General features: G+C 50.5%; 3 protein-coding genes and 2 long non-coding RNA genes across 14 annotated transcripts; 2 read left to right on the top strand and 3 right to left on the bottom strand.

The window, feature by feature from the left end:
* Positions 1-691: 691 nt before the first annotated feature.
* Positions 692-2,793, bottom strand: guca1g (guanylate cyclase activator 1g). Its single transcript, XM_029144302.3, has 4 exons — positions 2,590-2,793; positions 2,360-2,509; positions 2,012-2,111; positions 692-1,928 (listed from the first exon to the last, which is right to left on the bottom strand). Exons 1-4 carry the CDS (start codon positions 2,788-2,790, stop codon positions 1,807-1,809), a joined length of 573 nt encoding a protein of 190 aa, XP_029000135.1. The 5' UTR covers positions 2,791-2,793; the 3' UTR covers positions 692-1,806.
* A 1,386-nt stretch (positions 2,794-4,179) lies between these two features.
* LOC114852134 (ras association domain-containing protein 7-like) lies at positions 4,180-7,330 on the bottom strand. Of its 3 annotated transcripts, none has more exons than XM_029144297.3 (6): positions 7,196-7,330; positions 5,663-5,800; positions 4,953-5,576; positions 4,618-4,880; positions 4,374-4,548; positions 4,180-4,284 (listed from the first exon to the last, which is right to left on the bottom strand). In XM_029144297.3, the coding sequence occupies exons 1-5, from the start codon at positions 7,269-7,271 to the stop codon at positions 4,420-4,422; spliced, it is 1,230 nt and encodes a 409-aa protein (XP_029000130.1). In that variant the 5' UTR covers positions 7,272-7,330; the 3' UTR covers positions 4,180-4,284; positions 4,374-4,419. The 3 variants fall into 3 exon arrangements, with proteins under 3 accessions (XP_029000130.1, XP_029000131.1, XP_029000134.1); XM_029144298.3 differs by having other exon boundaries at positions 4,397-4,548; XM_029144301.3 differs by lacking the exon at positions 7,196-7,330 and adding an exon at positions 6,702-7,132.
* A 3,936-nt stretch (positions 7,331-11,266) lies between these two features.
* Positions 11,267-38,394, top strand: LOC114852132 (nuclear receptor ROR-alpha A-like). Of its 8 annotated transcripts, none has more exons than XM_029144296.3 (12): positions 11,270-11,613; positions 24,647-24,679; positions 31,863-31,948; positions 32,436-32,523; positions 32,634-32,854; positions 32,922-33,117; positions 33,955-34,076; positions 34,155-34,287; positions 34,475-34,582; positions 34,954-35,064; positions 35,150-35,262; positions 35,548-38,394. In XM_029144296.3, exons 1-12 carry the CDS (start codon positions 11,478-11,480, stop codon positions 35,710-35,712), a joined length of 1,512 nt encoding a protein of 503 aa, XP_029000129.1. In that variant the 5' UTR covers positions 11,270-11,477; the 3' UTR covers positions 35,713-38,394. The 8 variants fall into 8 exon arrangements, with proteins under 8 accessions (XP_055363326.1, XP_029000129.1, XP_055363325.1 ...); XM_029144294.3 differs by having other exon boundaries at positions 11,277-11,613; positions 32,382-32,523; XM_029144295.3 differs by having other exon boundaries at positions 11,285-11,613; positions 32,382-32,523; positions 32,925-33,117.
* Positions 21,330-22,730, bottom strand: LOC129603876 (uncharacterized). The gene is made up of 2 exons (XR_008694178.1): positions 21,985-22,730; positions 21,330-21,883 (listed from the first exon to the last, which is right to left on the bottom strand). It is a non-coding gene; the product is annotated as an uncharacterized LOC129603876 (long non-coding RNA).
* Positions 38,395-47,052: 8,658 nt separating the features above from the next.
* LOC114852681 (uncharacterized) lies at positions 47,053-52,836 on the top strand. Its single transcript, XR_005897485.2, has 3 exons — positions 47,053-47,398; positions 48,776-48,963; positions 49,150-52,836. It is a non-coding gene; the product is annotated as an uncharacterized LOC114852681 (long non-coding RNA).
* Positions 52,837-55,547: the final 2,711 nt, after the last annotated feature.

The following is a 55,547-nucleotide window of genomic DNA, read 5'->3' as shown; positions in this document are numbered from 1 at the left end:
CGAAGCGACTCAGTGTTTTACCAGATTTTATGCGTTAGAAAGTCTTAAACTTCACTTAATAAAACATGTTTAAGATTTTAAAACGCAGATTTGATCAAGATAAATAATTTAACAAAAAGCTGCCTGTGCTGCTGGCATCCCGCCGCTGGGGGCGCTGTGGTCTGGAACTAGTGTGTATGTGAACTGGTTCTTCTGAGACCATCAGCATATTTTTAGTCCAAATTTATTATTTATTATTTAATATTTATTTATTAAGCTACCTTGTCAGTAAAGCAGTAAACACATGCCATTAATTTGCTTATCATATGCTGGTAAGTGCATATTACTTCTACCAATTCTCAGAGGGAACTGTAACTTAGCAGTGGGCCTCACATATAATTATCAACTATTGCATAAGAAAACTACAGCGTACAAGCCCTGATGGCTGCATATGTCCAAGCCTCGTCACCTCTACTCACCCCTCAGCTTACGCAGGTTTCACCTCCCTGATTTAGTGTGTCTGGCTGATTTTAGCCTCCTGGACACACACACACACACAACAGACCTTCTAACACATCCACGTGTCATCTGTGTTAATGTTCACGCTGCAGATGAACAGATAGAAGCTACATTATCATGACGTTTATTTAGCTAAAATAAACTTGTGTTTTGGCTGAAGCCGAAGGATTAATGAGATTAGTAAATGGGGTTAAATCCAGTCGTAGAGCTGTGGTGTAAAGTAGTGACATATGGCGAGCAGTGCAAACAACAAGGCAGTACTGGCTGCTTTGGTTTATTCTCAGATGAAGACAGCAAAATATGGGTTTCATGTGTATCAACAGCAGATATAAAACAACTAGCGTCCACGCTGTCACTCTGCAGAACAGTAGTCAAGTGAAAGGACACAAGCTGCAGGAACAAAGACGTTCCGGGGCTTAAACCAGGCACATGGTGATATGACAACAGCAGGAGACGCACAGACAGCACAGCAAGTTCAGGTTCTGATTGTTGCAACAAGTCAGACCTTCAGATGTTCAGACAAGATAAAAAACACCTTAATCAACATAAAAAGTATTAAAAGCTTTGATCAACTTATTAATATTAAGTTTCAAGTTCAGTTTTAAGGTCTGGGCTTGTTTTTGTAAAAAAACAAAAATAATAAATGAGTTTTGTCAGAATCTATGCATGACATTTGACCTTTTGACCTTAAATCTTAATGCGGCCTGGTGGCTCAGTGGGTGGAACATTGGCCTGGGAAGCAGGAGGTTCCAGGTTCACCTGGGCTACAGGTGTGTCCTTGAGTAAGACACTTCTCACCAGCTTGCATGGCAGCCCACTGCTCCCCCAGGGGATGCGTTAAATGCAGAAGACCAATTTTGTTGTTATATTGTTTGTGATAATGACCAAGAAAGGCTTTCTTTCTAAACATAAAAAATGCAGCATTTAACTAAAATACATTTTAGCAGATGAGACACTGCACATGTTTCATGGCAAAATGATCCGTTCAAACAAACCAGAGGCAAGAGCACGATGCTCTGGTGTCAAACCCTGCATCGGGTCCAGTTCTGCTAATTGAAGGATCATTGCATTGATTGACCTTCATACGGATCAACTCTTCAGCATGAAGAACTGCTCCCACAGATGCAGCTGACACAGATGCAGGTGTAGCAGAAGATTCTGTCAGAGAACTGGCCAGAACATCTTTCTGATGTGACAATGGTTCAATTGGTGACAACAACTGTCCATGCATCGTGGGCCCAGAGTCATGGTTCTCCCAGCCACATTTTCTCTGTGTTTATTACGACAGGTCCAGTTGTGTGTCAGGAGTCAGTCAGTCTTCTCCTGGTGCTGAATAAACCAGTCACAAGGTATAAAGTCCAGATGTAGTTGATCCATCACCCACGGATCCTTCTTTGCGCCCTCGATGAATTCCTCCAAAGAGATCTGACCTGGAACAAAGGGGGATACAGAGAGCAGTGAGCACGGTGGAGACTAAAGGTCAGAGAGACGTTCCGTTCAGCTCGGGTCTTACTGTCTTCATTTTTGTCCAGCACTTCAAAGACCCTCTCACAGATATAATCCGTGTTCTCCGTCATGTCTGGATTCCGGTGCTTCTTTATCTTGTAGATGATCTGGAGGATAGTCAGATGAAATTAAATCTAAATTACCCTGTCAGTCTGCGCATGTCTATGCGTCTATCCAGCAGTTACTTAATCAAGACAGACTCTCACTTTAAATGAGCTGTAACAAAAAAAAACATTGTTGTCGTCATCTGTGCTTTTAATGGCAGCTTCTCCAGCTCTGTGCATGAATGTGGAGCCTACTGTCTAAACTAAAAGCTCATTTGAAGTATGTTTTATAGGAACCTGTGAGAACTTACTGTGATCACTTGTCTTATTTCATCTCTGTCCAAACAACCGTTTTTGTCTCGGTCATAAACCTTAAACGACCATTTTAGTTTGTCTTCGAGTTTTCCACGTAAGACGAGATTCACAGCTGCAACGTATTCCATGAAGTCGATCTTTCCGTCCTGGGAGGCAGAGACTGGAGCTTATAAAGAGGCTTCAAATAGCTGCTACTCACTGATGTTATGTAAACAGAGAACTTTACCTTGTTGGTGTCAAAGGAATGAAACACATTTTCCATGTAGGCAGATTCTTCTTCTGTGGTGCCGCTGTGGCCTCCAAAGATCTTCTTGAATTCGTGTAAATGCATCTTGCCACTGGGACACTCGCTGGTGAACTTGCGGTAGAGTTCCTGGATCTTCTGAAGCGTCAACTCCTTGTTTGCATCACTGTACTCCTGACCCATAGTTCAAACATAGAAAAGGATGAGAATCATTTGGTGGAACCTGGAGAAGCCGGGTGGCATCTTCATCGCTGTCATCTGCCTCTGTGCTGCTCCCTGAGTGGACGACTCAGTGGAGGCTATTTCTGCACCTCGAGCGCAAATCCCATTAAGTTTCCAGTGATCTTCTCCAAATCCCTCCTGGACGCTGGTATTTCCCTGAAGCTGAGTGACGGCTGCACACTGGACTATTCATCCACAGCTCAACCACCACAAATGTGTTGCTGGTGAACCTGAGCCGGCAGAGACACTATAACGCAGATGAGGTTAGGTCGAACTTGAGTAAACACAGCTGACCTCTGACCTCTGAACTCTGACCCCCCCCCCACGTGGGGTCAGAACGATGGCAGAACGCAACACCATGAGGAACGATCAATAAAGTCTGAGTTTCTGCTGTGACGCATATTACATTATATAATATTTTATAATAGCCTCAGTTTGCTGATAATGTTATTTTTATAATAAAGGATAATTATTACAGTATATTAATATCTATGTAAATGTGACAGATTATATAAACATCAGCTTATGTTATTAATTAAAAGACTAATGTGGCCGTGGACCTCAGACCGTGACTCTACCAGCACTGAATCACGCTGAGTCGCATCCACCTGCTTCTGAGGATGAAGGTTTTCTCTCCCGGTGTTTTACTTTCACACCAAGCAGGCCTCCCTGCTGATCACATACTGTACATTACAACCAACCCAGGCTACTCCTGCTGTGGTAGAACTGGGAAGTCACAGCGCCTGATGATGCGTAACACATTGTCTAATTATAAGGTTGTTGGATAATGTGAAGCAGGAGGTCTGATCTTCCTCTTTCCTTTCATTCTATCTTCACAGACACAGTGTGTGATTTTAACAGCACACCTGTCGCCTCCAGGTGCTCGAGGTCTGACTCAGCCCTGAATCCTCCGACCGCTCGGCTGAGCTGTGATCATCAGGACGTTTGTGTGTTGATACATTCACGGGTCGTTGGATCAGGTGACGTCTGTATTTAGCCTGCAGACAAAAATAGTAGCGCTCCGACCAGCGATCCTTAAGGCGACTAAAATAGCCTCATCAGCCACGACATAGGATTCACAGCTCGAAAGAATAAACTGCGGACTTAGTTATTTCCACGCAGGCTTTGATCTGGATTTAATGTGTCTGTGCACTGATCTAATTATTCTACTCAACCAAGGCCAACATTAGTTTAGATACAAGCACATTAACTCAGCCACAGAAGGCTGAGTCTGATCATGTAGGAATAAACCTCCGCTGGTGTTAGTTGGACTGACACCAGCAGCAGTTCTGAACCACAGGCTCAAAGGCCGAGTAAATGTGTACTCTGAACTGAAACAAAGGACGAACGTAGAAAAATATCAGATTTATTGCCACTGATCAAGTCTCTCACACACAGTCGAGTCTGGACGGGTCTTCATGCCGACATTCAACTCGTTTCACTCGCAGCTGAGGCCTGAAACAGAAACAGAGGGAATGCGTCGTCAGGATTGCTGGTCTGAACCAGCGAGGGCGTGTGTTGGCAGGTGAATCAGTCAAACGGACCTATGAGGACTGTCATCACTCACAGGCTTCCAGCGTTGGGCTGCTGCTACTCCACGGTGCTGCCGAGCTGCGGGGTTCCTGTCGGGTCCGCGTGGGGTCCCGTCTGCTGGATGAAGTGCTGCAGGTCGCACTGCCTCAGCTCCCTGTTGAGCGCCTGAATCCACGCCTGCCTCTCCTAGACGACACAGGCCGGGTTACATTTACAGACCTACAGCGCGCGACGCCCTTCGGAAGCGGCTTCCACCTGCAGCGCCCGCTCGGCTCCGCTCAGCTCCCGCTGCGACGCCGACAGCGTCGCCTCCAGCTGCTGCGTGTGCTGCTGCCGCTTGTTGAACTCCTGCCTCAGGAGCCTCAGCGCCTCCTCGGACTGCCGGGCGGCCGACCTCCTCCTCTGGACCGTGAGCTCTGCTTCCTGCTCCAGATGTCCAGAACTGGCCTGCAGCGCTGTGATCTGATCCGTGTGCTGGTGGAGCGAGGCCCGGGCCTGACTCAGACGTTCGTGCATGTCTGTGGACGATAACATGGGTTAATGTGACGCGCGGGGGATGGAGGCGTGAGCAGCGAGCCGCCGCCTCGTACCTCGCTCTTTGTCCATCTCTGCCTGTAGCAGCTCCTCCCACTGCTCCCCGAGGATCAGCTCCTCCTTGTTGTGCAGCTGTCGCCGCTCCAGCTCCTCCAGCTGCTCCCTGAGGTCCAGAACGGGACCAGGCAGCGTGGCAGATGACGTCAGCTGCTCCAGCGCCCCTGTTTCCCTCTCCAGAGCCTGAACCTCCACCTCCAGGTCTTGCAGCGTTTTTTGCTGCTGCAGGATTTGGCGGAACACCTCCTCTTTGGAGACATAGGGAAGCGCATTCAGAGAGCTGGGAGTGTCCAGGAAGGGAATAGGGGAAGCCCGGGGTTCTGGGGAGTCTGTGGCTGACGAGGACCGGACCCTGCCTGCTTTGGAGCGCCGGGGCAGCGTGGAGGAGGCCCGACCGGCGCTTCTGTGATCTGGGTCCGGTCTGGACGGGGGAAGGCGTCTGCCGGCTGCTCGCGCCGGCTCGTGATCGCCGCCGAGGGCGGGACCGGTCCTGCGCAGGATGAACTGGACCTCTGCGGCCTGCTGTCCCAGCTGAGCCGCGTGCTGCAGAGGGCAGTCGTCGGCGAGGAGCTGCCTCTCGTTCCCGCGGAGCTTCATGACGAGGATGTACCGACCGGTCTGACCTGCAACACAGACGCGGGTCAGCGCTCCGGCCCGTGGGGCTCACGTCACACCACAGCCACCGGCGCTGTGTCTGGAGGACGCTTACCGATGGACTGGGCCAGCGCTATGACGACGTCCTGGCAGGAAGTGCTCAGCGACAGGCCGCACACCACCCTGGCCACGCCGTCCACCCACACCTTCAGCTCCATCCCTGAGCGTCGCTCCTTCAGGCTCCGCCGCTGACCTGTGGAAAGTGGAAAGTTAGTCTGCATTCAACCAACGGCAAACAAACACCTACAACATATTTAGTCGGAACATTTCCATCTGTTCTTTAATGCCGTGAACGCGTCATCCTTTCATGTTGCCCAGGTTTTATGCTGAATGCATGTTCTGTAACGCACTGAGCAAAGTGTCCATGCAGGAGGATAAAGATCTGCTTATGGAAGCGCTAACAGCGTTAAACTGCCTCTGTGTCCACAGCAGATCACAGAACACGGCTGAGGTTGCGTTCCACCGTGTGACATCACCGACCGACTGCACCAACCTGTTCAGTTTTATCAACATCTCATCATAAGCGACTACACGTTCCCAGAATCATAATCTGTTCTTCAGATGAAAGCTTTTTCTTAGAAAGTTCTGACTTTGCTCCCTCCTCTAATGACGACGCTGAAGCACTGAACGTGTCACATCCTCAGAAACCGCCTCTAGTTGTGGTTCCTACGATTCTTTGGTTACAGACCTGCAGAACCTCAGGTCTGTCCTGGGAAGATGTGTCAGGTGTCAGGACGTTTTTCACATAGGTAACTGGAGAAACAGAAAACTGACTGAAGCTGTTTTTTTCTGGACGTCGTGTCAGAGGGAACAGATGTTGTTCCTGCTCCAGAACATCTCAGAACATCCAGTGTTGGACACAGAACGGTTCCATCCCAGAAAGCTAACATCCTGACACCAGAACCCAGCCAGTGTTTAAACAAGAGTCAGTTCCACTACTGTGACTGTTTGACCACAGCAGATGATCCAAGTCTTAAACGTTCAACCATCTCTGACACTGTTAAAGGCTTAATGTGTCTGTTAGTGTCAACTATGCATGTTTCCTAAAATAAAAGCTGGTTGAAGTGTCGCCCAGATGAAAAACCGTGACAAACCTTCACAGGCCTGACATGATTCCACTTTCACTGACTGAAACCTGATCGAGCTGGAGCTGAAAAGCAGAGAAACCTATCAGCTGATAGACGGCTCAGCTCGTTGGAGCCTCGTCACCACCAGGAAATGATCGGCGTCTTTGTGCTGCAGGAATGAAGCAGAACCTGCTGACATTCCTGGAGGAGTCAGACTCCACCTGCTCACAGAAGCCCGCTTCTGACCACTTGACTTTCGCTGTCAGAAAAAAACACCAGCTAAAAGGAGCAAATGAATAGTTTGTACCAGTCGTCCCCAGTTTCCATACAACATTTACATTTAATACGTTTTATTAATGCAACATGTACAGTTTTTACGTTAACAGTCATATTATTGACTGTGTCTTGTATCAGATTTATATATTTAAGCCTCCTCTCCATTCTAACACCTCAACCACACATTTACAACCACAAATCCAGCTTTAACAGATTCAGTAACGAGTTTCGTTCAGCTCACTCACCTGCTGCTTGTGTCTGATGCTTCTTAGTCAGCGTTGTGTTGAGTGTACAGTATTTGACCCAAACACTCGCCCACATGTCAGGAGGAGGAGCCGCGCGGAGGAATGTGGTCGTTCAGGGTGAAACTGACGACACAGTGAAACTGGCCCCATTCACATTCACACGACGTAGGACGGGTCAGACCACAGCTGGGTTGATAGCAGGCCGTGAGTCAATGAGTAGTAGTAGTTACATTAAACTATGGACGTGATGACTAGGTGTGCATAGAAATCTGAATCTGTATGAGCTCAATTTGTTTGAACTTGTATGTGTCTTTACACCTGTATGTAAAGAAAACGTGCATTCCAGTAATTAAACAGATTTATACTAACCTCATAACAACAGACCCTAAAAAATACAGTAAAATAGTCAAAGAGGGAGGTGAGGGGCGGGGCCTTCCGGTCAAACGCCTAATGATCGTTTGAAGTGAAAGTCAAAAAGTCAAAAATTAATTTGACACTGATATTAAAAAAGGTTCCTAAATTCAGCAGGCAGACGAAACCCGGCCTCTACTGTCAGGAAGAGGCGAGTGTCCGCCAGAAGCCAGGACAGAGAACAGTCGACAGGCACCACAGAATAATCTGACAACATCTGTAGACGCTAGGCTTCCAGGCTTGTGATTCAGCAGTGCACCAGCAGGTGGCAGTGTCTCACAGCACAAACACTGGGACTTCCTAGTGTTTGTTGACCTTTGTTGCTCTGAAGCCACTGAGCTGCTGCCTTCAACGGTTCCCAGGCCTTTTCTGCAGCTTCCTCCACGTGTAGTTTGTCTCGTAGGGACAGAGGTGGTGCAGCGGTTATACTGTAGAACAGGAAAGCAAGTCCCGTTGTCATAGTAACCAGGCTGTTTAGCACACACAACACCGAGTGCGACCTAAACTCACTGCAAACACTGGGTCGAGTCCACAGAGTCGGCTGGTGAAGTGTTTCCTGTGCGCTGAGCTCATTCCTGCTGGGACTCGTTACTGAGTCTTTACACAACGTTTACATGGAGTCAGACGGACACAAAGACAGCATGACACAACACACACACTGCTTTGTAGAGCATCTGACTCTGTTGAACTCAATTCATGGAAGAACTGAAAGACTGCTTCACTTTCACAGTTTCACACAAATACCTGGAAAGCGACTCGTCATTAATGCATCGAAGCTTTAGGTTCACTAGCAGCCTCCTGACTGAAGCGATGATGTGGCCGCTGCACCGTCCTCACATACAGTAATGTCTGCCCCAAGTCAGAAATGCTAATTAATGCAGCGTCCTATTAAAATGCACCAGAACATATTCAGCGAGCGCTAATACACAGCATTTTAAATGTAAAACTTCCCTTTGTAGTTGTTTCATCAGGGTCGAGTCTGATGAAACGACTGTGACGCGTCATCAGTGACTCGTGTGTAGATGAGAGTCCAAGCATGTGCAGTTCCACCATAAAACAGCAGAATGAGCCATAAAGGTGATCAGCTGTTCACTGACCAGCAGAGAAGATCAGCGGGACCGAGAGTCAGACACAGAGTCTGCTTCTTCCCCCAGGCTGTGTCTGAGCAGAACTCTCACAGAGCTGAGCACAGAACAATGAGTCAGTGCAATAACTGTTAATGTGATAGATTGTAAATAATTAAAAGCAGAGAGTTTGAACAAACGGAGGTCAAATTCCTTGCTTGTCCCGTACAAAGTCAGCAATAAAGCTGATCCTGATTCTGATCTGTCGTCGCATCAAAGTGTTTCCAGGCAGCGTTTCTATCAACCCGCCCTGCGCCTGCTTCTGCTGGACGGAGGTTTTACAATTGACTTCATTGTATTAGTGCTTTGTAAAATAGGTTGAACTGTGTTACGGCCACTGTGGTTTAATATTGATCCATTAGAAGCAGGAGGACTAACTGCTCACTACGGTGAGTCCGTCATGTCTTTGTGTCTGCGTGATGAGAAGCTGGAGGACACAGTGAGACGTCCACATCCCTCTACTGGCTTAATATCAAACATGGCACCGTTCTCTGGGAGAAGAAAGGCTCAGACCGAGCAGGACGGTCTCCAGGCTCAATAATTCATGCTTACAGAGCAGAGCTGAATTATTGAACTGAGCTGTTACTTCCATCATGACTCACACTGTGTTTTTCTGAGACCACAAAGCTGCAGCAGCTTCGGATTCCTCTGATCGCCGTGGAGACGTCTTCTATCGGCTCAGATTTATTTACCACAGCAGATCTGAGCACGGGTCCGGTGAGAGTTTGGCGCTGATCAACTGGGCTTCGCCAGAATTCCAGATCAACATGAGCTGCTTTAACTCAACATTACAGCTTGTGTTTTAGTCAGAATTCTGTAAAGCAGAAATAAGCTGGTCTTCTGTTTGGGAGGGGTTTGAACTCGTCTCATCTCCTCTGCAGATCTGACCCCTGTGATCATCTTCACTCAGCCCAGTGTGGGAGTCTGCAGAGGCTGGAGCTGATGGGACCCACGACCTACACAAACAGAACCTTTGCTCAGTTAATAGAAGTGAAATTCTCAGAGGACTGCATCTTTACATGATGGTTCATGTAGCCTCGGGATCATAATTAAGCAGGTTTCAGGCGATTTCCAATAAAGTCCTGCAGGTCAGGTTCAGTGTTTGTCACGTGGTCCGACCCGCGTGGATCCGTCGTCCTTGGTGTCGATCACGTCAAGGGCGACGCGGCTGCTGTGAGCCCGGCTCCCTGTCAGGATAAGTTATGGCCGGAGCCGGAGCCGAGGACGGAGGAAGCAGAGAGGTGGACGCGGCGGCTCCGTGTGATGGATGAGCGGCGCCTCCTCTGTTTAACGAGCTGCTTTACATCAGCACCAACGCGCGTCCCAGCGCCGGGCCGGCCCGCTGCCTGGCGCTGGTTCTGAAGCCTCGGCTGCTGTCAGCCAACCCTGACGCCTGTTACTGCTTCCCTTCTACCTTTTCATCAGCAGCTTTCTGTCACTAATGTTCTTTTGCCAGAAGCTTCACAATGCCCGGAACATTTTAAAGGAGGATGTTGCTCCAGATTTCATCACCTTAATTAGTTCAGATGAAGAAAAGAGCTGAATATGACGATTATTTAGAGCCGGGATGGGGCCGACTGCTTGGTTGACTTTATCCTGCAGTGAAAAGCCTGAGGAGCTCGATTCCATCTCAGCAGGGTGGAAAATAAAAAAAAAACACCTTTAAACTGTTCTCAGATCAGAACTTTACAGCTTAATCAGAGTCTGTGATCCACTTTCGTTCGTCAAGGACTTGGTCCCATGTTCAGTCTAAGGAGGCTGCTCGAACTGACAGAAACGTCTGCAAACAGCAGACATCGAAGCAGACGAGTCCAAACAAACACGGCCGCAGCTTCTTCTCGTCCTCCAGACGTTCTCCTCTGGGATCTGTGGCTTGTTGTCAGATTTCACAGCACGTCTGGAGGTTTCGCTTGGTTTTTATACCCCAGGATGCTCCAGGGCGGGACGATCAATTCATTTTAATTGAGGTCCCGTGGCTGGACACACCTGATCCGGGTCAGCAGCGGTTCTGGCTGATGCGGCCGGGCAAAGGAGCTGGTGAAGTTCTTCACAGTCTCCAGATGGTTGCACTGATGGTTCTCCTGATGCATTGACGTTTATAAAGGAGGAGGAGGAGACCTCAGGGCCAGAGCGCTGCAGGTTTGAGGTGAGGTTTGTGATAGTTACACGGTAGCGACGGCGTCTCAACGGGAGGTTGACCTTAAACCATGACAACCAATGAACCAGCTCGTTCCACAATCATCCGCTCGATGCTTGAGCTGTAGGCGCTTTAGAGGAAGATGTTTACAAGATGCAAAAGAAATCTGGTCCACGCAGTTTTTAATTTCCAATCAACTAAATAACGATAATTTCTCATGCTCTGATTGCAATTAATCGATCAAATTAAAGGAGTGTTGACACTTTGATCCATTCACGTGCAACGCGACTCAGCCCATTATGCACCGCGAGAGGCGTTCTAATTATCTATAGATCGCAGTCATTATACGGCTAAAGTTCCAGGTTTCCGTTTGGACCTGCGAGGCTTCGCTCGGCTCGGTGCGGACTCGGTTCGGCCGTCAGCCCCGCTCTCCACGGCGCCGCCTCCCTCTCCGCCCGCCCGCCCGCAGCCGCGACCACGCAGCCGCGCTCCGCACGCGCCGCTCCCGCTGTTCGCAGCCGCTCCGCCGGCCCCGGTTCCACGCGCCTTGGCCCGTCTCCGCCTCGCACGACCGCGGACCGAGAGTGACTTTGTTTTCCTTGCTCTATCAATGGAGTCGTCTCCGCGGGATCCGAGCGACCCGAGCCAGAGCGGCTCCGAGCCCGCTGCGCCGCTCGCGGAGACTCCGGCGGGCGAGGAGCAGCAGGCGCCGGCCAGCAGAGCCAGCAACCCGGACTCCAGCAAAGGTAAGAGCGGCTGTTAGTGAGCAGGAGCCGAGCCGGAGCCGAACCGGATCCGTGACGCGGCAGCTGGCACCGCGCAGAGTTTATGGGAACTTCTGTGTCTGTGAAGCCGCGGTCCGTGACTCAGAGTCGGACTCGGTGAACTGATGATTCTGTGCAACTTTAACCAGACTGGTTCGGCTGTGTTCTGGTTCGGGCCTCCTGGTTCCAGTTGAGGTTCAGCACGCTTTGAGTTTGTCATTCTCTTGTCTTCGGGCCCATCAGCAGAACCAGCCTTTCACCTCAGAGGATGAGCCTTGTTCTGATCACAGCTCGGTGCAGCCCGTTGGACCCGTAGAAACTCAGTCTAAGCCATATTTGTGTAAAGCAGAACTTTCTATCATCATTTGTGTCTTTCTGGATTTGGCGGCTGTCGGCCGCAGGTAGATCGCCAGTCATGTTTAACCGCACGTCTCCGGGTTTGTCGGACTCTGGGACAGAAAGAGTCCAGTTCGTCTCCCGATGCAGCTCTCAGGCCCGACGGCACATTTTCCTGCCGCTCATTACTGGTATGCAGACAGGAGGGAGAGGGAGAAGCTCAGATGGAGCTTCATTGAGTTTCTCGGAGCAGAGCCAGTTACATAACAGGCGTTCAAGGAGAGGGGGAAAATCTGAGCCAGTGTTTGAGCTGTGTGGAAACCGAGACCAGCAGATAGAGTGGCCCTGTTTGGGAGGCAGCCGGACCCGAGTAAATAATGAAAGATAAATAGAACTGAGGCCCGGTGCCTTCAGGCGCCCGCTGTGATTCAGAGGCGCTGTTAAAGTTTGTGCTGGAATTAAACGGTGTGACTGTCATCTTCTCCCTGCGACGGACACTGAACATGGTCAACATCGAGGTGTCAGATTACAGGACAGAAACACCAGAACCAGCTCGGCCCACTGTGCCGTTACATCTGTTACACACGCATTTGTAACAGCTCAATCACGGGTGAACCAAAGTTAAAACCTGAACCTGGCAGAAAAACATTCACATTTCATTACCGACACTTTTTTCATTTTCCTCAAATTATTGTTCTTGCCTGACCAACAAATGATGGGAAACGTGACCCTTGACCCCAAACAGCTGACTGAACCCTTTCCCTCTGAGTAAACAGACGTGAGCCCTGCGGCTGAACAGCCTGAGAGGAGCCTTGTTACTGTACAGCAGCCTGGCACTGAACCTCCCCCTGCTTTCACTTGAAGGTCAAAGGTCACAATTCAAAGCTTGTTAAGAATCATTTCTCATTCGTTTAAATACCAACGAAGCAAATAAGCCTTTTTTTTCTTTAGACTGTGTTAACATCTGTCTGTTTCTTCATGCGTTGTGTAACCTAATTTATTTTTAATACGAGACTCGTCCGGTGATAGTGAAACCTGCCATATCCTGTTCCTGTGCCGCTTAGCTCCATTGTTGTTGTGTTGTCCCTGTAGTTTGGCCGCGTTCGCCGTCCCGCGGCGGAGCCACAGAAAGCGGTCCCCATTCATACGCCAGGGTGTGATTTGGCCGCGAAGGCCTAGTGAGCACGTGATCCAGGAGTCAATGAAGTTAAACTGTGCTGATTCAAAGAGAAACGTTCTGCATGAAATGTTGAAAGTGATTCAAAGTAAACAACGCTGATTACATAAGCGGCTAAATCCCTCAAACCGCCTCATTGGGCTCGTGCGCTCCCAGCCGGCAGTCGTGCTATTTCTGACGGCCCTTGAAGGCAGCAGGCAGGTTATGTAAGAGGTGCGGGCAGCCAGAGACTGTGGGAGCGACCTGTGAACAGCTTAACTAACCTGCTGACCCACATTCCTGCAGCTCGCAGCAGAACAGCCCTCCAGGAACGCTGGCTCTGACAGTGTGTCACAGGCCAGCTGAGGAGAGCCCTGGACGCGTGTCACAGATTAACGGCTGGCTCTTCTCCTTCTTCCAGAAATGTGCTCGCTTGCCTAAAATCTTGCCTGTTCACAGATATGATTAATCAAAACTGTCTGTAAACACTGTCTTTAACTGTCTTTATGCACTTGTTTGTTGTTCCTTGAATATTGTAAAACAGCTTGTGTGTGTGCGTGTGTGTGTGTGTGTGTGTGTGTGTGTGTGTGTGTGTGTGTGTGTGTGTGTGTGTGTGTGTGTGTGTTGCCGGCGGCTCCAGTGGTTTGGTCTGGACGCTGGAGCAGGTTTGTGTGTCGACAGCGGCTGTAACATGTGTTAAGGTGTAACGGTGTCTTGTGTTTCACTGCGGTCGGGTCTGATCGGGTGGAGCGAGCACAGCTGGAGGCTGCACTAGACCCAGAGGCTGACTCTGGATCAGTCAAACACAGAAACGCTGACACATCCCATTACCTTTAACCGACATGTTTTCAACGGCCTGGTTGAAAAACAACAACGCAAAAGTTAATATAGTCGTGTGTTGTTATTCATTGTCTCAGCTTTGCTTCCTGATGACTCGTCAGCCTTTAACTTGTCGGTTTTGTATCTGGGTGAAGACTGAATGTGATGACATGTAACTCACCACCGATGAGTAATATCTGAATTACTGGTTCTCTCTCTCTCTCTTCTCAGAGTGTCCCTGTTTAGACTGACAGCTGACACTCAGCCTCAGAAGTTGCTTCTATTAAAAGCTCCGACCATAGTAAAAGTGTCCCTTCACTCATTTCTCGGGGTCTTTGAGAAGATGGAGTCACGACAGGAAGGAGAAGCATGTTTGCGGCTCATGACTTACTCTTTCTACCTATAAATACCCAGCATGCCTCTGGCTCTGGCCTCCAGCCAGCCGCTAATTAGCGCGCTGGCGGCTCCCGCGTGCAGCGGCAGCTCGTTGCTCGCTGATGAAGACAGAAGCGAGCTGTCAGGGAAGTTTGGTCGACTGTGGGTGAAGCGGCTTGTGCTGCTGTCAGTGACTGGCGCCCTCTCAGCCCCGGCGCTCGCGCTGTGCTGTCAGTCCACCTGTTGATGGTGTGATGTGGAAGCTCCGGTCCTGAGAGGTTCTGGGTCCACAGAACCGCCACGCCTGCTGAGCACGGCGCTGTTCTTCTGTTAGCGGCTCGGCTCGGCTCGCGCGTTGTTGCTACTGTTGTTACTGATGCTGAGGTGAAGTTCTCCTGCAGGATTAGTGTGAACCGTCATTTAACCGCCGCGAATCCCGATCAGCGTCTCTCGCGCGCCGGAGTCATGTCAGCCGCTGCCTTTGAAGTCGGCGTGTTTTTTCCAGCGCCGGTGGAGGATGGGGGCCCCATTTGCATACAAAGCTATTCTCGCCGTCTCTTTGTTCTTGTACGGGCTGTGGAAGGGGGCGTTTGCCTCAGTGGCTCGTGTGTGACGCCGGGCCACAGTACAAACTGCTGAATGGAGCCGGTGAAGAAGAGCTGAAGAAGCTCAAGACCGACAAGATCAACAGCCTGATCTGCTTGATTTGGGTTTGTCTGTGGCTCCTGCTGAAACCTTCGGTCTCTGGAGACTCTGTAGGCGACAGCTTCCTGGCTTCACCACCACAGTGATTGATGCTGGGAGAGCAGACCTGGTCTGGGCCTCGTCTCCATCACTCGGCTTTTTAGAATCCATGTGTCAAACGTTAATCCTTCGCTGTGCAGAACAACATGGGACGACTTTGTGCTAATTGCCAATAGAAGCGGAACCTTCTGATGTCTTTTATTAGAAGCATAATCCACTGCTGCTAATTATTTGCATTTCATTCGCGGCTACATCTAGTTTCCTTATTTCTGCTGCAGCAGATCTAACTCTGCTCAGTGAATCTATGCACACACATGTGCTATAATCAAAGTGTAGCATGTGTCAGAGCTACTGACTGTCATGTCCTGTCTCCTCCCTGGGTCCAAACACACAGGTTGATGGGGGGGTGGGTGTCGTGGGACAGATGTAGTGAACGTCACCTCGCTACTAGTGCAGAGGAGGAACAGACAAATTAAAGCTGTAATAAGTAAATACATTTTGTTTTAGTAACAGAAGCCGAAGCAGCCGGAGCGAGATAAGTCTATGGAAGCCGGACAGATGAAGTGACATCGTAGCATCAGAGGCTCGATGTCGCATCTCAGGTGATAGTGTAATGCTCCCTGAGGACTCCACAACCGAAGAACGGCCTCGTATCAGTTTCTCCCGTGTGAATTCGCAAAGAAGCAAAACGATGCAGAGATGAAAATGAACGTGAGCATGTGTGTGAGTGTGATCTGTGTGTCCAACTTCTCCTTCAGTTCATCGTCAGCACAACTCAGCAAATGATTTCTATGCCTTTGTTTAAGGCTGGTGTGAACTGTTACAACATTGCTGTGATCACATAAACACTGGTGGAAGGTTCCTTTAAATGAAAATGTTAATTAATCAGTGAATAAATTGTTTCTCTGCACGTGTCACTTATGCGATTATGTATAATTAAGCACTTAAAGAGTCTGTAATTACGCTGTGAACCCTGCAAACAACAAACAAGGCATCTGTCAGTCATCCACCGGCGGGAGTCTGATTTAGACCAGAGAATGAAAAGTAACAACTACAAGTCTGCGCTGTCAGTTTTCCTTGTAGTTGAACACCGTGAGCAGTGGCTGCAGATATTCAGATTCAGCTCTAACAGGATAATGATGTGTGGCGCCGGCGCCTCCGCAGCATCTTCACCAATCGCTGTCAGGGAGCAGCTCTTTAAAGAGCAAACACTCGAGCGCTCGGCTGAGATCAAAGCAGGTGTTTCCTGTCAGGCTGATCTGATCTGGTGTCAGTCTGCAGCTCCGAGCGGCCCGTTAGTCAGCATCTCCTCCGCAGATCACGGTGAACGCCGATCAGAGGCTCGCGCTGCAGGAGCTGTCGGTGCCGTCACACCAGAAACCAGCGAGGCTGAACGCGTCAGATCACGAGGTTTGAGGCTTGCGATGGCGCTTTGATGTTTTTAAGGAGGCAAACGGGTCGGAGCCTTCTAACATCGGCTCAGCACTCGTCGCTGGTGCGCTCGCTCCGGGTTTTTTTGCTTCTCCCCCCACTTTTTGTTAGGAGCAGGGCCAGAGCGCTGAGGAGCAAGAGGCCACATCATGGACAGACAGTGACAGATGGACGCGACGGGGCTGAGCTCAAGGTGTGAAGCTAGAGAGGAGCGTGTTTCCTTGTTCTCCCAACGAGCTCCGGCTCCTGCTGCGAAGGCCGTGTGGTGAACGTCTCACACACACACACACACACACACACACACACACACACACACACACACACACACACACACACACACGCACACACTATGAGCGAGGCTCGGACGCTGCTGATGTGCAGGTTTTATACGTGGCTCTGGACCACGTGTGAGGCATCTTATCGGGTGAAACCTCAGCTTCTCAAACACCTGGTAACAGATGATAGTGCAGCCGTTTTAGGACATGACAGATGTCATGATGCGGTCAAAGTCAGACGGAAGCGGACGAGGACCAGGTTCCTTCATGTCCTTCGTTTCCCTCCTTCTTTGCAAAGCGGAGCGAGGACAGAGCTGGAAGTGGCTGCTGATCGATGAGGGTTCTCCCGTCTTTAACGGAGCCGCTATTATTGGCCTGACCTGACGCGCTGGCGTCTGATGCCTGTGTGAAGGAGGACGCCGCGTCTTCGCGCGATAGATCAACTTTTGACGCTGCCGTAACTTTGAGCAAAGTTAACCAAAGTTGAGGTGAAAGTGATGTTTCACTTTGCTGGAGGAGCTTTCGCTCGTCTTTCTTTCATCCCAGGCGTTCGCCCTCAGGAGCTCGACTCAGTCTCAATATTGATTCCTTTCTGTTTCCCACATGAGGTTTATGGGGAGAAAACGTGGAAAATGATTGATGGCACAAAGCGAAGGTGTGCGGCTCATTTAAAGGGCAGCACAGAAGTCAGTCCTCAGGTGACGCAGGTTTGCAGAAGGTCCCGTGTGCTGGCGAAGACTCCAGATAATGAGCGTGTGTGCATCATGTTAGTAGCGTACTGTAGGAAGCATCAGTGAGGAGGAAAAAGAGGAGCGAAAGCAGAGCGAGCGCTTCGTAATGCGACGCAGACAGGAGGAAGGAGCGAGGGGAGTTTTCTGCTGGGAATGAAGCAAAGCAGATTCCTGACGCTTGATTCCCTCTTTCTTCTCTGATTTACCGAGGTCTGTTTGCTGGAGTCTGCACCAATGACAGCGAGGACGAGGGAGCGATAAAGTCATCCGGCAAAAACAGCAGCTGAAATGAGCGATGCGTTCACCGGCTGTAGGAAACCTGATCGACGTGAAACTAAAACAACTCGTCAGCAGCAAAATAACGAATAAAATAATGTCATTTTTCTCCTGAGGCAGAAACAACATTATCATTGACACGCACACACGCACACACACACACACACACACACACACACACAGAACAGGAAGTTCAGTTTGCGTTATCTTTTAACCACATGTGTGAGTAGGAGGCTGCCGCTTCCAAACCCATTTAAATTCCAATATCAGGAGTCACAGCTTATCAGCGCCGCCGCCGACGTCTGACACGTTTCTATATGTTGTTTATATATAGAAAATGTAATTAGACAAAGCTGTCGTCACAAATGTGCAGCTTTGGCCGCTCCATTTCAAAATAAAGCAGGTGACAGTGTCCTCTAAAATAAAAGCAGGTGATGCATGTGTCCTGGTTAATATTCCGGGCGGCGCCGCTGCCCCTGCTCCTCTCCAAATTAAACTGACATCGGCCGCTCGCCTCCCGCTCACAGAAGCAAATTAACTCTGGGAAATTGAATTTTTTAGGTCTGAAATATTTCTGTCCGATCACTCGGCGCTCGGGGCCGGAGGTGTAGGAGGCGGCTGCAGGTTGTTCCCCCGCAGCTCCGTCCACCTGCCTCATCCTCCGCATGCACGCTTCTCTGCAGATGTGGATCAGACTGGGGTCATGATGGGAGACGTTCAGGGCCCGCTGTGTAAAACAAGCTGTTAAAGTCATTACCCAGCGTCTTAGTTCAAGTCAAGCAGGTTGGGAGCATGTAAATCAGCAGTTTAGCCGTAACTTGACTCTATGTTTTGGTCCGTCTCCACTGCAGATGTTTGTTTTCTGGCTCCACGTCCCGATACGTCTAGTGGGATTCAGCTGCATTTGATTTGTCTGTGGGCTTTTTCTGTTTGTGTGTTTTTATGTTCTTGCATTTCGGCTGATGTTGAACTGAAGTGTTTAGGCCTTTGATTTCCCTCTGACAGAGGCAGGCGAAGCGCTGCGTTCGGGCCCCTGACGGGGCTTTGTTTCTACCGCTGGTCTGTGATATCTGGCTGATGAAACCTTGATGTAACACGCGCCCTCGGAGTTAGTTCAGCGCACGGTGGGCGGCTGCACGTATGAAACGTGGAGGCAGCTTCACGCGATGAAACCTCCGTCTGCATCATTACACACCGTTAGTCGCCCAGAGAACCCAGGACCCTCCCTTCACCCTGAGGAGAGGTCGGTTCCAGCACATGATGTCATTACCCAGAATGCACTGCGAGGCTCGGTAGCTTCTCATCATTCAACATCATTAACTATATGATAAACTAACACGTGTTTCGTTACATGAATGTGTCTTAGACACGGTTTAGATTGTGACAGAGCTGACAACCTACCTCCTCTCATCTACGTCTTCATCCTCGTCTTCATCCTCACGGCCTGTTGGTCCGACACGCAGGCCGTCATGAGGAGGGCAGGGGTTAAACAGGCTGTTGGGGATCTCAGGCTGCCTGCACGTCCACGTCACCGTCCACAGCTGCAGCTCATGTGTTTAATATTACCAAGGGTTACACAAGCTGAGCTCAGAGCAACGGCACACGAAAAGCAGGAGTGAGACAAAAGGGAAGCTCTCACACACACACACACACACACACACACACACACAGGTCAAAATTAAAGCCAGCACAGAAACTATGAGTCAGTCGGAGGGAGGACGCAGGACTGATCAATGGCACATTTTCTGGTGAAGGTTCTGTGAATTAAAAACCAACCTACTGTAAAACCAAAAGGACCCAAAGTAAATAAGGTTACAGTTTAATCCAGAGGTTAACGAGAAGGTTCTCACATCTCAGCTTTACCACCGCTCCTATAAACAGTTCATACACAGGTTGTTTATTGGAGCGAAGTCCCTCCACCCACAGTTAAAACATTACTTTAAATTATTCAGAAGCTGGACCTCAGACGTTTAGCCTTCGTGCTTTGCTCTGTTTTGAAAAAAGTTATTCATTGAATGTAGTTTTTTTTTCAGTCACAAACCACACCAGTAAAAAGCCGTTCTGTTCTGGATGGAGAACAGAAACCTGTCTGCTCGTCTGCAGCGCGGCATTGCGTCATGTGGGCTGAGTTTGAATCCTGTTCAAAGCGACATGAGAAATATCACATCAGCATCTTATTATCGCGTATCTGGGACGCTGTCGTGTTCGGTGTCTCGCTTTTAGCACGTGAGGTACAGTAGAAGTGGAGGGAGACAGAACATTCACGGTGCTGCAGGTAATAATAGAGTGATGGATTCTCACCTGGCCCGGTGAGCTGCGGCTCCATCAGGGAAGATAACGACGCCCTGGCGCTGGCGCCGGCGCTCCGCTCCGGGTCGGGTCTGAGCCTGGAGATATTAATAACAAGCAGCCTGCTCCCCACAGCAGCCAACAGAGCGGCTCCAGACAGAGAGCATCCGTCTGAGCTGATGATTCCAGCCTCTGTGACCCACGTGTGATCATGTAACCACACTAAACAGGAAACAGTAGAACGTCAGACAAACCCAGAGACCCGCGCTGGGACTCACCTCTTCCACGTCCCCCCTGGTTCTGACGGTTGAACCTGTAGAGCGGAACCGCGGTAAAATCGGACAGAAGCAGTGGTTGTGCTGCGCGGGGCTCGTGTTCCCACTCATTCACTGGGGCAGCGGTGGAAACGCCGGCTCCATTCGTCTCTGCTGCAGCCTGTGGCCTTTGCGGCGCAGGAGATATTTCAGATGTTTCAGGAGGCTCCTCGGGGACCAACGCGCCGGCCTCGCTCCATCCCTGCCGTCCTGTTTTTAGCTCCACTGTCTGGAGACGCCGCTGTGATTTATTCAGCTCCGCCGCTGCTCAGGTGAGAGTCGGCTCTGAGAGGATGAATGAGCGCCTGTCACACCTGCCCGCTCACTCACAGGCTTATTTTAGGCTGCAGGCAGGAGGACTGCGCTCTTCTTTAATGGCTGCCTGTGTGAGCGGGACTCGAGGGCCCACAGCAGCAAAACACGAGCGGGAGAGAAAGGAGCCGGAGCATCACTTACACCTGCAAAACGACGGCATCAGTGGAGGCTGAAGCCAAAGGAACAGAGTGCACGTGTGAGTGGAAGCAGCTGGTGCAGATACACAGAGAGGCTGGAGATCCTTGTAGGGGCTCATTAGGCTCGTTCAGTTTCAGTCGGTGAAAAGTGAACTCATCCCCAACGTCCTCTGCTGAGAAGCTTCGTTTTGCTGCCGCACACGAGGGCGTCAAACGAAAGCAGCCGCGGCTCTTTGACGTTCCCCTTTCACCAGATTCCTCACAAGCGTTTACTGCCGTCGCCTGCGGCAAGGATATGGATAAAAGGATTAACGTGTCGTCTAGCGGTTTAGCTCCTAAACTCAGCCTGATGGCCCCTGAAAAGGGAAAGCGGAGGCTGAGAGGCGTGTTTAGTGCGTTCGCTGATTCATGAGGCCTGATGAGTTCGGAGGCAGTGAAGGGTAAAATAAGGCAGGTTTGGTCCAAGAGTTTATTTCAAAGATATTAACTCAATAAATGAATAACATTCCTTCTTCTTTATTGAAGTACTGCAGTAATACAATATGGTTTTTAAGACCTAAAAGGTTAAAAAGAAAGAAGAGAAGGGAGCAAACACTGAAGGTCGTCAGTTTCACTCCTCCATCTTCCTTCAGACTCGGTTTTACAGGTTGTGCCTTTGGTTTCAAGTTCAGAATCAGCTTCAGATGAAATAAATAACGATGACGACACCCGCGGCTGATGCTGAGCTCCTCACATCAACGCAGACGCTGCCTGTTTCCCACGGTGGAAGCTGCTGCCGGAGTCAGAGATGCGAGCGTGGAGGACACACTGTGCTCCCAGCAGATGTCAGTGTTACATAATGAGCCCAGCACCTGCCGCTCTCACATCCACCATTAGAATCTGTCACAATGGGTGTGTGGACCGGGTCCGGCCTCCGGAGCCCGTGCGGCCGGCGACGCGTGGGTCCTGCTCACACACCTTCAGCTGCAGCTGACCCCTGCGTCTGCTCGCTGCCGAGCAGCCCGGAGGACTTGACTGTGGTGACAGCTGCTTCCTGCTGCGGCTGAAAGCGAAGCTGGGAAGCAGCGAGAGTGAAGCAAACACTGAGGCTGAACGATCAGCTGATCTTCATAAAGTTCTGAATGTCATTTTTTTAGTTAACAAAAAAAAACGTACATTTTTGCATCGTCTTCCTGATGTTTGATGGAGTCCTCAGGCTTATCACCATAAAAGCAAAGGTTTGGTTCTGCTGGGTTTGACCGGGTGTCCTGTTATGGGACCTTCTATGTCCACGTGGCCTCAGGCCCGAGCTCTGGTACATCACTACCAGACTGGTTGCTCAGCTGGTTGCCAGGTGAGTCTGTGGTCGGTGAGGAGCCACAGAAGGACCGCTGTGGAGTCCAGCTGAAGGCGGCGCCATGGCGACGGCACGGCGACGGCACGGCGACGCCACGGCGACGCCACGGCGACGCCACAGCGCTCGCACGCCTTCCCCCTGGCTTCAGTTGCTGCGGCGCCGCGTCAGTTGCGTTTGGCCGCTGGCGATAAGCTGCTGCCTGCTGAGGTGACAGCGAACGTTACTGCGGTTAGACAGGAAGCATCTACCAGGAGCCGAGCGCGTGCCTGCGCCGTGTCTCCTCTCGGCAGCCGCGAGATGAACAACGGTCGTCTGATCTGACGGCTGCAGACGTGTGAACTCTCCTGGACGGACGAGCTGAGCGTTCTGTGACGCTTTTCCTTCCACGTGTGGATTAACTTGATTAATCTTTGTTGTGTCTCTGAAGCAGCAGTGGCAGCAGCAGCAGCAGCAGCGTTGCTTCCTCCCTATGGTCGTTCTAGAACAAGTCACTAGGAGTTCACTCATCTCTCTGTCTAATCCTTAAATCTCATTTTATCTCCACCATCTTAAACCCTCCCTCCATTTGATGCTGTGGGCGACTGAGGCAGCGAGGGGGGCGGCTCTGCCTTTCTTCCTTCTTATTTTGAGCTCCCTGACGAGCGGCGGTGGAATGACTTGAGCTGCTGCTGCTAATGCTCTATAATTGGCACAAGGAGCCGCTCGCTTTGAACAATTAGAGGATGCGGGAGTTGTAATCTCTGCTGAGACTCCGAGGGAGACAAACGCACGTTCGGCCAGAATGACTGCGTCAAACAGCAGCTACCTAGGTCTTGAGAGCCCAGGTTTCAGCCGGGAAGATTTAACCTGAGCTATTGTCCTGAAGTCATGCTTGTGCAAAGACGAGCGAAACCTGACACAGGCTCAGCTCCACTTACAGCTGCCTTTGGGTGCTGAGAGCGTCTCCACTTCAGTGTGACACAGATCAGGGCTTCAGGCCTCCTGTGGAGTCTGCATCAGCTCAGCCTTCAGATGCTAAGAAAAGCACGTTGTCCTTTATCTGCTTGTGTTGCACCAGTACCTGTCAATGAAAGTAGAGCTGTGTGAAGCCCAGGCTAAATGTTAGCTGCTGCTGCTGCTAGTCAATCGTATTCCTGCTCATAACACACAGCGATGTAGGAGGAGGGGAAACCACGTTTCCACAGTCTGCTGAAGTAGTGAGCTGTTACCCTGAGTCGTCTGCTCGCCTCACTGGAGCTCTGAATATTTCAGCAGTGAGCTGCAGCTTCTGGGTCAGTGTGTCAGTTTCCGATCTGTCGTGACAGAAAAGGGAGGAGAAGGAGGAGGGAGGTCTGTGAGAAGGAGGACTTGTGTGTAGGAGCAGGTAGATGCAGGTTGAGAGGACTAAGCATCCTCTGCCTCCATCCATCCCAGCATCCTCTGCCTCCATCCATCCCAGCATCCTCTGCCTCCATCCATCCCAGCATCCTCTGCCTCCATCAGGCCCAGCATCCTCTGCCTCCATCAGGCCCAGCATCCTCTGCCTCCATCAGGCCCAGCATCCTCTGCCTCCATCAGGCCCAGCATGCTCTGCCTCCATCCATCCCAGCATGCTCTGCCTCCATCCATCCCAGCATCCTCTGCCTCCATCCATCCCAGCATCCTCTGCCTCCATCAGGCCCAGCATGCTCTGCCTCCATCCATCCCAGCATCCTCTGCCTCCATCCATCCCAGCATCCTCTGCCTCCATTCTGCCCAGGAGCCGCTGCATTTGAAACAAACGTCCACGTCCCCACAACAGAGCAGTGATAAACAGAGCCACACCTTACCTGAGGTGCTGTCAACGCTATCATCTCTCCATATCCGACCCAAAGCATTGTGCGATTTTGGGCTTCCTGGAGCTGCATCCGCTTCTGAGTTGAATAGGTCAGAGCTGATGAATATTCTAATCTGGCCCAGATTCCATGATAAAACCTTGTAGTTGCCCGTAATCATGCTTGAAGAATGAAGTGCGTGCAGCAGGATTAATGTGTGAGGCTCAGATAAACGACGGGCTGCAGGCGGAGGCAGCGGCTGCGTTTCTGCTGAAGCCGGTGTTTCGTGGCCACATTATATCAAGTTGTTTTCCAGGTCAGCGCCGTTAGTTTGCACTGTTTCTCTCCTGACCAGGTTTTTTCAGTTACACCACAGAGTGTGTGTGTGTGTGTGTGTGTGTGTGTGTGAGCTGAGGCTGGTTCTGCTGTGGGGAAACGGTGGACATACAGTATGTAAGGTGGATTCTCTACCTTTTAAACAGGTTCACTGTCATCTTGCAGTTCACACAGGGGCCGTGACCCCCGGTCAACAACAGAACAGAACCAGCTGTGATGATGAGCTGTTGAGTCTGAACCGTGCATCCGTCTTGACAGCAGGCGGACGGAGCCTCCATCCTCTCCATTAGTCTAGATGCTGACATCTTCAGGTGGTGTCCACGTGTTTTAACCTCTGGTTTGTGTCCTGCAGGTTCTACAGCAGCTGTGAAAAAGACGCACTCATGTAAGTCCAGCTTTTTATTCCTTTCATTCTAGTTGAAGGCACAGGAGGTTGAGACACGGTTTATTTCATGGCTTTGCTTGGTGACAGGTGGAGCTGAGAACAACATCCTGTTTCCCTCCATTAATACGCATTATGAACACATTATCTAGAGTTTCACTGGTCCTGTCTGATTGGTTTGGGGTTTGTGGTTTTTAGCGGGGGCTTTTTCTCGACTCTTTTGTATCAGCCACCGTTCACACACGACAGCTGAACCCGTTCACCAGTTCGTCCTCGTTCTGTGCTATGAGCATTGTGAGCAGGTACCCACCGAGTCGTGGGCTGACGCGCAGCCGGGGCTTTTTCCCAACGTCTCGCAACTTGCTGTTGAGAATCTCATGATGTGGGGGGTGGGAACGCTTGGAGGCGTAAATCATCCCACTGTTCTGCCAATTTGGAGGAAGAATGAAGCTGCTCTCTGCTGGCAGCCGCGGTTCTCGCCTCAAGCTTTCTGATATTTGCCCAGACGCAGTTTACAGGGAGCATAATCATTTCCCACTGATGCTCTGCAGCTCAGCTCCAGTGGGCAGCTGGATGAAATGCCCTCCCTTCACTTGGTTTGTTTTGTGGTTATATATATATATATATATGTGTGTGTGTGTGTGTGTGTGTGTGTGTGTGTGTGTGTGTGTGTGTGTGTGTGTGTGTGTGTGTGTGTGTGTGTTTGTGTATATATAAATAGATGTGAGGTGAGAGATTCAGGTCCACGTTAAACCCACTGCTCATGACCTGTTCCTATTAAAAGGATCTGGTCGTGGTCCTGAGCTGAATGTTGTGTTCCCTCGGCTTTTGGTGCTGGTGTAAGTCCTGTCATGGCGGGTTTATTAAGGCTGGGCTTGGTCCACTGTGGCCGCAGTGAAGCGACCCGTGTGTGTTGGAACCAGCGTGGTTGGACGGCGGCTGTGATTGTGCTGAAGCTGCAGCTCCCGTGCTTTGCTGCTGCGTCGTCTTCCTCTTTGGTTATTTCTGTTCGTTCTTTTCTCTCCTTTCACACGTCCTTCCTTCCTTTTCCTGTCGGCTCAGCTTCTCCTCTGTCTCTGGGTTTGTTTTGTGAACCACATGAAGGTGAGACGCGGAACAAACACGCCGCCTTCTCCGTAGTGGCTTTGTCATCATCAAAAACTGATCTCAACGCCGATCTTGAAAGCTCGCTGTCATTTAATCGGGTTTGGAGATTAAGTTGTTTGTGTTGGTTCCAGTGTGACAGTGTGGAGCAGCGTTGCTCGCATGGGAACCTCACAGTGACACAGGAAGCCATGGGCCACTGGTCGTCATGAAATGGTTTCACAACAAACCACAACCTGTTTTCTGACATCTCTGTTGTCTAGAGATGAAACAAACAAGACGGCGTGGTCCTACTGTACGTAACGCTGCTTCCTTTAACTTGTTCTGTTGTTAGCATTTATCTTAGCAGCTCTTCCTCTTATTTGACCTGTACCTCACAGCACAGAACTGAATATTTGCTGTTGTTATACACTGGCGTGCAGAAGGAGCTTCTCTGTCGGAGAGTAACGTCAGGGTCCGGCTCCATCCAGCCAGACCACAAGGACAGTCCAGAACAGAGCAGAGAGCAGTCAGTCACTGTGAAACAAAAAACAAAATGAGCCCCTTCACTAGATGATTAGGATCATCGGTTCCTGTATTTAGTTCCTCGACAGGGATCCTGCTTCAAAATAACACCGAGTGGTCCTTGATTTTGGTTTTGAGCAGAATTTGTGAAAATGTATGAATCTCAGTGTATTTCACAACTTCCACAAGCTCTCAGGAGCTCGCTTACCTGCACCGTCTGCGCGTTGGCCGACAGCCCCGTCAGTCAGAGGGGCAGGGCCGTGGGGGCGGGGCTTGCTGTTGACATCACGGTCACATGGATCCTCATGCCGTGCAGGGAGCAGCGCAGGATGTCAGAGCAGAGAGCGAGCGGCTGCTGTTCACAGAGGACCCTCCTGCCACAGCCTCCTGCACGAGGCTGGAGTAGAAATATGTATTTTGTCATTTCTGCCATGAAAGGTAAGCTGGAGTTGGACCCTGTCTGCTGTTTGTTGATGATGTCAAACGGGCTCATTGTGTGTTTGTCTGAGAAGAGGCTCTGCTTCGTCTAAGCTCCCGGAGGAGTTGTGGTGGGTGAACAGCTCGGTCTGTGTTTTGTTTACACGCGGCACTGTCAGTGCTGCTGCCTTGTGAAGGAAAGTGATGGCTGAGGATGTGGAGCCGGAGCCGGAGTGGTACATCACTACCAGCTGCTGTTGGTCAGAATGAGACTTGAAGGTTCCAGTTGGGTCTGTAAATGATGAACGGATCGATGTGCTGTACGTTGTAGCCAGACTGACGGACCCTCAGTTACGTGAAGATTCTCGTTCACACAGAGGCAGTTTTTTAAATGAGAGTGAGTTGGGTCCAGTCTCTGATTTCAGGCAGGAGGCAGTGAGGCGTGGTGATTGTCAGCAACGGGTTGGAGCATGGACCCGTTCCTCTCCAGAGGGTCAGCGCGTGGCGCTGGTTCTGACCGGGGGGGGGGGGGGGGGGGGGGGTGGTCACTGTGTCTGCAGCGCTGAAGAATGGGACACGATGGCGCTTTTAGTTGGTTTCCTACACACAAACCCACTCAGTTCCCCTGAACCGGAGCGGTGCTGTTTCACCTGTGCTGGGACTGGGCTCGCTGCTCTCAGCCCATTTCTGTCGTTTCCAGCCGTTCCTGTGTCGGACATTAATGCTGCTCTGAGCAAACTGTCAGGTGGAGGAATGCGGAGCGCTGCTGTGAGTGCCCCCTGCTGGCTGCGCTCAGCTGAGCTTCCTTGGACCCAACTTGGACCTTGGGGCTCTAGAGACTCTGAAAGCTGGACGCAGGTCGTCTGGACTCATTATTCTTGCTCACGTGTGGAAGCTTCCATTACCTACACTGGTGATATTCTGCTGCAGAGCATTTAGTCAAAAACCACAGAGAAAGCACAGAGGAGCAGCAGTAGAAACGGGATGTGCCGCCGGTCCGTGTGTCTGCTGCCACACAGTGAAGCGGTGCTGCTGTGGATGCTTGTGTCCTGCAGACGGGACCGACTGCTGCTGGTTTCCCTCGGGTCGGCCTCCTGCGGTGCCTCTGTGTCCGCGCCCATAGGATCAACTATGTGCTGACCGTAAACCAGAGGGTTCTTTGCTCCCGTCGTCTTCTGACATGCTTCAGTCTTTAACTGAAACCTCTTCCTACAGTTTACTGTTAAACAAACTGAAGCTCTCAGTCGCTGAAGGAAGGAGGCGTGAATCAGTGTTTTCCAGGCAGCCTGTGAGTGTGTGTCCATTCTGCTGTTATGTCACAGGATTACAGGCAGGAGATTATTCAACTGTTCTCTGCAGGGAGGGGATGCTGGCATTAGTCATGACATCACTGCGACCTCAGACGGCCCAATCAGGGTCCGGTGGCCTCCACATGAACTGTGTCACCATTCCAACAATCGAATCCAGAAAATGCGTTTGATTCAACTATTAGTAAATGTTGTTGCGTTGGTGATGTCGTAGAACGTTTAGCCCTTTGTGTCATGGACAGCCCGTCCATGCGAGCCACAGCCTGGACGAGCAGAACCCGGGCTGGTCCGCGTGGGCTGAGGTGACGAGGGATGAGCTGCAGACAGAGGGAGATGCAGATCTGTGACAGACTGGTGGTTGGAGGTCACGCCTGTCTCCTGGCCTGAGCACATGCACACAGACGGAGTCGGAGCTGAGGGTCGACTGTGGGCCCCTCGGAGCGGGAGGCCTGCTGTCCGTTACTCAAATTCAAGTAAATTTGTAAGATTAAATAATAATCAACAAGAAAAATAATAAGAGATGTTGATAATAAATAACTAGTAATTACACTAATATGTGCCATTTTGTAAGATTAAATAATAATCAACAAAAAAATAATAAGAGATAATGATAATAAATAACTAGCAATTGCACTAATATGTACAGCGATTAGTGAGTGGAGTTCAGGATGGCTTTTGGCACAAAGGTAGCTCCTTTTTCAGTCACTCAGATGCAGGGTGAAGGGCGTGGGAGGGGTCTCCGATCATCCTGCCTGCTGGCATGAGAGCCTGCTGATCATGGCTTTGGGAAGGAGCTCTAATTCAAAAATCAGTGATTTTGGAGCACACGTTGCCACGGTTCTCTAGTGCATTCCTGTTCTGTAGGGCGGTGGAGAATGTGATGATGCTCTCAATGAAGGAGAGGTAGGAAGTCATCAAATTGTCCCTGTTGAGTTTCCTGAGGAGGTACTGACGCAGGTGACATCTCTTAGGAACCGCTGTAGAAACACAAAAAGACTGGACGAGCAGTTGTAGAGTTCCTCCACTTCCTTCCCTCGCATCGGACTCCCTCACATTCAAACTCCTTTTCTTTCCAAGACCGACTGAAGCTCCGATGGTAAATAAGAGAAGCTTGAGGAGGGAGGAGCACAACTGCTATCACACTTGAACTGAACTTGATGATGATGAGGCAGGAGGAAGCTGGGGGCGGGTGGAGGTTGTTTTTCTGTTTCCAAAGCAAACCTTGACACATTTCTGAAGTTGGATGGTGTCCTCGCGGCCCTTCGCTCTCCTCCTTTGATCCACTCTGAAGAACTTTTTTTGTGTTTCAGATAATTTATCCATCAGGGACTTGTTTTGCCAAAGCTTTAGTATTTTTAGAATAAACAGCGGTGGCTCTCGTGAAATTCTTCTAGCTCATTAGCCGCCGCTGATGCGCTGCTCATTACACGTATTCCACATGTGCAGCGTCCACAGGGGAAAACCCATGGCCGGAACCAGAACCTGTAGAGTTAACCTATGGATGGAAGGTGACGGAGTCGGCACCGAGCTGCTGCTTCGTCTGCTCCACGGGCGCTGCCATATGTCGGCCGTTATTGCAGATTAACTGGAGGCTGATCAGATTAAACACGGGGCCCGTTAGCAACGTTTGAGGGACACCAGCCCGCGGCTCGGCCCGCTCCCACCCACCGCCGTCTGTCAGGGTCCAAACCCTCACAAAGTTGGTTAATGGACTTTACATCGCATAATGACCGGCACGAATTACGTTACTTTAGTTCAAAACACGCGTCGTGTTCAGTCCGGGACTTGGAGGCAGCGAACGTGTGAAGTGTAAATGAGGTGCGAGCTGCTCAGCGGTGACGTGAAGTGATTGCTGTAATGATGACCAGCGTTAAAAATTCACACTCGCTCCACTCGTTTGCACTTGGGAGTCCTGGATGGTTCGGCTGCTTCCACAGCCAGAGTCGGAGGTTACAACGGGATGAGAGGCCCAAGGAATGAGAAGCCCAAATACAGAGAACACGAGTCCCGTGATGCGTTCAGGAGCCGACATCTGCTGTAGCTGTTGTTTTGACTGGAACATGCTGATGAAGCTAAAGAGGCAGAACAGAGGCCGACGCTGGGACGCGATGTCCTCTGTCGCACTCAGGTCCGGCTAAACACACTCCAACAGACGGAGCCGCTGAACAGATGCTGACTAGCATGAAAGCGCTCTGTGTGACAGCCGCCGCTCCGACAGCCGATGAGTCATTAAAACAATGTCTTCTCAGGTTCACTGGTGTAGGAGGAGGAGGGCGGCTGTCGGTGCAAAGGTCAGGATGAGAGGAAACCGGCTCGAGGTCGTCTTCTGCAGCAGCTCAACCTAAAACAATCAGATCAAAATGGAGTCACGCTTTCCAGGAAACAGAGACAGGCTTCAAAATACACCGCTGAGGTTTCCTGATAGCTGAGAAATAAGTTCAGCTTATTTCTATTGCACTGATTCACATCAAAAAGGGCCTCAAGGATATTAAATGTTACAGAAGGCCACACAGGATCAGCGTGGACGCTCATCAGCCTCCACCAGCGTCAGGGCAGAGAAGACAGACGCATGATCTGAGGAGTCGATGGTGATGATGTCACTGATGGAGGCCATCGGTGGTTTTTAGGTTTCAGAGGTTTGCTGTGCTGCCTGGCAGGATGTCACATCATGAGCACTGAGCAGCGCTGAGCGGCTGGCGGACCCAGGAAACAAAGCAGATGTTTGTGTTTGCAGCTGCTGTATAAATAACCGGCTCTAATTTCAAGCAGTGGCTTTGTTGAACGTCGGCTTTGATGTTGAAGCGCAGAATTCAGCCGGGATTAACTCGCACAGCTAATTACTGAGAGGGAACGGCACCGAGGAGCTGTGTGTGTGTGTGTGTGTGTGTGTGTGTGTGTGTGTGTGTGTGTGTGTGTGTGTGTGTGTTCTGGAAGTCCACTCATACTGATGATGAAATGCAACATGCCCACTCATCTGTTCATCTGATAGTGGGTCAGACACTGGGTCAGGTGATCCTTCCTTCTGCAGAGAGAGAGAGGGAGAGAGAGAGAGAGAGAGAGAGAGAGAGAGAGAAACTGACTGCAGGCACTCATCACAACACAACAGCAGCGTTTTGTTAAAGTCAAACAGAATAAAGTTCTGATGCATGGTTCGGTTCGGTCAATAGCCTTCAGATGATGATCCCGTTCTTTTTCTGTGCTGCTGCAACATCCCCCAGTGGGATGAATAGAGGTTTATCCTATCAACATTACTGGTTTCCAGCAGCATAAGCTGTGAGGACACTGGCGATAGGACACGCGTCCTCCTGCAGCTCAAACATCCTCCAGTCAAACGACGAACAAGTCATTTACTGTGTAATTAAAGGCCGGTTGTCCCTCAGACAAACTGTGGACGGACATGTGACGGGCGTGAGTGATGTGGACGTGCTCTACCTGTAATTAAATGGCCTGCTGCTTGTGCCATCGAACAGTTAACGCGTTTGTAAGATCAGGGTGTGTTTGTGTTCATGCATAGTAACAGTGTGTGGCTGCTCCCTTACATAACTTCCCTCCGCTAAATATAGAGGCGAGCTGTCACTCTGCTCAAAGTGCTGAGTGTATAAATACAACAGTCGGGCTCGGTGTGAGCTGCTGCATCCTGCGCTGTGTATGAACGGGCCCGGGAGCCAACCCGGTGCCCAGCGCGGGGGAACCCGACCCAGATGACTCAGTGGAGAAGATCCAGTAGGATGGAGCCACTCCCAGTGTCACAGACGCACACTTTGTGTATCTGTAAACAGTCCCTCTGCCTGAATATGCAGCGCTCACGCCTGTCCCGCCTTTGTGCTGACTGCCTGCGCTTCCTGTGTCTGCAGCTCAGATTGAAATCATTCCCTGTAAGATCTGCGGAGACAAATCGTCAGGGATCCACTACGGGGTGATCACCTGCGAGGGCTGCAAGGTAAGCGCCGCGCTTGCATCATGTCCTGTGTTGCATCGCGTCCCGAGCTGGTCCCTCCAAAGAGGCCTTGGGCCTTTTCTTTTATGCCGTTCCTTCACTTCAAATAAGAAACAAACTTGGCCCGTAAAAGATTAAACTTCTGCCATCATTTGTCACGATGACGCATGGTTCTCTCCTCATTATCATAGACATGAGTGTCATTATTTGAACCAGATGAAACATTTGACGTTCAGTCAGTCACGCAAGTTCGGATCAGGAAACCCACAAGCTGGCGTGTTCAGCTGCCGCGACAGCTGTTGGCAGCTGGAGGCTCGTTTCACAGCCAGCGAGCAGCCGATGAAGATTCATCCGAGTTCTGACGGGTTCTAGGCGCGGCGCCCCGTAATCCGGAACCGCCGTGTCCCACATAAACACTGTGGCTCTTGTGTCTCAGGGCTTCTTCAGGCGCAGTCAGCAGAGTAACGCCACCTACTCGTGTCCTCGCCAGAAAACCTGCGTGATCGACCGGACCAGTCGGAACCGCTGCCAGCACTGCCGTCTGCAGAAATGCCTGGCCGTGGGCATGTCCCGAGACGGTGAGACGTCCGAGCCGGACTGCCCGTCTGCAAACCCGCCTGGGGGGGGGGGGGGGGTCTCGGCCCGGTTCAGACAGGTCCAAACTAACCTCTGCTCTGCTTCCACGCAGCCGTGAAGTTCGGCCGCATGTCCAAGAAGCAGCGCGACAGTCTGTACGCCGAGGTCCAGAAGCACCGGCTGCAGCAGCAGCAGCAGCAGGGCTCCGTCCTCAGCAGCTCCAGCTTGGACGACGCCGAGCCGCTGTCGCCCCAGTACGGCCTCGCCTCCAGCGCCGAGCTGGGAGGCTACGCGGAGCAGGACTCGCCCGAAGCCGCGTCTCTGTCCTCCAAGGTGCTTCACTGTGAAGGCGTGGGCGCGTGGCAGTCGCATAGAGGCTAAACGTGTGGTGTTTTACAAGCAGGCGGACTCCGGGGGTGAAGGAGGGGGAGGTGGGTTCTACCTGGACATCCAGCCGTCTCCCGACCAGTCTGGGCTCGACATTAACGGCATCAAACCGGAGCCGCTGTGCGACTACGGCTCCAGTAACGGCTTCTTCCCCTACTGCTCCTTCAGCAACGGGGAGGCGTCGCCCACAGCGTCCATGGCCGAACTCGGTGAGGTCCAGGTCACTGTCACTGTGTTCGCTCTGAAGCTCGTAATGACACGGCAGGCGTTTCAGTACATGTGGCACAAATCTCAAATCTGAATGGCAGAAGCATCGGATGAAAATAAAATAGAACAACATGTTATACAACAAGACACTCAGTGACTCCATCACCTTCTAACAGCTTCAAATGAGGAATCAGAGTCTGCTCAAAGTAGAATGGAGTCAGACTGTTAATAATAAATAATAATAACAATAATAATAATAATAATAAACTGACCAACCACATGCAGTGGGAGCATCAGCATCACCAACATCCTCTGCTTTTGTGGTTTAACATTTTATTCACTCATATAAAACCAGGGGTAAATGTTCTAACGGACGTCCACTCTGCTCTGGGTGGAAAAATGCTGAAAGAGACAAAGGCGAGGAGAGAAAGCGGTGAAACAGAGCGCGGTGGAGACGGAGACGGGACTCAGGGGCAAACACGAACAGAAAGGTGTTTTAAAATAGCAGGAGGTTGGAAACTCATCTTCAGAGCTCATTAAAATCTCTGTGGTAATTAGCCGCCTGTTAATTAGGGCCAACCGGGTGCAGCAGGGCCCTCGTTGGGGGAAATCATCTTCCTATGCTCCCTGGAGACCTTTCTATTCATGTTTCTGCCTTCGACAGGAGCATTTATTGTAATAGCTCCAACCCCTGATCCAAACACAGCCTTCATTATCATGTTTAACAGTCGTTAGCAGCACAGACGAGCGGCGCTCATGGCCGTCTGTTGGCGTGGAGTTGCTCCTCCACCCGCCTCCCCCGACCTCCGCTGACCCGATGACCTCATCTTTTCTTCCAGACCACCTGGCCCACGTCGTGTCCAAGTCCCACCACGAGACGTGCCAGTACCTGAAGGAGGAGCTGCAGCCCACGCGCGGCGAGAGGCTCCCGCAGGCCGAGGTGGACGGCTACCAGCGGAAGGTGCGTTGGCGTCCACCACTCGCTTCTGCACGTGTCACACAGACGCATCAGTACAACCGCTCCTCGTCCGCCCTGCAGCCGCGGGAGCTGATGTGGCAGCTCTGCGCCGTCAAGATCACCGAGGCCATCCAGTACGTGGTGGAGTTCGCCAAGCGCATCGACGGCTTCATGGAGCTCAGCCAGAACGACCAGATCGTGCTGCTGAAGGCCGGTGAGACGTGCTGCGCGTCAGTCACAGTCATCCATCATTCACCATAATTGGGCCACGCTGGTTCTGCTCGCGCAGATAACGCACCTACGTCACCCATCCTCCCTTCTAACTCAGTTAGTCCGATGCGAAGCTGCTGTTAGACTCGGCCCGAGCTGCGTCCTGAGTCGCTGTCGCTGTTCCCTGCCAGGCTCCCTGGAGGTCGTCTTCATTCGAATGTGCCGGCTGTTTGACGAGCAGAACAACGCCGTCTACTTTGACGGGAAATTTGCGGGTCCCGACGTCTTCAAAGCTTTAGGTGAGTGGAGGAGCAGCGTCCCCAGACACGTGCACCATCTCCAGCTGCGCCTGTGCTACGGCGCAGACGAGCGCCCTCGTCATAAATAGCCGCATCCACTCAGAATGACACACGACAGGTTCTCTTGATGTCTGGATTTAAATAAGTCACTTCCATCAGACGTGATTTCAAGCGCGGTGAAGATAAGCTATGAGGTAAACGCTGTTTGCGCCTGGAGTCAGATTATAACGATTACATGTTTAATTTCCACTTTTCTCTCCCTTCTGGGGAATAAACAACCCAGATGCCACGTCCTCGCGTGTCGCGGCGCGTGATGCGCTGAACGCCGCACGCCGGCAGCTCAGCGCGTTTTCCTGCTCGCTCTCTTCCAGGTTGCGATGACTTGATCGCATCAGTCTTCGACTTCGCCAAGAGCCTGTGTTCACTGCAGCTGACGGAGGAGGAGCTGGCTTTGTTCTCCGCGTTTGTTTTGCTCTCGGCAGGTTCGCCTCGGCTTCAGTCACGTTCACGTCCAAACCAGATCGAGCATGAAATGATGTGTGTGTGTGTGCGTGTGCGTGTGTGCAGACCGGTCGTGGCTGCAGGACAAGCTGCAGGTGGAGAAGCTGCAGCAGAAGACACAGTCGGCTCTGCAGCACGTCCTGCAGAAAAACCAGCGCGACGACGGCGTTCTGAGCGAGGTAGGTCACAGCTCGGTCACACGAGGCGCCAGCAGCCACCGTGATTTAACTCACGCGCCTCATAAAGTGGTCACACGCTCAAACGCGCACCACACCTCCACCTAGTGGAGAGGCTGTGAACTGTAGCGGCTCGATGGGACACGGACTCTCCTGACGGCGCAGTAGACGCTGTCTGTCCAGCAGGTTGTCGCACCAAAGCCCACTGCTCCTGGTGACCATGGTAACGCATTCGGGAGGATGTGACACATCCAGTCATGAACCGGTCTCCTCTCCTTGTCTCCTCAGCTCAGGTGTCGAGTGTCGGCGCTGCGCTCGCTGTGTAGCCGTCACACGGAGAAGCTGTCAGCGTTCAGAGCCGTTCACCCCGACATCGTCCGAATGCACTTCCCGCCTCTGTACAAGGAGCTGTTCGGTGCCGACCTGGAGCTGGCCGTGCAGACAGACGACTAGGTGGAGGCCACCGCACAGAGACAGGACACACGCGCACAAACGGACTTCTCCTCACCTCCTCTGCTCGGCCGGAGGAGGCGCTGGTCTTCCTCCACCGGCACTCACGGACTTCTTGTATTCAGGATCTGAGCTGATATTAAAATGCACTTTGGTTCTTTACACTGAAAGCTGCTGTTTTCTTCTTGCACTCGACTGTCGAGACGTCGCCTCTGAGGGAACGAAACCACGAACGTACCACGATGCAGGAAACGAGCGCCACGGTAGGTTTGAGGACGGAATCAGAGGACGAAGGCAACTCTGCAGCTTTAGTGCTACACAGACTGATCTGTAGCTGCACGTGGCACAGAATCCAGTGACTCGGTTTCACAAATGACGGACTTTTCCATCAGCACACATTGGCACCAGGGTCTCGATCCGTGTCTCTGCTGATGTGTAACCTGGTGCTTCCTACAGTAGCTCCTCTCACTTGCTCTGGAAGTGGAACACATGTAATGTCACTGTGTGGCTCAGCCCAGCCGTGGAATCAAGTCTGTACAAATGTTGACCTCTTCTTTAACGCCCAGAACTTTGTTGCAGCTCTGCAGTGAAGCAAGACACAAAATATGAAAATCTGGAATGAAAAAAAAATAAGGTAAAAAGTTCCCGCCAGTCATCAAATACCAGGAATCAGCTGATGCTCTGGTCCTGATCCTCCAACACCTGCAGACGGCGTCTCACTCGAGGGGTGTCTTCTACTGCCATCTAGTGGTGCTGATACAAAAATGCAGCTTCTCGTTTCTCAGCACGTCTCAAAATCAGACCCACTGATGCAGCACACAAATTTCATAACCGTTAGAGCAATAAGGGATTAAACTATGCACGAGAATAATATGACATAATATGACACGATGAAAACATCTGATCTGCTGCCTACACTTTGTAATCTGTGCTGGGAAAAGCAACATTTTCCCATCATGACCAGTAGAGGACAGAAAGTCAGGTCCAACCACAGCTATGGGGTGAAGCCTAACCTTGAGTCCATCCAGACGGGCAAAGCACCGATCAGGCAGGAGCAGCAGGGGAAAGACTGATGGCTGACATCCTGTTGTTATGCTAATCATCAACAGACTGCAACATCTTATTTATCATCCCCCAGGTTAATGTTTTCAGTTTGTGGGGTTCAAGGCCATTTCAGGCATTACATATGTCAACACCTCAGCCCAGCACCACTCTGGCAAACGAACATAACTGAATGTCAATCATTAAAAAAAATGTGTTGTTTTTCTGTTTAGTCTGAAAATAGTGTGTCAATGATTCATAAGTCTGGGGCTCTTTGCATAGACTGCGCTGAATGAGCAGATAGCTAGATGAATGGATGGATGGATGGATGGATGGATGGATGGATGGATGGATGGATGGATGGATGGATGGATGGATGGATGGATGGATGATGGAGGGGCGGATGGATGGATGGATGGATGGATGATGGAGGGACGGACGGATGGCTAGTTTGAAGGAATACATTTTGAATGGATAATAAATGGATGGATGGATGAATGATAGATGGATGGATGATAGATTGATGGATGGATGGATGGATGGATGGATGATAGATGGATGGATGGATGGATGGATGGATGGATGATGGAGGGACGGATGGATGGATGGATGGATGGATGATGGAGGGACGGACGGATGGCTAGTTTGAAGGAATACATTTTGAATGGATAATAAATGGATGGATGGATGAATGATAGATGGATGGATGATAGATTGATGGATGGATGGATGGATGGATGGATGATAGATGGATGGATGGATGGATGGATGGATGGATGGATGGATGGATGGATGGATGGATGGATGATGGAGGGACGGATGGATGGATGGATGGATGGATGATGGAGGGACGGACGGATGGCTAGTTTGAAGGAATAAATTTTGAATGGATAATAAATGGATGGATGGATGAATGATAGATGGATGGATGATAGATTGATGGATGGATGGATGGATGATAGATTGATGGATGGATGGATGGATGGATGGATGGATGGATGGATGGATGGATGGATGGATGGATGGATGGACTAAGAGATAGGAGTAGTTTTTGTTTTTCATCACGTTTGCTGATGACACTCTTCTCCCTCCACCCTCATCCTTTCCTTTGTAATTAACTCTAACTCCTTCTGCTCACTGGATAAATTGCTGTAGAGGCCAGTTTTATTACTTGGCATCATGATGTATAGTTCAGTGCACTGCTTCCCTTACATGTAGTTTCTTAGTAGATGTCTGCCTGCTTCAATATTTCCACTGGGAAATTCTCTTTAGTTTTTTAGTTTGAATCCATGTCTGAAGGTCTCTGGTGACCCCATGATTAAATGTTTCATACAGTAACTGAAATGATGAAAAACACAGAAGCGTCGCAAGGTGAATACAAACAAACTGTTAACATTGATGCTACAGCTCTGTCCCCTTGATGAATGATGAATCAGACCTAAATATGCTGACACGCGGGTGAAATGAAACTAGGAACACATCATCTGCCACAGGTTCGGCTCGTCTCCTCTCTTCAAACGACTCAGACTGTGCAGAGCTGCTTTGTCAAAAGAAAAATACAGTTGTTTGTTAACGGCTTTGTTCAAAGTGTTTTTAAATGGTCTTTTTACAGTCAGAACATGTTAAATAAACAAATGAAGCTGATGAGTTTCCGATCTGAGGATGGGCTGAGTGGACATGTGGAAGCAGCACAGGACTGAAGATGTGTAGCTGCAGGAGCAGCATCCCACCGCTGCGGTTCTGTCCAGCAGGTGGCAGTAGAGCACAGGAGAACCTGCTGGAATCTGAAGGGGCCCATTTTTCAGCTGAAAACCAGCAGATTGGCCAATTTCGTGTGCGACAGCGGCTGCTCATCACTGCTTCCAGCAGACTGTTTATGGCTGATGGCTTCCTGTGCTCAGGCTCAATATGAAGATGTGGCTTCAGCGTTTGGCAGGAGTCTCATTTGCTCTGACAGCTGATGGATGTGCTTCATTTTTATTTATGCCGTTGTTTCTATTCTTTGTTAGACTTGGACACAGCTGACTTCAGAGCGGGTTGACATTTCTCCGCTGCTCTGAGATTCTGCTCGTGATCACAGCTTTAAAAAAATAAAAGCAGCCTTTGCTGTTTCCTGTCGGACGCCTGCTTTGATTCTGTCTGACCCGCTGCTCCCTGCAAACATCCTGCCTGACAAAACACCTCCGCACCGCTGTAGTGGTTTTTTTTTTCTGTTGTCAGGTCATGTCAAGCATGCAGAATTACCCAGCATGCATTTCAGCAGCATTGACTGACACAAACAAACACCTCTTCTCTCTCATTAGGTGGCTTCATACAGAACTCGGGTCTGGCTAACACCTGGTTCAGCGTGTGCTGTTCATCCAGACTCCGGTTCGGCCCAGTTACGCCCACAGACCGGTCGTGTATAAAGACATGAAGATGCTGCTCCTCTCTGCTCTGAGGTAACCGCGGGCGGCGTCTATTACATTCTCCATCTGTAATGAGAATCCCTTTGCTGAATTAGTCCTTCGCTAATGAACAAGCATCTGAAGCTGTAAATGGGCTTTAATGAATCTGGAGGCTCAGGCGTTCAATGCGCTGATCACTTTGTCCGTATTAGCACCTGCCTGGCCACACTCACCGAGGCATCCGGGAATGAAAAGCTATTTAAGCGATCATTTCCGTCGTTACTGTGAGAGCGACAGAACGTGACGGGCTGATTCAGCCACTCCTCTGATACCTGGGACCTGGTGAGGCCTACGGTGGTGACAGACCTGCTGTAAGCTGCTTCCGCGGTGCAAAGACAGGCTGGGTGTCCTGTGGGAGGGGCCTGATCCTGACCCCATCCATCACGACAGCTCCTGGCAGCTTGAGGGTAGTAAATAGTTTCCTGTGTTATGTTCAGCGCTGCCGACTTTGGCTGCTCCTCCCTCCACATAAAACCGCTGGCGGTTGTTTTTCTGCGGCTGGAGACAAACTCATAAATATCAAACGAGTCCAGAATTAGAATAAGCGAGCGCGGCCAGGACAAGTCTGAGGAACAACAACGCCGCGTTCGCTGCCAAGCTGTAAAACCGAACCTTCCTCCGTCTCTTCAACGGGACTCTGATCTCCACAAACGTTTACATGTGCCCCTCCTCTCCGAGCGGCGCCCCTCTGTGCGGCCCTCCAGCTCTAATTAGCAGGACGTCACTGACAACAGGCGGAGGGAGGGAAGGCGCAGAGAGGCCACGGGCTCTGGGGAGGCGTGTTTGTTAGTCCGACGGACCGGACTTGGCAGGCAGCGGAGCCTGGCAGAGAGCTGGGAAATCAGAAATCTGTGAGCTGGACTGTAAATAGCCTCAGAGTCTATTTTAGAGCGGGGGGGATTACCTCCTTTCATACACACAGTTCCACAAAACCTCTGCAAAGCGTGTGTGAAGCAGGAGCGATTTCATGGTGGGACAGAGCGAGAGGATTGTGGACTTATTTACTGGAAAGGTTCTCGGAGGCAGCGATAATCTGCCCGAATAATCTCTCGGTGGGCATTCATCGCATCGCGCCGCGCTCCGAACAGGTGCGCTGGCGCCGACAGACCTCGCAGGTCAACGGGCCTGGAAGCGTCGGTCTGACGGAGAAACGAGAACAAAACAGCTAAAATTAGCCTTGAGCTGCAACGGACCGATGCCGGAGGGCCCACTGGTGCCGACGCCGGGGCCCGAGAATGACCAGGGAGAGAAACCAGGGATGAAGGGACAGATCCAGGAGCTCCTGCACTCTCTCTCTCCCGCTCTCCGCCCCCTGCGCTCGCCTGCTCAGGCTCAGCCTCCACCTCTGTCCATCACAGGATCCGCTCCGTCGCTTTATCACTTCCTCCGCCCACTCGGGTCCGTGCGGGCGCTCTGATAAGATCACGTCCCGCTTTCTGCCCAGCGACGCGTGCCTCCGACCGCTGCAGGCCAAAGCCATTAGCCGCTCTTCACGGTGATTCCTGCCGCCGCGGCTCGGCTCGTTTCATTCACCGGAGGCCCCTCTCTCCCCGAGATTTCCTGTCTGAATTAATGACACACCTCCCGGTACCTCAGTCGTTCTGTGATCCCTCTTGTCTGCGGCCTCTCATCCGTCCCTGTAGTGTATGAAGAGACGTTTACAGCCGGGCAGAAATAACTTCCTGTGACCCGAGTCGCTGAGCGCCGTGTTCTCACTTCCATCCTCCCCCATCGCCTCCTCTCTGACTTCCTTCTCTCCTGATCTCAGTCTTCTGGTTTTTTTTTTATGGTGTCTCTCAAAGCCGCTACAGATCCGACTCTGTTATTTCTGTATCACTGTTTTCGGATAAATACTGTAGTTACGAAGCTGCAGTCGACCTACTTTGCACCATACGCGCACCGGTTCGCACGTCGTGACTCCCTGTGGTCTCACTGTTGACTGGTGTGGAGTCTCAGTTCAAACCGGGCCTGAACAGAATGTGGTGTGGTGGATGCTAGGGTTCTGATTTCCCTGAACCTCATCGATTAAGGCTGTGAGAGTGAGAAGCACCGTCCGCTCACCCACCAACCAATGCATCTAACTCGCTTTAATCCAAGTAAATGCACTTTCCCCAGTCACAGTAAATATAAAAGGCTGGTGCTGACTTTTTAATTAAATGACAGCAGAGGAAGAAGAAAGCGGTCGCGTCGCCACAGATCTGATCACAGATCAGCGTCTCTTCTCCGGGTGATTAAAACACCTGCTGATGTCCAATGCCTCCTTGATGTGCTACGGTTCAGACGGCGTCTCGCCTCCACGTTGACCGCTGTGAATGCGCTTCTTGTCTCCCTCCCCTCAGACACTGGAGCTGCTGCTAACTGAATACTCAGCCAGCCTGTGTTTAGTATGCACACAGGTGTTCTCTCCTGCAGGACTGGATGAGCAGAATACAAATATTTATTAATTAAGGGCCGATTTCCTGCTCCATTGATTCCGGCTCCCACGTAGCCCGGCGCCGGTCCTCATGGGATCAGAGTGAGTGCAGACGAAGCCTGAAGCGCACCTGCATGTGGGTTTCTCTGCACGTCGTCGTCTTGAAACGGAGTTTTCATTTGAGGTTTGCTGCATTGTTGGGGGGGGGGCTCCGAGGATGGAGCTTTGTTTCAGCGGAGGGATGTACTGCCTCAAGGTCGAGCTGTGACTGGGGTCAAACGGCAGCAACAGCGCCTTTACTGAAGCCCGGACCTGAGGTGAACTCATGTCCCACAGAGTATTAAAAACAGCACAAACGGAGCAGAAATCTCTCGATAACTCATCAGTTTCACGTCAGTGTCAGCGTTGGAAGCAGCTCCACTGCTCCTTTGGACGCAATGAACAAAAGTAAACTACAAAAATCGAATCAAGAGAACTTTTCCACTTTGGCCCAGAGCTCAGGTCCGACAGGTAGATTAAGTGACACTTTACCAGTCATCACTTAGCAGCCGTCAGGTGTCCGGCGCTGGACGTCACCGCTAAAAGGAAAAGGGCTCATTTCGTTTTCATCCACTCTCCACAAATGGAGCCTCATCAAACCCTACAGCTCGTTCAAGCACAAATACCAACAATTTACCCACCAAACACACGCCGCGACGGGAACCCTGCAGAGCAAATACCGAGAGCACGGAAGAGCCCACGGGGCTCAGCACAGGCCCGGACCCACACCTGGACCCTTTACTGTATCTATGCATGAGACGGAGCTCAGGATTTGTCCAAATCGGGTGATGACGCTCAACTTCGGGCTCAGTTTCAATCAGAAACCAATCGAGCTTATCGACGTGCGCGGTGTTTATCCACATTCCTGGAGTGGAAACTAGTTTTGTGCGCCTCCCATTTATCTCACATAAAGGATCTTATCCCGCCGCACACGCGACGCTGCTGGAATAATGAAAGTCTTAGATATTACAGCTGCTGGGCTTATCTCGCTGTAAACACCACGCATGAAACGAAACAATGAATCGACACTCGCGGACACGAACCAACAGGCTGCGGTTCAGGCCTCACGCGGAGGCAGGACTGCCGTTATCCTGCTCAGAGACACAGAGAAGCAGCTCCACTCCATCTGCAATCAGTTAAAGTGGGGAAAAAAGGTTATTTGTAGAGCAGCATCCAAACTGGCGTTTGCACCTTCACTTCACAGAGGTCACAATAAAGGAGCAAATACACAAACAGCCACTTCATGCGTCACGATCGTAGAAACAGGCTTAATTAAAGTTGAGGACGAAGATAAAAATGTTGGGAGTGAACGGAACGACCAAAGGAGAGTGTGTTCAGAGCCCAGAGGACGGCGTGAGGGACACTTGTTATCGACTGTCTGAGGAGATAAGCAGTGACTGGCTCCTCCTTCCTTCCTTCTGACGTGACTGAGAGTTGAGAGTTTGAATTCCGCCTGTTCCCCCTCGATAAGAGCTCGGCGCTCCCAGGCGCCATCGACCGCCGCCCGCGAGCTCGGCTCCTCTCCGACCCGGGGCCCGCCGACGTTACAACAGCCCATAATTACGCCCATCGTGCCGGAAGGCCGGACCGCAACACTTAAACAAAGAGTCAATAAAGTGCTGCAGCTTTTAGACAACAATAAATGCCAAAGTTAGAGCAGCACATCCGAATATTACGAGTGCTAGAGAGGGGAGCATTTGGTTTTTATTTAGCCGTTAATGGCCGAGGTGAGCGTTCGATGGAGCAGAATAATGAGGCGGATCAATGTCTATCGACCTGCTGCCCAACCCACCACACTTCCCATTACAGCCAAGCCTCCAGGCAGCCTGCTCTGCTCCACAGTGAGAGGGTAACTGGAAAAAGCACTGAAGGAAGGCTGCTGGGAGGACTATCGATCCATCCCATAAATGATAAGCACATCCACTGTGTCAATGGAACCAACCCTGCTCAGTAACCTGGGCCTGGCTGCTGGTCTTTTCTGGTGGATGATCCACGGCGCTGCATTAACGGATTTACTGGGACGTCCTGTTTTTATTCTTATCCTCAGTATTTGAAGCTGCTCTGGTTAAACTCCACCAGCATCGGGTCTCGATTGGTTTCTCCGGTGAAGTAACCATGACTAATGGCAGGAGTCTGGGTTCGGCCGCCACCGTTGGTCTCCATCTTCCCCCGGTGACGTTGCGACGAGGTCATCGCACGTCTGAGCCGAACCGTTACAAAACGCCGCAGTCTGGTACCGCCTCGGCGCCGTTAATCGGGTCCAACACACTCGGTGTTTTACAGTTTCCAGAGCCGCTCGGAGACGATAAAGGCCACACGAGACCGAACGAGCTCGTGGTTTTCACACAAAACGCGCCCCCTCTCAGGAAGCAGCGTTTGCCGGGTCTGGCTGCAGAGATGACGGAGCGTCGGGGGAGCAGCTCAGCCCACATCAGCTTCCTGGGAGCGTTCAGGTGCGTGCGCCGCAGCCCAGCGCTCGCCACGACTCATTCACTTGTAAATTGAGGGAAATAACAGGAGCAGATGTTCTCATTATTTCCAGCAGGCCCCGGAGCATCAGTACCAGTCAGTGTCCTGGACCATTTCCAACAGGCTGAACCCTCCGCTCACAGAGACGGGGCCCCGTCCTGATGAATGCTGTGTATAAATGTCAGAGCTGCTTTCTTCAACTCAGCTCTCTCCCAGCTCTCAAAGGATCCTGGGACATGTAGTTCTGCAATTAGCAGAGCGACTCCCCGAAAATGTTCATTTCTTTGGAAGCACTTCATTTCTCTTTCACTTCAGAAACTCATGTTTCCATGGAAACGCAGTCTGTGTCCTCCATCATGAGTAAACACAGCAGAGGTCACACTGGGTCATGCTCACTCATGTTGAGCTCTATGATCTTCAGGAAAGGTTTGTGTTGAAGAATTAAGATTTTTTGACAACTCTAGTTAACACGTTTCTCACTTAACTGTGCGGCTTTGAAGGGAGACAATGTGCAGCTGAATTTTGTAGCAGCAACACCGTGGAACCCAGTTGGTAGCAAACGCCACTGATTATTGTCCCGAGATTACGCTGTAATGGTTTGGGTTGTTTTCTAAAGACTGAACAAAGCTCGCGGATCACACAACTGTTTCTCTGGTGGTTCAGCTACACATATCCCTGCTGTTGCCAAGCAACATTATCCCTGTTATTATCAGTTTGCATGTGTTTTGAGCATTTGGCCAAATTGTTATTTCCTTTTTGTGTGAGCATAAAAACCTGAGAAGCTGTCTCTGCTGTTGTCAGAAGTCTGAGACGCAGCAGTGGCAGTGTCTCCGGTTTAAAAGGATTAAAATCCCAACGTGACGCCAGAACCAAATGATCCAACAACAGGACACGGAGTGTGACGATTCGCTTTGTTGTTTGGGGAGTTCTTCTATTTTCTCTTAACCCGATGGCTGATTTGCTGATCATAGCTTTTGTGCCATGCAGTACATTTCTTTCAAGCCTTTTTGTAGAAGAGTTCATCTCATCTCCTTCTCTTTCCAGTCCTGGCAAAAGCTGATTAGTCTGTCGTCTCAACGTGAGTGACAGCTCTGAGGCAGAGGAATCGTCCATCTCCGAGCTCCTCTGAGCAGAAACAGATCAACCAGAAAGGCCGGCAAATATTTACCAATCTGCCGTCTGCCCACTTGCAGCACATCAGGCGCACTCCAAAGGTTGTGTTTGCCTAATTGAATTAGCGCCTGTGGTCTCGTTATTGTGCGGCGGCAACGAGGCTTTAACAGGAGGGAGAGCTTTGATTGGCGACGGCGCGGCTTTACAATAATTCTTTGGAAAACAGCGCTATCAGGAACGCCAGTGACCAGCCCTGGATTAGTGCTGACGAACCTTAATTGGATTTCCTGTACAGTTAATGGAATTGGATTAAATGTGTTTGTCATAGTTTGTTGTGGGCTTTGGTCCGTGTGTGCACAGAAACCCAGAGTGCTCCCGTGTTCATGTCGGGCAGATGCTCCGACACAGCGATCAATCATCACGTTAAACTGACAACTGGCAAGTTCTTCATGAGGTCCAACAACAACTTTAGCAGGTTTCCATTGAACCATATAAACTGACTTTGACTATTTAACTTAATCTAACTAACAAATGCACCATAACAGCAATAACTAAATTCATATATACATTTTAGTTTTGGCACCATGTTCAACCAAAACTCAAAGAAGAAGCAGACGTGAGCCGTCATGTATGTTCAGGTTTCTACATCCTGTCATCACAGGCTGTGGACGCTGAAGCATTCAGGTGAACCTGCAGGTGCATCTGTCCTTTCCCAGCATTCCCCTCACCTGGTATCACGCGCCTCTCTCTCTTTAACGTAGGCCAATCACATTTCCTCGTCTCTAAATTGGTCCCATTAAGGTCTTCTGGGTCTAATGAGCCGTTAGTGTTGCTTTGTGTTTTCTCCAGTTTGATCTCAGTGTAAAAACATCCGACTCGACGAGTCACAGGCCGACGAGCCCACAGTGCACTGTGGGTAATTAGACAGGTTACACTAATCAGTCATCACCCTCCTTGTAAAGGGAGACGCAGCAGTTCGTCCTCCGGGTGCTTCCTCAGCGTCACATACTGTTTTTAGTCTTTCACGTCGCAGCTTAACTCCAGATCCAATGGCATTTTTTTAATTTCTCAGCTCCCTCTGAGATGAGAATGATGTGAGCGGTTATTGAGCACACACAGTAATGCTGTGCGTGAGGCACTGTTTACCCTGTGAGCTATGATCAATGCTGCGGTTCAGACCAATCAGCAGAGGATGCACACAGCTCATTACTGTGAATTCATTACAGGGAAAATGTCCAGATGTGTTTTATAGATCAGGGGAAACACTTGTATCGATTAAAAAAACATTAACTTCCATATTTGTTGGAATGAAACATTACAGATGCTTTTGTATGTTGGCAGAAAGTCCTCGGGACATTTTCTGGGTAATTAAATCTTTTCAGGTTTCCTAAAGTGAAGCAGCGGAGGTTGTTTGTATTATGTGCTGGTTTGTCTTCATTGTAATAAAGTGCTGACACAGTCATTTTTAACAGGGCACGTTCACCATGAAGCTGCACTCCCTCAGACAGAAGTGGATGTGCAGGTTCTGTCCCTAATGTTTCTTCCTCAGAATGAAAATTGTGCACTTATCTCCCCCGCGGAAGCCGACGGGGCTCCTGCAGAACTTCCTCCAGTAGCACAGGCTGGATAAAAATCTGCTCGGCGCCACAGTTGATTTATAGCCGCGCTCCGGAACCTGGGAAAACATCACCTCTGCTGGCGGAGAGGAGAGAAGGCCTGCAGGTTCCGATCCGGCCAGCGTCTGGCCCCGTCTCAGCTCTGCTTCCACCAGCGGCCGGAGACTCTGCGGCGCAGGCTTGTTTTCAGGCCTCATTCCATGAGGCGATACCTGTGTAGAGACACGGTGCAGGGAGGATCAAGCTTCGACGGCACCGCGACTGTGGCATCTGACAGTTTTACTATCATATACTGTGTGCAGAGATGAAACTGGGACATGTTGCCCTCACCTGTGGTCTCCACTAACATGGCTCCAGACGCGGACGCGTCGCTTCGGTTCTGTATCTCCTGCTTGGTGTGTCAGCATGTCTGGCCGCCGTGTGCTTCTGCCTCTGTGCATGTTCATCCTGTGCAGACAGAACAGCGGAGAAGGGCCGGCGTGCTCTATTAAGAGATGAGAAGCTGCAGATGAGCCCAATGTCAAGCTGTCACAGCGCGGATGAGTCACAAGGTGAGCGAGCCGTGATATTTCTGCATCGGAGGAGGAGGAAGAGGAGGAGAGTCTTCATCCAAATACATGTGTGTCTCCACACAGATGATCGCAGCATCTTAGTGGTTTTAAACTGTCTCTCTCTCTCCAGCCTCTGTGAATTCACCCTCCATCTCCTACAGTATAGTTTTCTCCATCCAGACTTTTTAATTCCTTTGGGTTGTTGAGCTTCTAGTTCATTGCATTGCCTGCTGTTAGTGCTGCTAGTACAGACAGTAACCAAGAGGAGCCAAAGCAAACTATTATTCATGACAAACGTGGGTGAACGGAGGCAACTTTCTGTGAAACTTGGGAAAACTTGCTGTATTTCTATAAATATCTAAAGCGATGGGAATTTAATCGACATGTTTCGCTAACTTCACCCAAAGTGTGAGACAGCGAAGGAAGGTTCCGATCTAATTTTAGCCGAGTCTGAGTCCAGCCGCGTCCTTGGGCTGACGGGCGGCTGAGAGTCGGAGGCGCTTTTCAAGCCTGCCAATCTGTGTGTTCTGCACAACATCACACCCGTGTCCGATCCCTGTCTCCTGTCAAACAACCTGACGGGAGCTGTCTCCACGTGGCCCAACGCCGTGTTCGGGGCTGCACACCTCACAGTTCCTGCAGCTCTTTGTTGCTTTTGAGGCCAGAAGCCGAACACTGACAGCAGCCGACGCGTGTTTGTTTTTGAGGAGGAGCGCTCGTTTCGTCCTCTCCACACACGACTCGACGCGGTGGAATGTTGACATGAGATGTGCCGATTACACAAGACTTGAATAATATTTAGTTAAAAGTTAATGAAAAATTCAGAAGTTTTAATAGTTAGATATGACAAGTACCAAATAAATTGGAGATAGCGTCTAAGTCAAATTGGTTTCTATAATTAAAACACAGCCAGTGGTCCTGGACGGTGAGAATTAAAGAGCCAGCGCTAAATCCTGTCACAGATCTCCACGATTAGGACTCATTTCTGGGGATTTGTGTGGCAGTATGGCTGAGATAAGAAAGACTTAGATAACCAGACGGTGGGACTGTTGGACATGGTGACGGCTCCAAACGCGCCGCATTAGGAATGCAGACCAGAGAGGCCTGTCTGACTGACAGCTGCCAATGAAGCCCAGCGCCGGCAGCGAAAGGCTTGCTGTTAATAGGCGGGCGGTGCAAAGTCAAAGGAAATATGTCATCGATAGATGAAGACGACGATAAAATGTTTGAGCAATAATCAGAACGGTCAGTTTAGTCAAGCAGTGTTGGTTTGTTGGCCTGTAAATCATGGGTGGAGATGTTTTTAGCGCCTTTTAGCGGGCGCTTGGTTCTGCGTGGTGATGGACACCTGATCCTCCGTTTCATGTGTTTCATCAGCAGGACTCATGAATCATTCAAGCGTCTTTCTCAGGCGTGAGCCCACTCGCGGAGCCGCAGGTGAACTGTAAACCCCGCTCGTCTTCCCCGTGAGCCGTCCTCTCCTGTGACTGATGGCGAAGCAAAGGTCCGCCTCCACGCTCGCCTGGAATAGCAAGCGCCCCTCGACCTTCTCAACTTTTCCACAGGTAAGTGAGACACGCGGAATGTGTTTGAGTGTCTTCGGCTTCGGGGTTCTTTGTTATGTAAAGTGCGACAACAGTCTCGGCTTCCCTTTCGGGTAAAGCGAGCGTCCCACGGTGAATATGTGTGGCTGGAGTTTGTTTTCCCTCTGAACCAGCGTCTGGGTGAATAACGCTGCTCTTCGGGTCTAGGGCCCTGGGGAACGCCGCCGCTTCGCCGCAGCTCCCTGCTCCTCCGTCGGGGACGTTTGAAGCTCCGCGTCTCCTGCCCCTCAGGACCCTCCCGTCCCGAATCCACCTGCTGAGTGAATGACTTTGTTGATTTTCAAAGACAGATTGAACCAACGGTGTGCTGATAATCAACTGTCCCTGCAGCACCCGGGGAACGCTCCCCTGAGGAGCCCGCTCTTAAACACACACTTCCTCTGCTGGAGGAAACAAACCACATTAAGTTTCAAGCGTGAGCGGAAACTTCAGAAGTCAGAGAGTGAAAGCGTTGACCTACTTGTTCCTTGCAGGAAAAGTAATCACTAAAAGAAATCAGCCATGACTCTTTATTTGCTCCTTCATGAAATCATATTTTCAGTCTGCATTAAATAAGGTATTTGTCAGCCTGTTCCACTGCCTCAGGAAGACAACACACAGCTTTTATATAATCATGGGTGAAGACCTCTGAGCTGTGGGGCTTCAACACGCAGGTCTGAGCTCCGTGCACGAAACATGTGGGCAAGAGGTGAACGTCGATCTGCAACCATCCAGGACAGAGCAGTGATGAAGAAGTCTTCAGCCATGAGGATGATTCCTTACAAAGGTTCAGAACAGGACCGAGCGGGTCCAGGGCGTCGGGTCCAAGTGAGCTCACCTCCAACTCTGCTCATCTTTACAGTAACCACTTTAATGTCTGTCCGTAGCTTGGGTGGTCTTTTCCTCATCCATCCGCACCACATTTGTGTAGATCCATTCAACTCGGCTCACAGATACAAGGCTTCAGAACCGACGCTGTTCTCCCTGCTTCCAAACAGCCTGAGCGTGTGGTTTGGGGCTGGAGCGCAGTTCTTCCCTCTCTGTATTTCTACAGGCGTGAGATGAAGCGGAGGCACATGTCTTCACCACCCACAGACACAGAGCGGCCTCCGAGGACCGCAGCTACAGAAGTTCATGTAACAAGAAGAAACGTGTTCAGAGTTTTACTTTAAAAACAAACTTTTCCTTTCAAGCGAGACCGGCAGCACCAAGCTCATCAGTCAACACACACACACACACACACACACACATCAGACACACATCACAGAACAAACCGAGGTCTTTGTCACGTTTATCCATACTGTATATAGACTGCAAAACTGGCATTCAAAGCCACATTGACAGTTTGGGCTGTTTAATGGTCAGTGCTGCCGACGCCGGCTTACAGCATGTTGATCCCATCAAGCTGTTAGGAACAATGCGGTGTTGCGCATCCAGCAGCGAGAGACGCATTAACATTCACTGCTGCCATGTTCACAAAGGTCACACTCGTTTCCTGCCATGTTTGCTGCCTCCTCGGCGTTCAGCAGTTAGTGTGAGACCAACAGACCCCGACCATCAGCACAGGTCTGAAGAACGCCGGTTCTCTGAGGGTGGAGCAAACGCTCTTCAGGCAAACTGACTGTTTAAGTGGGACTCCATCATTGGACCCATTCAATCGCTTGCTGCTGGGTACGGTGGGAGGACACATCCCCCCGGATGCGCAGCAGTGATGCTGAAGCAGGTTGATATAAACGCACTGGCCCTCCACAGCATCCTCAGTGGGCGGGGGGGTGGATGTGAACACACTATGTAATTGGTCGCTACAACGGCAGAGCCCAGAACAGCATGCACCACGTTGAAGGAAGACACCACAGCACACAGACACCTGCTCTGTGCCTGTTAACACATTGATCTCTGCTTCCTGAATTAGCTTTTCAGGCAGAAGCGTCTCTCCATGTTGACCTTGAGATAGATGTGAGGGTGGAAACAGCAGGAGGCTGAAAAGGAAAGTGTCCAACCCGCATCAGTCACTGTAGCGTAAACAGTCGAGTCCGTGTATTTCTGTATCCGTGCGGTTCACACGCACTTTAAGTGTATAGAAATTCACACATGCATGTGTTGTGTCATTATACGGTCATTGTCTGAAAGGCTCTTTAAACAGCTCCGCAGAGTTGAATGGATTAAATTGAGCAATTTAATTGAGCATTTATTCCAGCGCTGCCGGTGAAGCCCAGTAACAGCTGGAGCACTAACGCAGCCACACAAGCGATGGGGAGGTTCTGTTGTCTCTGCTGCGAGAGGAACAACTTATGCACGACTGATATTGGCTCTGTGTGTATTTAAAGTCTTGGGCTTCGGTGCTTTTCTACTTCCGTCTCCCACGCAGCAGCAAAACCAACAAACAGATGTAAATAGATACCGAGAATCTGCTTTGCTGAAGACACAATGAAAGCTCCTTCTGATTTGATGCGTCTAAATATTGTCTGCGCTCGTGTGTAACAGAGCAGATGCTGAAGCTGTAACTCCACGATAACTCACTCACTGCAACTAATGATCCTGCTGAGATAAACAGATGAAGAGTTCAAAACACGAGCGGAGTTGAAAAGCACTGCAGCAAAGGGAACCAAACTCCAGTCTCCAGCAGACGACCATATGTCCGTCCACGCTCCAAATGCAATATTGACTCGGCTGGAGTTGTGGGAATGTGCTGTGATTGAGGAGTGGCTCGCTGCTCTGCAGCGGCGTCTCGACAGGAACGTGACCGGTGATGGGTCATAATGAAAACCCTCTGGAGACGTGATTGATTCACTCGCATCAGCTCACCTCTGTTTTCAATTTCACCCAATGTAATCATGTATATGCGCGTTTGCAGCAGCTCCACTTCATCCAGTTACAAAGCAAACTGCAGCCAGCAGGAGGGAGAATGATGTGATCTGTCGCTGCTGCACCACAAACAAATGCAAATTCCCCACACGGCAAAACTAATACACAGTTTTGCTCACATGGAAGGTAAATAGAGTTACGTGCGCCAGACAGCGGGTCTAAATCAAATGTGCTGAAGGAGAACAGCAGCGTGTTCTGTACGTAGGCCGCAGTAATGTTATAACCACAAATGAAAACTCTATTTATGCTTGGCAACAAAAGAACATATCGATTTCTGTCACAGCTCAGAAACACTGAATGCAGGAGCACGACATGGAGACGAGGACGAAGCAGCACGAACCTGTCACGATTATTAAACGCTGATCACAGCTAAGAGGCTGGACGAGGAGCGGAGCAGAAAACACAGGAGGTCAAACGCCAGGCAGCTAACAGGCGGCGTGACAGCTCAGAGGAGCCGCCGGCAGGTAAACGCTGGCATCCGTCCACCATTTACTACGGTGAACATCAGACGGATCAAGGACGGATCAATGATGGACAGACGGACGGAAGGATCAATTATGGACGGACAGAAGGAAAGATCAATTATGGACGGAAGGCCTTTGTAACTTTGTTATGCAGTTAGGTTTTGTAATCATTTTATCTCTGTTGTGGGTTATAGTATTTTCTGTGATTTAAGCTATGAATAACGTGAAATTCAGGCCACAATCACAAACTTATTGAAGGTTTTTGGATGAGAGAGAGCCTCTAGTTTTGGCTTTTGAATAAACACTGGCATGGAACCCATGGAGACAGACAGAGGGCATATCTGATCCACACAGCGCCACACGAGTCCGACTTTCTTTTAGCGCTGAACTGACTCAGTTCCAGGCTTTTGGGTTTACAAAGAACCAATCATCATCGTGCAAATTCCTAAAGAGAAAATACGCGAGAAAAGGAAGAATAAGATGCTTTTAAAGCCGTTACCGTTTATCTCAGCCGAACCGATGCAGCCGCTCAGCTCACGTGGAAACTCTCCCCGTAACGATAAAGGCTCTTGCTCCGTAGATTTCCAATTCCTGAGCATCTACACTCTCTGCTTTTACTTTCTGGCACAACTAAGGCCTCATCAGTTGTTAAACTGCCCGCTGAGCAGCAGCAATGAAAAAACTTAACTTAATAAGTAAGACTTATTCTCACACACACACACACACACACACACACACACACACACACACACACACACACACACACACACACACACACACACACACACACACACACACACACACACACACACACTACAGCGGGCAGCTTAGCATTAGCCTAGCTGGAGCAAAAGCAACAGCACCGAGAACATCATCCTACTCTTTAGGATGAGGGAGTGAGGGGCTCAGAGGCCCCGGGGTCTTGACAAACATTCCACTCATGATGTTTTATGACACCAGTACTACGGTGACTGATGCTGTGGAAACTCAGCACAGAGCAGGAAGATGCTGGCTGGAAGACGAAGCCTTGTTAAATGGTAGCGCGTGCTGCTAAGCTTCCCGGGGAGACGGGACGCCTCGCTCTGCTGTGTGGAGAGCCAGGATCCTGATTCCACATCATGCCCACGGAGCTGCCACTGCTTGATTGCTTTTCCAGCTGGCAGAAGGATCTGTTGCGGATTTCGATGAGCAGGGAGAACAAATGGGAGGTAGGAGTGTGCGTGCGTCGTCGAAAATGTGGATACTTGACTCTAAATTCAGAACTTTTTATAACCCTACACTGAGAGACGGGTTGGCATCAGCAGACAGGCAGCGTCGCTACATGACCCAGTTCTGCCCCTGACAGGTGATGCATCAACTTAGCCACTGTACGAGTCGAGGGGGTTTACGCCCCTGATGTAATTAAGCCTCACAAAGAGGAGGAGATGCTACACTCATCAGGGTAACGGCGAGAACATTCACAGCCGCTAGTCTGAAAACTACTGTACTCGCTAACTTGCGTTGTTAACCCACAACTCCACAGTGGACCAGCAGCATCCAGAAGACGTGACGCGCTCCTGTTCGATCCATCCCATCAATCGATCACATGTCCGTGGCAGAAGGACCATCTTCACTGTGAGCTGGTTGGGTTTGGACCATCGGCACGTCTTGGTACCGGTACTTGGTACTTCTCTGTCTGCCAGCTGCTCGTCACCCGTCAGCCGCCACTCAGCAGCTACAGCAGCTGCTTTTGTTCTCCAAGGCTCGTTTAAAACCTTCAAACAGCAGCAAATTGCAGCTAATGACCGGTGCGGCGGTGACCGACTCGCAGCAGCTTCGGTGCTGATTGCTAGAAAGAAATATGATACATATATAATCACTGCGTTCACATCTGTGGCCTAAGTTGCTTGTTTTTGATCGCTGGTAAAACGTCAAAACGTTTTATTCTTCCACTACATCATGAAGTCTGTAACAAAAGTAACACAGTTGGACAAAGGATCGTTCAAGGTATTAGGATTCATGTGAAAACATGAATGAATCTAGACAGAAGCGTGTTCAGACCGGCGGCTCAGTGACACGTTACCTGAAATGAAGCTGTGTGGAAGAAAAACAAGGAACTTGACGTGAACGATAAGAGGCCAGTGTTGATGGTTTGTTCCCAGGTTCACCCACAGTGGATGTGGCGTCACCGTAGCCATCTGAGCGTGACCATCGGCTCACACTCCCAGACTGGTCCGTCCTGGTTGGAGAAGAGGATCGATTCAAACATACCAGCTCTGCAGGTGGGGGCTCATTTCAATTGATTAAGACAATAACCTGCAGCAAAATGCAGTAAATGAAGCAAGAGTTCATAACAGATTTCTTATAAATGACGACAGTTATTGAATCTAAATATGTCCAGCTTCCCGAAGTGGAGCTGATTGATTGCTTCTCGCTTTCACGCCTCACTGATCTATTTTGGTTGCTAATATTGATCCCAGCGGTCCTGAGTCTGAGCCTCCATCTTAGCAACAGTATCTCTGGGTAGTCGCAGGCTTCATTGGGCGACCGCCGGCGGCGGTGCAGCCGCATTGGCCTGTGTTTACAGGCGACACCAGAAGGTTGTGTCGTGGTTAATTAAAACGTTTTCCCAGGCAGGTTGCACCTTAGACGGAGTAATTCATGCTCTCAGGAAACACTTGCTGCCACACAGCAGCCTGTTCCAGCATCTCCTCACACACTTGCAGCCTGTGCTCACCCACACATGTTGCAGGCACTCTAACCTTTCCACGGCTGCGAGGGTGGCGCTGCGCCGCTATTGTGCGAGAGGAGGCCAGCGGAGGTAAAATACGTCCGGGCAGGGCTCCCACACGGCGTTTCAGTGGGATATCGCAGCCGTGACCTTTCTGCTCCTTCACAGTGGACAAAAGCAGTAGTGCCGAGTCGGCTGCAAAGACGAAAAGCTTTCAGAAAAAATCATGTCCAAAGGAGGCCTTTCCCCGTGTCATCACAGTAACAACGTAACCACATACTAAGACACAAGACAATTGTAAACAAAATGATGATGATGATACATGATGATATAATGATAATTAGCCTAAACATACTTTTATGTTTATGCAAATGAGCATACACCTATTTTTGGCCTTAACAACACCTAGTAGTAGTAAACAAAGGGGTCATGATGAAGTAGAACCCCACTAACGCATCAGACCAGTCAGACTCACACTGGTCCAGATGGAGGGTCTTCTAACACCTGCAGGGAGACAGGGGGCCCGT

This window comes from Betta splendens, chromosome 3 (genome assembly GCF_900634795.4).
Source record: "Betta splendens chromosome 3, fBetSpl5.4, whole genome shotgun sequence".
Taxonomy (NCBI): Eukaryota; Metazoa; Chordata; class Actinopteri; order Anabantiformes; family Osphronemidae; genus Betta; species Betta splendens.
Note: the sequence above shows the minus strand (reverse complement) of the source record. Positions and strands in the feature narration are given on the sequence as shown.

What these genes read in the sequence shown, in the direction of transcription:
- LOC114852132 (XM_029144291.3), top strand. Translation starts at nt 26,437, where the DNA reads ATGTATGAATCTCAGTGTATTTCACAACTTCCACAAGCTCTCAGGAGC. An exon ending in AGCGTCCATGGCCGAACTCG is followed by an intron (nt 33,118 to 33,954) that starts GTGAGGTCCAGG and finishes CTTTTCTTCCAG; the next exon opens with ACCACCTGGCCCACGTCGTG. An exon ending in ACGACGGCGTTCTGAGCGAG is followed by an intron (nt 35,263 to 35,547) that starts GTAGGTCACAGC and finishes TTGTCTCCTCAG; the next exon opens with CTCAGGTGTCGAGTGTCGGC.
- guca1g (XM_029144302.3), bottom strand. Translation starts at nt 2,790, where the DNA reads ATGGGTCAGGAGTACAGTGATGCAAACAAGGAGTTGACGCTTCAGAAG. An exon ending in ATTCCTTTGACACCAACAAG is followed by an intron (nt 2,510 to 2,589) that starts GTAAAGTTCTCT and finishes TCTGCCTCCCAG; the next exon opens with GACGGAAAGATCGACTTCAT. An exon ending in GCTGGACAAAAATGAAGACA is followed by an intron (nt 1,929 to 2,011) that starts GTAAGACCCGAG and finishes CCTTTGTTCCAG; the next exon opens with GTCAGATCTCTTTGGAGGAA.
- LOC114852134 (XM_029144297.3), bottom strand. Translation starts at nt 7,271, where the DNA reads ATGTGGGCGAGTGTTTGGGTCAAATACTGTACACTCAACACAACGCTG. An exon ending in AGCGCTGGCCCAGTCCATCG is followed by an intron (nt 5,577 to 5,662) that starts GTAAGCGTCCTC and finishes TCTGTGTTGCAG; the next exon opens with GTCAGACCGGTCGGTACATC. An exon ending in AGAGATGGACAAAGAGCGAG is followed by an intron (nt 4,881 to 4,952) that starts GTACGAGGCGGC and finishes TATCGTCCACAG; the next exon opens with ACATGCACGAACGTCTGAGT.